Source organism: Panthera pardus, unplaced genomic scaffold, assembly GCF_024362965.1.
Source record: "Panthera pardus isolate Hobbes unplaced genomic scaffold, ASM2436296v1 HiC_scaffold_2, whole genome shotgun sequence".
In the NCBI taxonomy this organism is placed as follows: Eukaryota; Metazoa; Chordata; class Mammalia; order Carnivora; family Felidae; genus Panthera; species Panthera pardus.
The window spans coordinates 99,882,789-99,954,877 of record NW_026526765.1 but is presented as its reverse complement, the minus strand read 5'-3'; the positions used below and the strand labels follow the sequence as shown (position 1 = coordinate 99,954,877).

Sequence of the window (72,089 nt, the reverse complement as noted above, 5' to 3'; positions counted from 1 at the left end):
GCACACTCCTGAGATTTTGAGGAGTATGCTCTGTCCTGCCTAAAGAAAACCTGAGATCTACAGATTCTACCAGGTAGCTCCAATTCTAAGTACACAGGGATAACATTTTTGAAACATTTCTGAAGGGGGTTTGTACTCAGTAAGTTGTTCCAATCAATAGTCCTTTCACTTTCCTGCTCTTACAAACGTCCCTACCTACTCCTTAGTTTTTCTCCATTAAAACTGAATTTGAGGGGTGCTTGGCTGGCTCAGTCAGAAGAGCATGCAACTCTTGATCTCTGGGCTGTGAGTTCAAGCCACACCCTGGGTGCAGAGATTACTAAAATAATAATAATAATAATAATAATAATAATAATAATAATAAAATAAGCTTTAAGAAAGAAAACTGAATTTAAGGCTGAGGTTTACAGCCTCATGAGAGGTCAAAACACAGTGCGAATAGAGCAATCACATTTCTGAACACCAGTTTTTAAAATTATAATCATGACAATAGTCTTGAAAACCAAGAGCCTTCTGACATAAAAAAACAAGGCTTTTGAACAGATAAAAGTTGTTCGGAGGTTCAAAAGCTTGGTTTTAAATACCAGGTGCTACAGCCCTATATATATAAAGCTTATCCATAAAAAATAGTTGGGGGGGGGGGAGCAGGGAACTTTCTCCCACCGGAAAGAGAGGAGATTAAAAATCTTTATGGCTGGGAATGGAGTGTGGAGAAATGAGAGAACCCTAGTGTTCACTGCTGGTCTGTAACTTTCAATTTGTTCTCCATGTTTATGAGTCTCTTCTGTTTTGTCCCCCTCCCTGTTTTTATATTATTTTTGTTTCCCTTCCCTTATGTTCATCTGTTTTGTCTCTTAAAGTCCTCATATGAGTGAAGTCATAGGATGTTTGTCTTTCTCTGGCTGACTAATTTCACGTTAAGCATAAACCCTCCAGTTCCATCCACGTAGTTGCAAATGGCAAGATTTCATTCTTGTTGATTGCCGGTTGATACTCCATTGTATATATACACCACATCTTTTTTATCCATTCATCCATCGATGGACACTTGGGCTCTTTCTATACTTTGGCTATTGTTGCTAGTGCTGCTATAAACATGGGGGTGCATGTGTCCCTTTGAAACAGCACACCTGTAGCCCTTGGATAAATGCCTAGTAGTGCAATTGCTGGGTCGTAGGGTAGTTCTATTTTTAGTTTTTTGAGGAACCTCCATACTGTTTTCCAGAGTGGCTGCACCAGCTTGCATTGCCAGGGATTTAAGACTCTTAATTCTGCACAAAATATGAGCAAAAGTACTGCGAATTCTTGTTCCCACAAAATCTCTCACATAGGAAGTAATAAAGTCTTGATCAGTGTCATCACGTTCTCCATGACAATCTGGTCTCCCTAAAAATAGATGTTCGGGGGGGAAATTCCTCTCAGTGATAGGCAAACAGCAATTATTATTCCCTGTTATTAAAATGCTCTCAGTTAATTGCACAGATATCAGCAGAGAGATTACCTTAAAAGGCCGGATACCTAAAGAAGGCAGTTAGTCAGAGTGTTGAGCCCTCTGGTCTAATTCAGAGGACGGTTTACAGAGAGATTTAGTAAATATTTGTGAAGAACCATTAACATTAAGTAAACAATTCAATGCAGGCGAAGAAAAAATGTATTTAAATAATCGTAAAGGAACCTCCCCTGATAAATACTGAAAATGAATTATTTCTAAGTGAAAACAGCCCAAACACATCCACAGAAGAATACTACCAGAGATATCTTCTAAGCATTCTTTGTTGTGTATATACACAGTTTATCATCCAGCACTGTATTTATACGAAGCACATGTTGAAATTAAAAAAAAAAAAAAAAAAATCACACACACACACACACACACACATAAAAACCCTGATGTTTTCACCCAGGATTCTTTTACAGAGTTCAGTAAGCTCAGTTCTTTCTTAGCATTTTTCCTCTTTTAGTCCCAACAGACATCAGATTTCACTGTTTGCCTCACATGCTGATAACACACAAACTCGCCAAGGTTTGGTACCATACTTTGATTGACAGGGTAGAAGAGGAAAGAGCAAGTTAAACGAGGAAATTCTGAGATTTCACCTCCAAATGACAGATAAAGCTAGCCAATGAACGTGAAAAGGAAATCTCTTGGAAGGCTTCCTGACTCCATTAAAATCCAACTTTGATGAAAATACTCTGTTAAGGAGAAAAATAGTGTCTCTCTAGTGAAAACCGTGTAGGACAGCTGCTACGGGGGAAGCAGGTGGTTGAGTCTACCCTGAGGGCTTCAGAAATATTAATATTTAAACCTCTCGCATTTCACTCAAGTTCAGGGCAGCTTCCTAATGCCTGGAGGAAGACAGAGCAGGAAACTCGCAAACCACAAAGCGGGGAATACCTTCTAATTTGGCCACAGTGGGGTCTGCTGTCTGAATCCCTCTCAGCCTCTCTGTTTGCTGTTAGCTCACAAAGGCCCTGCGTTAGTTTCAAAGCTGGCTGCTTCCTCTCTGCATTGCAGAGACATAACATGTCATCAGAACACAGGGTTTGCCAGGGCCATGATTTGTTTGTCTAGACTGGTCATTGAACTCTGTTTATTACTAAACATCGTGTGGAACGGGCAGCGAATCAAAGGGGTTTCTGGGAACCTGCGAGGCCCGTCTCCCTGACTGAGCACAACCAGGGCAGCGCATGGACGTTCTTCCTTCTCAGTTTCCACAGCTTGCAGAGGCCTACCTTTCCCAGGACCTGGGGGCTGTGACCACCAGACTAACCTTTCATCTTTTTTTGACCCAGGACATGACCCCGGGTCACTTGAAACCCTCAGAGCCTCCTCCAGCATTGTTCAAGTAGGCAGCCCTTAAAAGCCCTATATTCTGGGTTGCTGCATGGAGAGGTCATGAGGAATGACTAATGATTAACATTTGAAAATGGAACACGAGAGGAAAATGCCACCAATCACAGCAAAATAGTCTGTCAAAGACCAGAGGGCCAAGAAAAAAAAAAAAAAAGCAAATAAATAATATCCTCTTTTCAAGATGCAAATGTGACATTTAAAAGAACTCTTCAGGTCTGGTTTTAGAAATACACATAATTATCAGATACAGTTTCATTTTTATGGATACTTGTTAGCCTAATTTTCAATGAGTAAGTTCTCTAGAAGATTTCATCTAGAAGATAAAATGCAGACTCATGGCTTTCGTTTGAAAATAATCCACACCTCGATTTTTTTTTTCAAAGAAAAAGTACTACCGTTGCCTATAAAAATAAAACTGCTTCGGACAAAAGTCAATTCTCCCCTGCAGCATTTCTGAATTGATGATGTTACAGATGCCCTAGGAGCTGAGAGACCTACCCAAGCTCCAGGGCCTGAGGCTGAAGGTCTCTGACTTTCCACATTGTCTAAATGGGGGCAAGTTATCTAATTTGTGTTTCATTTCTGCCTAGAATTAATAGCTCCCTCACAAAGGGATATTAGGCAACACAAACTAGCACTTCCAAGGAGGTCTAGCTTCTATACTATAACAATTCTGTGGTCAACCTCAGACTGGGAAACCAAAAGGACCAAAAAACACCAAAAACATAGAACTGTAGCCAGGGCCATCTGGCCCTGGCTTTGCGGAGGTCTCAAGGTGGCCAGCAGGAGACCTAGCCCCAGCCAGTCCACTGTGCTCTCTCCGCCTACACAGACACAGACCCGTATAATCCCAGCAACCACGGGCCTCCACATCCTCTGACAATGTTAGGGAAATTCCAGGGGAAGTAAGGGAGAGAGGACACCAACCTAGATGTTCCTGAGGCCCATCCTGATCAAGGCCCTTGCGATGACTTCCAAAAACCCCACATAACAAAGAAAACCAAAGGGTGCTGCCCCAATGAGCCTGAGGGGGCTGCTGAGAGACACGATACACGGAGCCGATTAACGGGCCTCCGTCTCAGCTTCGGCCCTTGCAGAAAACTGCTAGTGAAGTCAGATGCTTAAAATTATCATCCCTGTCATGAAACCGTAAAACAGTTTTGTGATTAGAGTAAAATCAATGTATCATTTACGACTAGGAGTAAGATTCCATTTGCCCAGCCAGCTAGCTAGGGTTATACTCCGGGGGGGGGATAGGCGAGGGGGGCACACTTTTGTTTTCACTCTTCCTCTCCTTGCCTCAGCCCCCAAAAGGTAGGTAGGTGCCTACAATGTGGAAATGCTGGTTGAATCGAACTGGATAAATTCAGTGAAACCTGTAAAACTCCAAAATAAAACAAGGGGCACCTGGGTGGCTCAGTCAGTTGAGCATCCAACTCTAGATTTCGGCTCAGGTCATGAACTAATGGTTCGTGAGTTGGAGCCCTGCATTGGGCTCCAGGCTGGCAGTGTGGAGCCTGCTTGGGATTCTCTCTCTCTCTCTCTCTCTCTCTCTCTCTCTCTCTCTCTCTCTCTCCCCCCCCCTCCTCTCTCTCTCTCTGCCCCTCCCCAGCTTGCGCTCACTCTCTCTCTCGCTCTCTCAATTTGGGCATTGATTTCTTCCTTTTTCTTTTCTTAAACTGAGTATTTACACAGAAGGTACTAAGTTATAATTTAACTCTCAAGTTAACCGTGGGCCTCTTAGTCTTCCAAGTTACACAAACACAAAGGGCTTCAATGATTTTTTTTTTTTTTTAACTAAAGAGAGAAAAAACATGCCATAGGATGAAAATCACTTCTCCCAGTAACACCAGTACTCTGGCCACTCAAAGATAGGCCTGTGAGTTCTTTTTCCACAGGACCCTTGCCTAAGAGTAGCACGGGAAACTCTCAACAATCCATAAAAACTTAAGTTCAATAAACACAGGTAGGTTCATGGCATAAGAGGTTCTGCTCGTGCAGTTAAATCATTAGAACACTTAAATAATAGAAGTCCACTCCTAAAAAGTGGATTTTTAGACAAGTCAGTTCTCACTTTCAATCAGCCCAAACGTAATGCATAAACATCTTCCTCTACCACGATGAAGAGAAGGAAAAGAAATTCCATAAAGAACCCTAACAATCTAGTTGGAAGAGACACAAAATAGTTTTTGCCAGGAGCCCTTCAGAAAGCCATTCATCCTTTAACGACTGTTCACATGTTCAGGAGACTAATGAGCACAGGAGATCTGTATATAGTCATTTTTTAAATACAGCAGGAGACTTAGCTCCTTTACAAAGAAACAATCTTTTGGGGTGCCTGGGTGACTCAATCGGTTGGGCGTCCAACTTAGCTCAGGTCATAATCTCACAGCTCACGGGTTTGAGCCCCACACTGAGCTCTGTGCAGGCAGCTCAGAGTCTGCGACTCCTTCTCCCTTTGCCCCTCCCTCGCTCACGCTCTGCCTCTCTCTGTCTCTCAAAAAATAAATAAACATCTAAAACATTAAAAAAATAAAAATAAAAACAAATAATATTTAAAAAAAAAGACAGTGATCATCACCAAAATACAGGATTATAAATATTTTTCTTGATTCTTTTCTTTATTTTCCAAGTTTTTACACAATGACCAACTTTAACCTTTAAACAGAGAAAAATATATATACTTGAGTTTCTTTACATTTAAGAAATGCTGTGATAGAATCCAAGGTCTGAAGACTGAGATAGCCCATTCCTTTCCTTTGTGCGAATTACCAAAAGGCCGTGCCCTGGGGCAGACACAGCCCTCGCCAGTTTCCACCCCCGCAGCCCTCTCTGCCTGGCGCCCCGGCCCTGTCTGCTCCACGTTTCTATTACATCAAGTTCTGCTTCTGGTCTCATTTGCACCTGTATGTGAACTGCGAGAGTGACCAAAGTCCTTGATCTTCACACGCTGGCCAGGAATTTGCATCTGGCCCTAGGGAATCTAAACTGGCCTTGATATCTTACTCAAAAATCCTGCCTTAACAAGGCACCCCACACAGTTATATCCTGAGAAACAGCAATCTGTGTTTCAGCGTGAAGGAGTACCAGAAAGGACTTCACTAAATAAAGGATAGGGCGACAGGGACAAATAAGGAGAAAATCACCTGTTTTCATGTCCCCTTTCTGCACATGCAACTTAGTAAGCTGGACCTTTACTCACTGCAGCTTCTGTGCCTTAAAACCTCAACATCCCATCATAGGTCTTTTTGTTTCTAAATAATGCCCCTACCCAGCACACCCCCAGGACAATACTGACCCCTTCTTCAAAGGCTATACAAATCCTCAGGGCTATGAGCAACATTGTTACTTTTAGTCACTCTAAAGGTCACACAGGTCTCCCCTAGATGTTCCCTGTGTTTCTGGAGCCCCAGGATCAGAGCATTATGCTGCCTGGTCATATCTGGATTGTACACTCACGGTCCTCAGCTCTTTCCATGTTGGCCAAATCTCCAAGGTAACCCATAGAGGCTGGGAGAAATGAAACAGCCACGGGGCATCTGGGTGGCTCAGTTGGTTGAGCGTCCAACTTCGGCTCAGGTCATGATCTCACGGTTCGTGGACTCGAGCCCCGCGTCAGGCTCTGTGCTGCTTCGGATTCTGTGTCTCCTTCTCTCTCTGCCCATCCCCCCGTTCATGCTCTTTTTCTTTCTCAGGAAAAAAAAAGAAAGAAAGAAAAGAAATGAAACAGCCATCCACATCATCAGAGGGAGGGGCACCAAGGTGACATATGGAGGAGGAGGGAGGGAAGAAAGAAAAGGCCTATGACCTTAATGAACGGGATTAAGTCTGGCCATCCAGACTGGCTACACAATTCTCAGAGCTCAGCACAAAAAGAAAACGCAGGGCCCCGTCTTTCAAAAAGTATCAAGAATTTCAAGACAGCCACAGCAGAGCATAAACTAAGTGTGGGGCCCCTTACCAAGAGCAGGGCCCTGTGTGACGGCACAGGTCACAGACCCGCGAAGCTTTTCCTGCAGGCTATCGGTGGTAAAGCCCCTAGCTTCTCTATCAAGTAAGTGCCAGATGGACTGCAGAGAACAGAGTAGTGAAATAAATAAATAATCTCACACACAAACCACTGACAGGTAAAAAGTTCTAAGTCCCAGGTCAGCCTCTTATTTGTAGATAGTTCAAGGCGCTGTTAGGAATGTGTTTTTTGTGTTTTGTTTTGTTTTGTTTTGTTTTGTTTTGTTTTGTTTTGGAAAATGGGAAATCAGTAGTGACAAACGTCACAGAAATAGGACTCAAATTTGGCATCTCCTATCCTGTAGGTGGTGAGTATGTTAAATGTATCCTCAACCCGATTAAGGAGAGCAGGGGTTTTCTGTTTTATTTTTTAAAGTTTATTTTTTATATTAAGAGAGAGCGCAAGCAGTGGAGGGGCAGAGAATGAGGGAGAGAGGGAGACAATCCCAAGCAGGCTCTGCGCTGTCAGCACAGAGTCCAATGTGGGGCTCAAACTCATGAACTGTGAGATCATGATCTGAGCTGAAATCAAGAGTTGGACACTCAACTGACTGAGCCACGCAGGTGCCCCAAAATTTACCTTACCGGGGCAGCCAAAGACAGCACTAAGAGCCTTCACTTCCTAGAAACCCTTGAACCAGTGGGTTCCCAAGCCTCGACTCCCCACACCCCCCACCAGCCTTCCTGGTATTCTCTGACTTCCCATATTACCACAGTCCTCCCAGGTCTCAGCAGGGAGCGATAAATCGATTTATATACATATTTTTAAACCAATTCTTTGCTTTCTATGCTCAAAAAGTAGTTGGGGCTGAACCTTTTAACAGAATCCACAGGATTCAGGGTCTCTCCAAGAGGGATCCTACATCCTTAATAAACTGTTAAAGAAAAAAAAAAAAATGTCCGGGCCCCAACTCTGCAGCGTGCCAAGGCCAGAAACTGCTTTGCAATGTAAATCACTTTTTTAGGAGAAAAGAGAAAACATCAAAAATTCTAAAACTGGCATTAAAAAAGTCCTGCCGAAGTAGATGAATGGTTTGTGGAGCTGTAAAAACATACTCAGGCCTTGTATGAACGTATCTTTGGCTTTCAAACATAGAAGCCACATGGTTATTAATGGTCTGGGCTATGCATTGCATGGTCCTACCTGTTCACGCAGCTAACCCACATATACCCACAGTTCCTCCTCGGGGGCACTAAGCAAACATGTGAAATTCCTAGGGCCTACGGCTGAAAGAGGCACTCGTTTATTCTCAGTAGCTATATTTCCTATGGAAAAGGCAGGGAAAGAGAACGCAGTCAACAGCCTACTGCGTGCTAAGTTCTATGTCCAGTGCGTCCTTTCACAAAAGTGGGCTCCTGTTTTTGTCTCAGTTTAAAGATGAGTGCCTTCCAGGGTGCCTGCCTGGGTGGCTTGGTTCATCGGCTAAGCGTCCGACTCTTGATTTCAGCTCGGTCATAATCTCATGGTTCGCGAGTTCGAGCCCCTCGAACTCTGCCCCTCCCCCCTTGCTGTCTCTCAAAATAAATACGCGGTGTTTTTTTTTTCAATAAAAAGTAAAGATGAATGACTTTCTGGATGTCACACAAGTGATCTTCAGCAGGTACCAACACCTCCTCCTTCCCACTCCACCGGGGTGCAGCCGATCGCCCTGTGAGCCAGAGGCAGGTGCGGTAGCTTGGTGGTAAACACACAGCCAGCAGTAGGGAAAATGCTGACGATGGAGTGCAGGAGTTCAGAATGTGTCCTCCCTTCCCACGGGGAGCAGCCTAACCCTGGAAACAGAATACAGGACCAGGGGCTGTAGCAATCAGAACATTCCAATAAAGCAGCTGGACCGAGCAACAGGGTGTCCGCACTGGTCAGCAGAGGCCAGCCTGGAAGAGGCCAGGAGCAGGCACTGTGCAGAAATCCATATCCGGTCAGCCCAGCTGCAAATGGGAAATCTCTACCAAGAAGAAGAGGGTCCCTGTCATCAGCCTAGTGACTGAGTGCACACCATGAGTGCACATCCCACAGGTGAAGAGCCTGCTGTGTGCTTCAAAGGCTAGTTCTACTCTTAACGAGCTAAGTGACCTTGAGCAAGTAGCTTAAACCCTCTGATTCAATCGACCAATATTCAATACCAAACTGAGAGGTTTTGAAGACTTAAATGATTTGAGTGGGGTCGCTCAGTCGGTTAGGCATCAGACCTCGGCTCAGGTCATAATCTCACAGTTTGTGAGTTCGAGCCCCGCGTCGGGCTCTGTGCTGACAGCTCAGAGCCTGCAGCCTGCTTCGGATTCTGTGTCTCCCTCTCTCTCTGCCCCTCCCCCACTTGTATTCTGTCTCTCTCTATCAAAATAAATAAATGTATTAAAAAAATTTTTTTAATAAAAAAACTGATTTAATATGTACAAGGCACTTGGAACAGTACCTAGGATATAGAGTGGGCGATAATTGTCAGACATTATTATGTGCCAAGTACATTCTGAAGCAGACTTGAGACCCCGGAAAGTTCTTGCAACTCCAGAGAGGCAGAGCCATCCGTGGGATGCCTTGAAGCCCCCAACAACAACCCCCTTTCCAGCAGCCCCTCACACAGAGTGCCCGGTGGCCTCAGCTCTGACAGGGCTCGATAACCTAGGCACACCACGATCCAGGAGCAGCAGCCGGAAGCAGACCGTGTGACAGCTCACATTTTCTGTGACCAGACTCCCAACCCATTCTCCCGGCAGAAGCAGGCCCCTTCTCGTCTGGTGCTTGTGAGAAAAACCATCCAATCGCTGATGCTGAAACTGTCTGCAAATTCCAGGGAAGTGTTGTGAAGAAGGCACGATTCCCTCTCCTTTATGATTATCATGAAATGCTTGGGTGCTGCCAGGGGATTACCATCCCCAAACCGATCCCCAGAGCTCCCCCAAGAGAGGGCCCCACTTCTAACCAGAACTTTCCTAATGTGAAGCCCGTCAGCTGGAGGACTGGTTTTCCTCTACGGCTATCACAAAGATTAATGGTTCCATTTGCAGCTGTTTAATAGTGTTCTAGGGAGCCCCTCTCCCTCCTGTCGCTTACCCCTGGGATGGCCCAAGGACTTGCGGTTAATGGGGCAGGTAGAGAATCCATTTGTTTCCCCTTGACTGGGTGTGTTAACGCTGATCTGCTACTCTACCAGGTCTCTACGTCTTAATCTCAGTCGTACCTTGATGGAGTGTTTCTCTCCCTCATGCTTCTAACAAGGCCAGGTATTTGAACATCTAGAAACCGATAGCTTCAGTGAATGCCCGGCTTGGGTCTTCCAAGGACCCCGTCCTTAAAGAAGTAAATATCTAAAGTAAGCTTTAAAAAATGAGAATATCTGGGGCACCTGGGTGGCTCAGTCCATGAGGTGTCAGGCTTCAGCTCTCGTCATGATAGCGTGGTTCATAGGTTCCAGCCCTGCATCGGGCTCTGTGCTGACAGCTTGGAGCCTGGAGCCTGCTTTGGATTCTGTGTCTCCCTCTCTCTGCCCCTCCCCTGCTTGCCCTCTGTCTCTCTCTCTCTCTCTCTCAAATAAATAAACATTAAAAAAATGGTTTAATGAGAATACACAACAGCACTCCTGCTTCCCGAAATGATTGCTGTCTTTTACAGTACTGATAACTCAAAATGCACCTTTGCTTAGGACATGAGAAGTCATCAGACTGGACAAGAAAGGAATTTTGTTTTGCTCGTTAGTTTCTCTGCAACCTCCTTTTCCCATCTACCCCACCCAGCTCTTTATACATCTGTTCATTCTGTGTATAGTTACTAAGACCCCTGTCATACTTTTTATCCCCTTCAGTAAAACCTTTTTTTCTTTTTGGTGGTTTTTTTTTTTTTTTTTTTTTTTGAGAGAAAGTGAGGAGGGGCAGAGAGAGAGACTCCCTATCAAGCTCTGCGCTGTCAGCACAGAGCCCAAGGCAAGCTCACAAGACCATCACCTGAGCCGAAATCAGACTCTTAACCGACCGAGCCTCCCAGGTGCCCCTCAGTAAATCTTTTTTTAGTGCCAGTGACCTAATCGTCTGGTTTTATCTGAGTTTACCAAACAGAACCCAGAAAATTCGGTACACACAGAATGGAAGTCTAATCCCTAGTGACTGGCCTTCTTAGCCACTGATAGATCCCGTGGAACATAGGCAGCCTTGGCCTAGCCTTGGCCCTGCAGCTTTCTTCAGAGAAGGAAAGCTAACTGACTGTGAACCTCATAACCATATCTGCTGCATTGGAAGGGGATTTGTCCAAGTGGTCAGGGGAACAAAGCCAAACAGAAAGTTCCCAGTCAGGCATTCCCACCACTTGAAATGGAAGACGTCAGCTGGCTTGGCACGGGGACCACCAAGGGTCTGGGACCATTTGGCTGTTCAGTTTTCATGGTCTCTCTGTTGGTTGTTGGTTGTGTCCAATAATCTGAGCAGGTGAAGACACTAGGACTCCTCCTTCACACCTTATTCCTGGGGGTTTATGTGTTGGGAAGCAATTCTCCATGGTTCTCTTGCATTTTGCACGTCTTATTAGTAAGCCCTGGACTGTCTTTTGTCCTGGGCTACCTTTTCAAGCGTGTTTGCACAATAGCCTTAGGAAATTGTGAATAGTACGGGGAAAAAAGAGATAGTCTCTCCATCCAGAGCTTAGTCCCCGTGATAAAATGTTTCGTTTCCCTAAACTCGTTTGTCTTCTCCTGTAACATAAGCACTCCCTGTGTAGCTATCAGCTGGCCCTCTTCTCACCGTGTAAGGACTGAGGCTCAAGGAACCAGTTCAAAACTGCTAACACTCTGGCTGCTGCTTATGCTGTGACTGATACACTGTTCATCTCTGAAGTAAGACTCTCATGTGTCCTACCAGCATCAGGTGCCCTACCAGCGGCAGGTGAGCTTGGTAGCTTATAAGTAGGGTAAAATCCTAGGCCCTTTGCAGCTCTGGACCATATGTTATAATGACAGCAAGCTTCAGGCCACATTTTAGCACCCCTGCAAACACTGATGAGTCAGCAGGCCCAAAGAGTCCCATAATCTGTTCTTTAAATGACCTGTGGCCCCGCTTCTCTGTCCCTTAGGCACACCAACTACCTGGTTTACCTGAGACGGATGTGGCAAAATACTCTCATACTCAGATTAAGTGACAGAATCCCTATCAAGTGACAGCACATAGGACTAGATTGGAGCTCTAGGCCAAGAATGCCACTCCAAAAGGTATTAGGTTTCTGGTTCTACCACAGTCTTAGACTCTATTCATGCAAGTGTATATTTCTACCCGATGCACACAAATCAAATGGCCTTCATCGCTCCAATAAATTATTTCTAACATTCCTTTATAACCATTGATGAATCATCTTTGGCAGATCTAGTGGGGCCTAGTCAAAATGGGCTTATAGTAACCGCCTCAGGGTATGCATTTCCAATTAGGACCTTCAAATGCTAATTTACTAATCCCTGGAGTACGAATCCCTCATTGGGAGATACTTCAGATGTTTAATCTACCCCACCAGGATCTGATTTAAACCAGCAAAGCACACACAGTTCACACTATCTGTTCTGAAGTATGTGAAAGTAAATTCCAACACTTCAATGGAGTCATTTTGGCTTTTGAAAATACAGCTTCTGGAACCCACATCTCTTCCCACTTTGCCTTCTCTCTACCAGAAGAATATTTGCTTGGCTCTTTGGCTCATAGAGCCAGGGATCTTTGGCACAAATGGCCTACAAATAAGTATCAAGTACAGTCCCATGTAACTCAATTAACCTACACCCCTTAAACACAGCTTACACCCCACATTACTCACCTTCTTTCTCTTGCCTTCGGGTTTCCTAGCTCCTTTGCTAGCCCCAACTCTTCGCACACATTCATTCATTCATTCAACAGGTATTTATTTATTTGAATACCTATTCCTACCATGCTGGCTCAAGACCCTTATTGCTACACAATCAACTTTTCTTCTAGTCCCCTGATTCTTCCATCATTTGCTGGAGAGAAATGGAGTCATAATCTTTTCCCTTTGGAGATTAAATACTTTTGAAATCTCAGTGATTGTCATATATGGAAGACCCACGTCCACCACCAAGCAAGCTCTCCCAGGGTCACGGAAAAGAAAGACTCACAAACCAAATCAACACGCTCAGCACCCACCCCCCACCCTCGCCCCAGTATGTTAAAGTCACTTAAACACATGGCAAGACACAAATGTGACTACATGAGCTAAGTTAACATACTCAGGATAAGATATAAGCAGGGTGGGAAGACCGTACTACCTGAATCCTAGTTACACAATGATTTTATGTCCTCTCTTTCGCTCTGTCTCCCTCTCTCTCCTCTCCATGAGACTTCTCTGCCACTCGTGGGGTTCTAAGGACCACACTGAGATGGGCCAAAGTGCAGTCTTGCTCTATCAGAGATGCAGGGGCAAGTACATCTGGCCAATAACTATAACTTGCCAAATAGCCTGCTGAACAGCTACGGATTTGATTTGCCTTTCTCAGGCTGAGCACAGGAGGAGCCGTAGTGGGACTATAAAGATATCACTAGGGATGCCTGGGTGGCTCAGTCGGTTAAGCGGCCGACTTCGGCTCAGGTCATGATCTCGCGGTCCGTGAGTTCTAGCCCCGCGTCGGGCTCTGTGCTGACAGCTCAGAGCCTGGAGCCTGCTTCAGATTTTGACCCTCCCCTCTTCATGCTGTGTCTCTCCCTGTCTCAAAAATGAATAAACGTTAAAAAAAAAAAAAAAAAAGATATCACTAATGGGTGCCAATTTAGGGCTGACATAGCTGTCAATGCAGAAGTGATCAAACATTAGGACATAATCTTTCTATTCTTCCTTTATCTAAAAGTAACTCTCTTGTTTGTTCCATTATATATTCCATTCTGTTTTTAACACGTCTTATGGTTTACTAATTTACGTACTAAGTGTATTTAGCATATCTTATGAATCCTACCTTCAGAACTGCTTGCTTCCTCATTCTCTGCATGCCTAACACATCAGGGGCCTTTTGCCTATATCTCATAAGCTACTACTTAAATGGGAATGAATGCTTAACACATCATAGGAGTCTCAAACATCCTGTTTGTTTTTCTTGTATTATTTGAATATTCTCAAATAATAGAGATAACTCCCATTATCCATTACAGGCATCCTAAATTAAATGTAGATTATAAGACAATACACAAAATGATTATAAGTACCTAAGGATATGTCTGTATGCAGATAACAATTGGAAGATACTCTATAAAAATTGAAACACTATGCTAGGATAGTGATAATCATGAGCAGCTTTTCCTTCAAAACTTTCTCTAATATTATTGGTACAATATCTCCAGGAACATCCATTATTTTTAAGTAGGTTGACAATCCATATATGCCGTGGGTTGTTCCTTTTTGACCAAGAGTTTAGGTGGGAAATAGTTAGCTACAAAGCCTATCTAAAGTTGAAGGGGTTGATGAAGCAACCTGAACTCTTGGAGAAACACATGAACCCTAAACTACTTATTATCCTAAGAAAATGCTTTAACCATACACGTTCTTTACATATTTTATACCACAATTTTTAGGCAACACATGTAGCTATATTTTTTGCTTTCATCTAAAAGTAGCTACTGAATATCACCTGCCTAGTAATGCTTTCCCCCCTGTTTATAAAATTTCACTTCAAATGTCAAGATAACAAAGAAAATTAAAATGACTCATGAATTTTTGAGTAGAATTTTCGGGGCGCCTGGGTGGCTCGGTCGGTTAAGCATCCAACTTCAATTCAGGTCATGATCTCACAGTTTGTGGGTTCAAGCCCCGCATCGGGTTCTGTGCTGACAGCTCAGAGCCTGGAGCCTGTTTCAGATTCTGTGTCTCCCTCTCTCTCTGCTCCTCCCTGGCTCGTGCTCTGTCTCTCTCTGTCTCAAAAACAAACATTAAAAAAAAAAAAAAAAAATTAAGAATTTTCACCTTTACTTGAATGGCTAAAGCAAAAACTATTACTTTGACTTTCTCTGTGTCTCTCTCTCTGTTTATTTATTACCTGAGGAACAATTTTCTAGATTTTTCTAATTCACCAGTAGCCCTCAGTTATTATGATCCAGGTTAATTTCTTATATTTATACCATGAATCAGTTTCTCAAAAGACACAGATGTAAAAAGGGACTTGGTACCTTGAAACTCTTAGAATTTTTTAAAAACATATCTGCATTGTAAATTGAAGAAACGCTTAATCAGTTTTCGAGATGTAGTGTATGAAAGGAGTGAGCCTCAGAGATTTCCAACTAAAAATCTGCCAAGCCCACTTGCAATCTGGGAGGAACCGAGCTGCCCTTTCATCATCGCCCAGCAATTTAGCTTCTCTGTGTGATGACACGAACAGATAGTCCTGCTCCAAATCTTGTCTTTGGGATTTTGCTGAATGGCCCAAGTTGAAGAGTGTATGACATGAGCAAGGACAGACATGCTTACTTAGCTTGAAATTTTCAAATGCCAAGGAAAAAATTTAGAATGTTCTTGATAGGAATAAGGGTTATCTCTTTTTTTTAATATGAAATTTATTGTCAAATTGGTTTCCACATAACACCCAGTGCTCATCCCAACAGGTGCCCTCCTCAATGCCCTCATCACCGCCCCGCCCTCCCTCCCACCTCCCATCAACCCTCAGTTTATTCTCAGTTTTTAAGAGTCTCTTAGGGTTTGCCTCCTTCCCTCTCTGTAACTTTTTTTCTCCTTCCCCTCCCCCATGGTCTTCTGTTAAGTTTCTCAGGATCCACAAGGGGTTATCTTTTTGAAGCATTCAAATGCTTGGGCAACTAGAGGTTCCATCAAACACAGAAATAATCTTTCAAAGTTAAGTTTAGGGTGGTTCTAATGGAATCTCTCTCCTAGTATCTGTCACTAGTAAAGTTAGTGTCTCAGCTCTGACAGAGACTATGTTTGCTTTTCCAACCTTCTCACTGGATCGGAGCTGTTAGGCCATCAGACTTGTACTGACAAAACATTAAATCGGGTAAAATCATGCAGTTTTGTTTCCTCAAAGCCAATCTTTTCAATCATGTTCTATGTGCGTGTGAAGAACATTTTAAAGAGGAAAAGAGGTTTGTTTTAGAGAAACAGCAATTCTCACTGGAAGCTCTAAATTTAGTATTGGTTGATGAATGATAGTAGGCATATGAATTTCACATGGGAGAGAAAAAGTGATGATACTTATCTATGTTTTTAAAACAGTGGCTCACCAGGGTGCCTGGGTGGCTCAGTTGGTTAAGCATCTGACTTCAGCTCAAGTAATGATCTCGTGGTTTGTGAGTTTGAGCCCCATGTTGGGCTCCGTGCCCATAGCTCAGAGCCTGGAGCCTGCTTCAGATCCTGTGTCTCCTTCTCTCTCTTCCCCTCCCCTGTTCGTGCTCTCTCTCTCTCTCTCTCTCTCTCAAAAATAAATAAACATTAAAAAAAATTAAAAACAAAAAACACAATGGCTCACCATGGAGGATATTCCAACTGGGCTGCCATTGCTTAGTATAATATTGAAATTCCTGTTATAATTGCTTTTAGGGCCATTTTCCATGAAGAAAAGAGTATCAGGATATTATAATTGAGCTTGTTTGATCTCCTACTTCATTCATTGACTCTGACTCCTCAGGATTTGGGTAATTTGCAACAATCCATTTCAGGTAGAGAGAATTTACCATCACTGAGTATTCAGAGAAAATGCCAAAGGAGCAAGAGGACTTTTAGTTTGCTTTGAAGCTACTTCGAAAAAGCTAACACTCACTCACTTGGGTGACTATGTCCCGGTGTGTTGTGCTCGCCGAAAATACACAAGGTCCCTCATCCCCATGCTGAATAGAATCTGTCCCATAGGACTGCGCTGTCGGAGGACTGCTGAACTTAGGTGTTGCAGGCACCATAGGGCTTCCTGCAGGAGATCTTGCCACTGTGGAGCTGAGCTACAGCTTTCTGGGGTCCCAGGCCTGCTTCCAAACAACCTCTGGGGTGTTCCCTACAAAGGGGCTCTTCTAGTCCTTCTCTACGTACTTGCTCACCATTGAAAGTTGAGCCCCCAGCCTGATGGAGCCCAGCATCCCCTCGCCACATGCTAGGGGCCCAAAAGAAAGCCAAGACCAATGACAGTGTAAGTTTACCCAGTGCCCCGGAGGCAGGTGGATCAAGGGCTGTCGTGCAGCTAAAGGTCTTGCTTCCCAATCTTCAACTAGTTTCTATAACAGCAAAAAAAGAAGCCTGGAGGAGCGACTGAACAAGAACAGCTTGGTTCACCTTGAGCCGGAGTGTCCCATCAGGGGTCAAGAAAGTGACAACATTGGTTTCTTTTGTTTTCAAGCTAAGGTAGCACTTCATTTACAACTGTTCCAAGGACTGGGTGAGCTAGGTCAGTTCACAGGATAAACAATGCTTCCACACAAAACTGCTTTTCGTCTCAGGATAGAAGAATCCCAAAGACAAAATCCCAGAGGCAGGTCTTGAACCAAAGTCTTCCCCTACCAGCCTCTTGTGGATTCCTCAGCCCGTTACTACCTAGAGGATTATAAAAGGATTTGTTCAAAGACTTCCACCCGCTCTACCATTCCTCCATCTAGGACTCCGCTTCTCCTCAACCCGTTATGAGATATGTAAATACCACCCACTTTTTGGTGCAGTGGGAGAGCATCTCAAGGTCAAGGTCAAGAGCTAAGCTAAAAGACAAGGCCCTGTAATTCAGATAGCTGGACTTGGGCTTCCAGCGTTAACTGTTTCTCCTCCACATAGTCCCTATTCTGCCCCCACCCAGAGCATCACACTCTTCCGGCAACTTCTCCTTCTTCTTCTCCAGGCCTACACTTAGCTCTCTCTGCTTTTGTGGTCGGAAGGAAGGAAGGCCCTTTCCGCCCAACCATAGTCCACTTCTAGACTTTACACTCCTGCATCTCCTGCTCAGCCTCTTGAGTGCAGGCTGGACAATGTGTCTGAGCTCTGCCGCAGAAATTCCTCCAGGGAAACTGCCAAGGAAAAGAACAACTTCTGAGCTTCCCTGAACTGCCTCCTCCTCCCAACACATGCACACATCGCTCTTTCTACCCCCGTCCCTCTAAAGATTCTCCTTTCCAAAGTTCAGACTTTCTCAGTTTATTCCCCCAGGTATAAACCTTCACCATCCCAACCAGAAGCACCCCAAACCAACCAGGAGTCTCTGTCTATAGTACCCAATAGATATATCTAATCTCTCCAACTCATCCACACAAAGACAGACATGTATAAATGAAACCTATATCCCGGTATGTTTTCATTCCCCAAATATCCATTGATAACTATTTGTGGACAAGCAAGTTGCAGGATTTCCCTCTGAACTGATGGCATACTAAAAAGCATTAGGCCTAAGGCCTGATGATGGGCACATCAGTCACTCAATTGGGCTTTCCATGAACATTGGGATTCTATTCATTTATTCCTCTGGTTGCTATAGAAGTGAAGCCACTTCTTACTTCCCAAGGCCAATTCCTCTACTTTTCTTTTTTTAAAAAAATGTTTTCTTAATGTTTATTTATTTTCGAGAGAGAGACAGAGTGAGCAGGGGAGGAGCAGAGAAAGAGGGAGACATAGAACCGGAAGCAGGCTCCAGGCTCTGAGCTGTCAGCGCGGAGCCTGACGTGGGGCTTGAACGCACGAACTGTGAGATCATGACCTGAGCCGAAGTCGGACGCTTAACCGACTGAGCCACCCAGGTGCCCCAGAATTCCTCTACTTTTCAAACACACCTAACATGTCTTTCTCATCTTGGGGTCTATGAGCTGCACACTTCTTTCAATATCTTTCAACATTCCCCTATAAGATATGGCTGCACTAATTGTATAGACACAGAAAATGAAGGCTTTATACCCCAGGCTCGGAGCCTACATTTACTCCAGACCAAAGCCACTCAAACCCCAGTGTTAATCCTCACCCCCATAATTCTGATAAAGTGCAGATTTACGGGTTGCTGGGGATCTTCTCGTGTAACAGACCTGAGTTTTATTAAGATTTTATTTTTTCAAGTAATCTCCACACCCAACATGGGGCTCAAACTTTCAACCCCATGATCAAGAGTCGCATACTCCACCAACTGAGCCAGCCACACGACGCAACCCGTGATTTTGAAAAGGGCTCTTTGAGAAACAGTGCTATATGTGTCTTAGGTATTTTAATATGCTGTAAATCCCTTGAGGCTAGGGGTCACTCTTTGCTTTGGATCTACCATAGGCTTTACTACACTTTCCCTCCTACAACAGGCCCATGATAGATTGAGGGACACTGGAAAATGTCATTACATTGACATTTACTACTTAATATCACAAGGAGCATGTTGCACGGACCCTCCAACATTGTTGTGCCCGTTCCAAGAATGAAACACGGGGCTGTCTTAAGAAACAACAAGACTGGCGTGTCTGGAGGGGCTGTGTGTGCAGCAATGATAAATTCATCCCCCCCCCCCCCCCCCCCCCCCCCCCCCCCCCGCCATTGTGTCTTCTTCTAAGTAAAACTGTGTGAGTAGCTTGCTCATTAGCTTCCCTGCAGGAGGGTAGTGAAATGTTAACTTTTAGCGAGCCATTAGCTCAGAGATAGCCGATGACTTATCCACTTTCCCATTCTTTAACCTCTGTTCACAAAGATGCACCCCTCACATTCCTTTAGAATGACCTGGCTCTTTAAAGGCCAACTACCCAGCCCTAAATCCAGCCATCCAGCTGAGGGTGTTACAAATGTAAGTACAACCTCAACACCCTACAACAGTAAAAGAGCCCTTGTGAATTCTCTCTCTCCCGGTTTTTCTGGCTACCCTCGGCCATGGCATGTGAGGTGCCTGCAGACCCTTTACCCAGGAAAACCACTGTCCATCCTGGGGTCCAGATGACAAGAAGAGAGCAGACAACCCAGCCCCAGAGACATCACTGAGGCCTGGAGAAACGTGAATGTTAATGTGTCTGTTTTTGATTTGATTTGGTTCTAACTCTTCAACTTCTAGAATTCTTATTCTCCAGCAGCAGGTACATATTTTCAGGGTATCAAAATGTTTCATTTTTACTTTAAATTTCGGAAAGCACTAGGATATTTCAACTTTTTAGTACCTATAGTTGAACATTTTGCAAAAGAACTCTAATGTTTCCGTTCAACGCTTTACACCAAATTCAGGATTAAAGTTATTGTTTCGCTTGAATTAATTGTGCCAGACACTATTGTAAGCATTCTGTGTATACTGACTTATTAAAATAAAACAGCAATAAGAAAGGTGCTGTAATTATTCCCATTTTACCCATAAGGAAAAGGAAGCTTAGAGAAAGTGGTAACGGGATATGTTTCTGCAGGGCCAGATTGCTACGTGGATTATGAAGTCATCTCCCACTATGTTCTAATGAAGGAAGGCTCACCAGACTTCAAGTCTTTCTCTTGAGAGCTCACTTCCATTCAAAATTTCTAGCCTGAAAATCACAACAAGCCTTTGGGAAGGCATGTGTGTTTTAAATGAGTGCAGCTTTTTCAAGAGGTACACAGAGGTATGCTGTGTAGAACATTTCTTCATTGTTCAGGAGTATCGGAATATTCGAAGATGTTCAGAATCCTTAGTCCCAACAAGAGCAAAAGAATGCAGCCTCAATGAGCAACCTTTTGAACCCAGAGAAGCCAGAGAAAGGCAATACAAGTTTGATCCACCTTTTGCACGAGTCAGGGTAATGCCTGGCGTCCGTATGGCAGGGTATTGAGGAAACAGGAGTGGGAAACTCCAAAGGACTTGGCTTGGAACCTGTCTGATAAAGGTCTGCAATTTATCAGCACAAATGAATTAACCTCTCCAAAGTCTCAACTCCTTCCTCTGTAAAGTGAGTGGCAAAACCTCTGTGATAGAGTAAAATTAAATGAAAGAGCTAAGCTAACTACAACACAGTGCTGAGCCCAGAGAAGCTCTGAATAAATCGGAATTCCCTTGCCCTCTCTCTCCCTTTGACACAGAACTAGAGGTCAAAGATGTGGCTTCCAGTCTTTGCCCTGCCATGTAGCCTTGGGCATCTCTTTTCATATCTCCAGACCTTGGGTTCCTTACCAGTAAGAAGAAATGAAATCAAACTATCTCTAAGGGAACCTACAATCTAACAGTATGGTCTGAAGGTTGAAGGGCAAGTGGAGAGACCCATGAGCCAGGACAGGAAGGCAGAGATGAGGAAGGGCTGGAGAAGCCACATGAGTAGACCCACTCTAGGGCACCTGATCTCCAAAGATAAGACAGGCCCCAGGCTCCCCGAAAATTGGCCTAACCATGGACATGTATCACTGTAACATGAGAACAGACACATTCATAGAAAGTCCACTTCCCTGCCCCTGGATCTACTCCCGGTGCACAATCTTCTAACCCTTCCCTCCCCGCTCCCCCAGGCCTCCGTTGCCCCATGGTTTTTCCACCATCAATGCCCTTCCAGTTCAGTGAACCACTTCAAGATGGGAATAAGTGATAACACCACCAGGTGTGACCCGCTCTTTCAGCAGCTACCCCTGAACCCCAGTGGCCTGTCACAGACTCTTTCTGTTTGCAGCTCTTGGGACCAGTCAGAAGAGTTTCAGTCCATGGGGACTCCAGGGGCAAAAAGCGAGCTAATGAATCCCCTCCCTCAGAAACACCCTCCACAGTCATCCCTGCTCCACCAAGCAGAAGGGGGTGCCAAACTATCACTCTGGGCTCAGTGGCTCTGCTCACTCTGAAACAGCTCCTTTATCCAGATCATTTTTTGCTTTGTTCATGCAGGGCAAGTCTCAAGCACTTGGGTGGAGACGGGTGACAGTGGGGTAGCCCACGGTCACTTCAGATCCCCAGTGGTGAATGAGGGCACGGCCCTGGAACCAACGAAGCTCCCATCCTAAATACAGGTCTTAATGCTGCTGAAACAGGCTGACGGCCTGCAAGTCTGACACTGAGAAGGTGGTCCTTGTCCTCCACACCCTCACCCCACAGGAAGTTCTCAAATCAGGAGTTATTTAATTATACAAGCATGTCCCAGGTTCCCAGGGTTTGAATCCCCCGGCTCCCCTGCTGAAAGGATGCCTAAGTTTCAGTATGCGCACACCTCACATTTGCAGGAGAAGGAACAAGTCCCAGGGAGGTAGGATGACTTGCCTAGCACTCCAGAATTCCAGCAGAGTGAAGACTGGAATCAGGCCAGGGTGCCAGCCCAGTGCTCCTACCTTCATTCCCTGCCTCAGTGGGCCAGGCTAACCTCATTGGCAGAACCATAGGCAACTAGCCGGCCCTTTGGCTCCTGAGATTGCACGGAAGACCCTGAAGAAAAGCAGGCTGTGAGCCTATAGAGAAATGTTGCACATTATACATTATTTCTCTGTCTTCTTTTGGTTATCTGGTTTTCAAGGGATTTCGCCCCCCCCCCCCCCCCACCGCCTTGGAAAATTATGAGCACACCTAAGGTTTGTGTTAAGAACATTTGCATTCTCAATGGTCTGTTGACAAGGGACAGACCTTGTCAAGATAAGGGGGCAGATAAATGAGGGGAGAGGAGGAGGAGGAGAAAGGCTAACGCAGTGTTTCCTATGTACTTTCTATGCACCACACACTTTCCAGCCACTGACTCCTGTAATGCTCACAGCTCCATGAAGTAGACACTACCAGGATCCCCATTTTACAGAAAAGGACCAGAGAAGTCCAGGGAGCTGGGCCAAGTCCCAGAGCTGGGTAGGTTTGATGACAAATGTGAAGGGCTGCTCAGCACATCAAAGGGCACTTATAATTACTTACTGAAATCCATTTCAGAGAGTTTCAATGTTCCTATGCCTTCAACAAAAGGAAACTTCTAGAATTAGTTTTAATCCAGAAGAGGAAAACATCCATGTCAATTTTGCAACTTGTTGGAGAGACTCAATTATAGAATCCCTAAAGCTAGCTACCAGATCAGACAGTATTTCTCACTTGCAGCTCTCATAAGGATAAACACATGACCTGCTCCCCACCAGGGAAAAACCTCACTCCTCAGCCATTATTTTAGCTGAGACAAGGTCTCTGCTTTGAGCCCCTGAATTCCTTCTTGGTGTTCTTCTGACTTGTTTCTTGAATGTTTATGGAGGATGCTAAATTTCAAGAAAGAGAGGGTAATACAGAAAGTGCCTGGAAAGAAATGTGTTTTGTTTGCGATTTCTAAAAAGTCTACCGTTTACAAAAGTGAGTGATGGGTGTTTAGTCTCTTTTAAGAGGTTGGCAGGTTTACACCTTAAAAAAGACGGCAGAGAGGAATCCACACCTTAACACATACACTAGACCTCAAATTGCACTATGAAGCGAAACAGTGTGTTAATAATAATGCCAATAAATATGCTAGTGTTTTTAAATGGTGTTTAGGGTGAAGCGCCCCGCCCCCCCAGCCTCGGGCTCCCTCTCCCTCACTGTCCCCATCAGTGCCGGTGCACAGCGACCCCTTTGTTCTCCCATCAGAGGGAAACTAGCACAATAAAATCCTTGTTTCTGATAAGAGTATCTGTCACTGACATAGAAGAAGCAATGTGTTTTTTATTGAGTCGACCCCCTTAATGAGCAATACACAAAAGATCATTAATTATAAGCCATCCTCTGTCCCAAGCCCATATGTACATTTGCATTTCCAAAAGCCCCACTCGGCCCTTTTGAAAAGGTTTGCCTTGGTTTTTGCCAGGCTGGTTAGGAAATGGCTGCACCGGAAGATGCTGCCAACATCAACACCAAGTGCACAAGACGTACATGCAAATGGCAGATGCAAATGGTTCAGTCTCCTAGGCAGGCACCTGCTGTGCAGGGAAGGATGTTCAGAGGTAACATCGGTGCCATCCTGGGCTCTCACCCCTGGAAAAACCAATGTCAACTGGGCAAAGAAGTGAATTTCCTCCTTTCTCTGCGTTTGCGTCACAGCACGCACACCAGCAAACAGAATTTAACTGAGTTCTGGGACCATGGACAAATGAAAAGGAAAAGGAATTGGCAGGCTTGGCAGAGCTCTGTTCTCCCTGGGAAATATGGGTTAACTTGCCGAACTAAACAACTTATTGAAGCTGCTTCTTCGGAAGTGCTTTTTGGGCTCAACACACTGGGTCAAGCCTTATGTTTATACTTTACATGACCCAAGGTCTTAGAAGACCATTTGTGTTAGAGGAACAATGTGGGCAGGCCTGTTAACCAGCATGCAGGGGGTGTCAGAATATTCTAAAAGGCTAGAGAACACACTGAACAGGAATCCTAACCACACTAATGATTTGGGAAAGGGTGGGGATTGAAGCAGGTGGAAAGGGATCCCACTTGGTGAGCATCTTACTAGCCTAAAAAAGTGAATGGGTGAATCGTATGTCATCAGGGAAATACGAAGGAAAAATAACACTGAGCCACCACTGCACATCTATCAGGGTGGTCAGAATCCAGAACGCTGACACCACCAAATGTTGGCAAGGATGTAGAGCAACAAGAATTCTCATTCGTTGTTCATGGAAATGGGAAATGGTTCTGCCACTTTGGAAGACAGTTTGGCAGCTTCCCGCAAAATTAAACGTACTCTTACCACACGATCCAGCAATTGTGTTCCTTGGTATTTACCCAAAGGAGGTGAAAACTTGTGTCCACATAAAAACCTGCACGTGGATGTTTCTAACAGCTTTATTCGTAATTGCCACAACTTGGAAGCAACCAAGATGCCCTTCGGTAGGTGGATGGATCAACAGTGGGGCATCTAGACATGGGATACTATACAACCCTACAAAGAAATGAGCTATCGATCCATAAAAATGCATGGAGTAACCTTAAATGCAAATTACTGCGTGAAAGAAGTCAACCTGAAAAGGCCCCATACCATATGATTCCAACTAAATGGCATTGTGGAAAAGGCAATGGAGTCGGTGAAAACATGAGTGGCAATCGGAGGCTTGGGCGGGAGCAGGGGGAGGGATGAATCATTGTAGTGCAGAGGATTTTTAGGGCAGTGAAAATGCTCCATGTGATACCATAATGATGGATACATGTCATTGCACATTTGTCCAAACCCACAGAACGCACAACACCAATGTAAACAATGGACTTTGGGTGATTATGATGTGTTGATGTAGGTTCATCAGTTGTAGCAAATGTATCATTCTGGTGGGGCTCTGCATGTGTGGGGCCAGGGTGGGGTACATGGGAAATCTCGGTACCTTCCTCTCAATTTGCTGTGAACCGGGGCGCCTGGCTGGCTCAGTCGGTGAAGCGTCTGACTTCGGCTCAGGTCACGATCTCGCGGTCCGCGGGTTCGAGCCCCGCGTCGGGCTCTGGGCTGATGGCTCAGAGCCTGGAGCCTGCTTCCGATTCTGTGTTTCCCTCTCTCTCTGCCCCTCCCCCGTTCATGCTGTGTCTCTCTCTGTCTGAAAAATAAATAAACGTTAAAAAAAAAAAAAATTTGCTGTGAACCTGAAAGTGCTTTAAAAAATTAAGACTTTTTTTTTCAAAGCTTATTTATTTTGAGAGAGAAAAGGAGAGAGATTGGGGGAGGGGCAGAGAGAGGGAGAGGGAGAATCCCAAACAGGCTATGCACTGTCAGAGCAGAGCTCGACGATAGGGCTCGATCTCACGAACTGTGAGATCATCACCTGAGCCGAAATCAAGAGTCAGATGCTTAACCGACTGAGACACCCAGGTGCCCCCCAAAATTAAGTCTTAATGAAAGTTTTTTTTAAAACTTCAGGAGCTGTGTCAGGAAAACATCTTCCCTAGGTTTAGCAGGACCATGCCCAATAGACTAAGCAGAATGAGCACTCGAATAGAATCTATATGAACCATATACACATAGCGAGAATGGGGGCACTAGGAGGCAAAAAATTATTTAAATGAGCAATATTTCAGGTCTTATAATACGGAAACAGGTTTTCATTTCAAACAGCTTCATGCAAACCATTGTTTATAATTATGATCCCAAGATGTTGCACGTACCTCAAATTTGGCTACATTAAATTTTTCCTCCAATGATTTACAATCTCTTTCAGCTCTGAAGTTAACGATTCAGGTATGTGCTTTCTAAGGTGCTTGATGTTTATTGTACATCCTTTTTAAGTCTAATTTCCCTCAACATTCTGTCTTTCCCTTTAATTCTTCTGCCAAATATTTAGTCAGTAAGTATTACGGGTCAGGCACAGTTCTTAGCATTGACTTCATGTTTATTTGCCATTCTGTCCTTTTATTTACAGTCAGTGAAGATTTAGGATGACCCTGTAATAGCACACACAAAAGACAGTAAAAGCCACAGTGCTGACTGTTGAAATGGACAGGATACAAAGAGATGGAGCACTTGATAAGATGGCAGGATAATGGGACAGATGGAGAAACTGATGATCCTTCTCAGTGAGGACAGGTGTATCTGGGAATACTAACCCAGTTCATCCTTGTGTTTTCCTGCCCTCTTTTTTTCTCCCACTTGTACCCCAGGGATTTTTCTGTCCTCTAGCCTATACCACAGGAGGAAAAAACTAATTCTTCAAAGAAGCAATTTCCTTTCCAAAATGTCTAATGCATCATTCAATTACATCTGAGGTTCTCAGCTAATGAGCCAAAACATTTGCAGTTTTTCTACACAAGCAAGAAAACACAGTCAAAAAGAAGTGAAATTGATTTAGAAGACTAGCCCTTTCACCTAAAGGAAAAGTAATGCTTCCCAGAGCGATACGTAATTGAACCGACTGCAATAGCATGGGTTAAGCCATCTTCTTAAAATGACTACAAACTCATAAAGCAAATAGTGATGCTTTGTTTTTGTTTTTTTTTTTTAAGTTTTTTTTAATGTTTATTTTCTTTGAGAGAGGGAGAGAGACAGAATGTGAGCAGGGGAGGAGCAAAGAGAGAGGGAGACACAGAATACAAAGCAGGCTCCAGGCCCTGAGCTGTCAGCACAGAGCCTGATGTGGGGCTCGAACCCACAAACTGTGAGATCATGACCTGAGCTGAAGTCAGGTGCTTAACCGACTAAGCCGCCCAAGCGCCCCTAAATGGTGATGCTTTGTAGGAAATGAAAGTGATGAAGTCTTCTGTGTAACAGCTCCTTTTTTAAAAAAAAAGTTTATTTATGTATTTAAATCATCTCTACACCCACCGTGGGTTCGAACTCAGGACCCCGAGAAGAAAGAGTCGCATCCTGTTCTGACTGAGCCAGCCAAGTGCCCCTAACAACTCACTCTTAATGTCATCCTTTTGTCCCTTAACTTTTAAAAACTCTATAGTATGCACTGCAATTATCAATAAATATGACTCCCATTTATGAATGGCCCTCAGCATAAAGTGGATGTGCACCGACCTGTCCTGCACAGCCCATTATAACTGCTGATGGTGTCCCCAGCCAGAATGGTGAGTTAATGTCAGGGCTATGACTACGAGTCCAAGTGCAAATCCCTCTCCGATTCACTTTTCTCTGTCCCTTAATGAGAATAACACCCCAATACAGACATAAACCTCCCCCAAGTTCTGATCACTCGACTTGTATTATTTAGGAGGTAAACTCCAAGTCTCCTAAAACTTCAAAACTCCGGCACTTTTGACCAACACCTGCTTGAGAAGAGCACTTGTTTCCCCACTAAGATGCGAGCAAAGAGCAGACAGTTCTGCTGTGGCCCCAGCAAGGTGCATGGCATGCTGTAAGTGCTCAATTAACGACGGTTGACACGAAGGAGGAGATTGGCTGTCCTCCAAAGAAAACAATATTATGTTCTTTGCATCTGATGAGATCACTTAACTCTTGGCATTTCACCTCAGGAAAATATTCCCTGTATTCCCTACAGGTCTGCCAAGAATGTAGGAGGAAAATGACAGCTGGAAATTCAGAAAATAACCTGCCCCAAAAGAAGATGAGGCTCACAAAAACGCATGCACCTCTACGTGGTCTTAAGGACCCCTGGTAAACCAGGAGGCACCGTAGCATTCTGGATAACTGAGATGTGTCAAGAAATCTCAGATTCGAATATAACAGAACACACAAAAAAAGTGAACGTAATTTGGATTATTTGCTTTGAGCAAATCGCTGAGGGCGAGTACCTAAACCTCACTAAATCTCAGGTTCCTTACCTATAAAATGAAAATAACACAGCTGCCTCCTGAGGTTGTTGGCACAATTATGTGAGATCCTGTGCTAACATATATTCAATAAATGTAAGCTATTAACCATAATGACTTGGTGAAGTGAGATAATCCAAGAAACAAGTGAGCTCACAAAGGAATTGATTCAGATTGGACGTGATGAAGGCACCAAACATCAGAGGCTTTCTTCCTCAGCTTGCCACCGCGCCTTCCCCGCCCCACCGCCAAGGCAGAGATTTTTAACCTCGGATCTAAAGACCCTTCAAACTCTCTGAAATTGAATGCGGGATGTTGTGCGTATGTGCATTCTTCTACAACGAGTCCAAAGTATTCACAAAGATTCTCAAAGCCGTCTGGCACCTCCCCCAAATTCAGAGTCACTGCCATAGAATATAGCAAACTCTTACTTCGAGTCTTGTTTTCCAGTCTAAATGGACACAAAACTCTTCTTCCTTTTTTGGTTCAGCCAATACATGGTATACTTTTCAAAAGAATTTTACGACGAATCTAAGGAGAAATTAGAAACGGAAATAAAACCCATACAAAAAAACCAAAAATGTTTGGAAAGATGAGCATCAAAGCACATAGCGCAGGTCCCAATTCTGAGACCCCAGGACAGCCACACATGGGCTGAGCCTGCACGCAGGTGGGTGGACCCACATGCCTTCCTTCGTGGCTCCTCTCTTTTGTCCCTTAGATTAACTGCTTTCTTTCATTTAAAAGTGGAATTCTTTTAGACAATTTGCCGTCTGCTTGGATTTCTTCGTATGGATACAGACCATCGCTTCTCTCCTAAAATAACATAAAGGAGAATTTACTGGGGCTCCTGGATGGCTCAGTCGATTAAACGTCCAACTCTTGATATCAGCTCAGGTCATGATATCACAGTTTTCTGAGTTCAAGCCCCTCATCGGGCTCAGGGCACGGGCTGCTTGGGATTCTCTCTCTCCTCTGTCTCTGCCCCTCCCCAACTTGCTCACGCGCTTTCTCTCTCAAAATAATAAATATTAAAAAAAAAAAAAAAAAAAGGAGGGGCCCCTGGGTGGCATCTGACTTCAGCTCAGGTCATAGTCTCGCAGTTCTTAGGTTTGAGCCCTGCGTCGAGCTCTCTGCTGTCAGCACAGAGACTCCTTAGGATCCTCTGTCTCCCTCTGTCTCTGCCCCTCCTATGCACGTGCTCTTTCTCTCTCTTTCAAAAATAAACATTAAAATATTTTTTAAAAAAAGGAGAGTTTACTAATAACCAAAATGGCTGAAAATTATTCAATCTCTTGATGCCTGGGTGACTAGGGAGAGAGGCAGAGGAGATTAGAGAGAAAGAGAATATGGGGTGAACCAGAAAAGAAAAAAAAATTGTTAGAGCCCTATACTATCAACAAAAGGATTTGCTTATTAGCATGTACCCACTATCAGTTATTAGGTCGTTAATGTCAGTGAGTTTCAGAGGCTTTCCTGAATAATAGATTCCTTTTCAGAACGAGGGATCAGAGGTAGGTAAGGAATACAATGATGTTAGATCTATTAGAATCCTCGAATATGCTCTCCTTCTCTCCCTCTATTATTAAGTCTGAATGGGTGAGGGCCTTCCAGAAAGGAAAGGGCAGGAAAGAAATCATGAAGAATAGAGGAGTTTCTGGAAATTATTCATATCTAATTCACAAACACTGGTTGAGTTTTTATTGAATGCCACTCTCTGGACGAGACTCTAAAGAGGAGGAAAATGAATAAAACTGAGTTCATGTTTTTAAGAAGCTCTTAATCTAAGGAAAGGTATAAATGATAAATATGATTTAAAATGATAAGCATGTTAATTCTGTGACAGGGAGCCGGAAGAGAAATGTTTCTTTAAAAAAAATTTTTTTTTTAACATTTATTCACTTTTGAGAGACAGAGACACAGCACAAGCAGGGGAGGGGCAGAGAGAGGGGGAGACGCAGGATGAGAAGCAGGCTCCAGGCTCTGAGCTGTCAGCACAGAGCCCGATACGAGGCTTGAACTCACGAGCTGTGAGATCATGACCTGAGCTGAAGTCGGACACCTAACTGACTGAGCCACCCAGGCGCCCCAGAAGAGAAATAAGTTTCAAGAAAACACATCCCACTCTGAAGATCAGATGGTCCTACTTTAAAATTATCTCTGGGATCTGCCCTTTCCTGTCTACAACCACCTCCTGTTCTTCCTAGACTCAAAAGTCAAAGTTGACATGAAAATTTTCCTGGGATCACAGCATTTCATGGTAAAGTCCAGGGATAGGACCTCCTGAGCATTTTGGCTGTAGAGACAGTAATATCTTTCCACTTCCAAGGCAATGAAAAAGAAAAGTAGAGTTGTTCTTTTTTTTTTTCCACAGACAGTCCTTGGAATTGTAATCTTTCCCCCTTGCTTCCAGAATGCCTTTTTCTGTAAAAGTCACCAATTTGCAACACAGAAACTATTTTGCCAGAGTGTAAAGAAATTTCAGGGTGTGAGCTCCATTGAAGTAGACAAAATATGGGCATGCAGTCTGGTTCCTTAGACCAACTTGACACCAACTGATCCATTAGTAACTGGATGACTCCTAAGTTCTACTTCCTAGCCCTACATTTGTTCCCCAGGAGGCCAAACCCTTTTTGTGTAGACCCATCCAGTCTTAAACCAAAACCATTCTCTTCCCCATCACAGGAAACTCTCACAGCAAGTCATTGGGAGATAGAAACCTTGAGTGCCAACAGGTGTGGGCAAGGGAAAGAGAATAAGATAGACCAACCCTGGGGGGCGCCTGGGTGGCTCAGTCGGTTGAGCTTCCGGTGTCGGCTCAGGTCATGATCTCACAGTTCGTGAGTTTGAGCCCCGCATCGGGCTCTGTGCTGACATCTCAGAGCCTGGAGCCTGCTTCCAATTCTGTGTCCCCCTCTCTCTCTGCCCCACCCCTGCTTGTGCTCTGTCTCTCTCTGTCTTTCAAAAATGAATAAACATAAAAAAATTTTTTTTTAAAAAAAGGTAGTTCAACCCTGGGATCCACCAGCGGGGTAAAGAAGAGGAATCCTAGAAAAGTGTATTACATTGGCAGGAGGTCCAGCTTCTTCCACCTGAACTTCCAGGGACTCTTACCAACCCACACTCCACTACACCCACCTCTGTCTCCAATGGGCCCCATGCCCCGCTTTTAGACCTCCATCAGACCTGCCCAGCTGGAATTTCAAACGTGGACCAAGTTAGTCAACACCATGGTTAGCAAATGGATGTTTGCTCCCTGCTGCTGCAGCAGGAGAGAATTTTCTCGTCCAAAGTGAGCACTTAAAACCGTAACTGAGCTCTCTAACTACCACACATATACCCCTCCTACTTCCTCCTATATTCTTATCTCTGGGATAGCTCCATTATAATGGTTAATTTTTATGTGTCAGCTTAAATAATTACAGGATGCCCACCCAGGTTAAATGTTATTTCTGGGAGTGTCTGTGAGGATATTTCCAGATAAGATTAGTATTTGAATGTACGGACTCAAGAAAGTCAACTCCCCTCCCAGTGTGAGTGGGTATTATGGTCTGAATGTTTGTGTCCCCCCACCAAAATTCCTATGTTGAGATCCTAATCCTCAAGCTGATGGTATTAGAAGGTGGACTCTTGGGAGGTGATTAGTACCCTTATAGAAGAGGACCCACAAAACTCCCTTGCCCCTTTGCTCCATATGAAGACAAAGCAAGAAGTCAATAGTATGAAACCAAGAAGAGAGAGCACTCACTGGAAGTAGACCATTGCTGGCACCCTGATTTCAGACTTCTGGCCTCCAGAACTGTGAGAGATAAATGTCCTCTGTTATAGGCCACCAGATCTGTGGTGCATCATTACAGTCCAAACAGACCAAACAATGGGCACCATCCAATCTCTTGAGGGCCTAAATAGAACAAAAGGCAGAAGAAGGAAGAATTTGTGCCCTTTCCCTCCTGCCTTGATGATTGAGATGGGACATCTCATTTCATTTTCTCCAGCCCTAGAGCTTGGATTTATACTACTGGCTCCCCTGGTTCTCAGGGCTTCAGACTCAAACTAAATTACACCACCAGCTTTCTTGGATCTCCAGCTTGCAGATGGAGATCATGGGGCCTCTCAGCCTCTAAAATCTATGGTCAATTCCTCATAATAAATCTTCCATCGATTCTGTTTCCCTGGAAAACTCTGACTTGTACTCTCCTCAAGTCCCCACGTCGGACAGTAAGACACGCACCTCTCCCTCACCTCCCACATCTGAATCAGCCAAGTCCTTAGAGATGCAAACCATCATCACATCACTTCTTACCTCAATTACTGAAATCTTCTGTAACTACCCTCTCCCTGCTTCCAGTCTGTTCCTTCACCCATCCTTTTCCCAATAGCGTACCACGGAGCTGCCACAAAAATGATATAAAGCTGCTCATGCTTACAATCAAGCCTTCCTGATGCCTCAGGCATAAAGATGAAATGCCTCTGTGTGTCATATAAGACACTTTCTGATCTACTTCTCTCTCTCTCTCTTCCCCCAAAATGGAATAGTTTAACCAGTTAAAACAAAAGGAGATTTACTGAAAGGATATGGGGGCTGAGGCTTGGGAAGAGGCAGGAACCATGGATACTAAGGAGGAAATAGAAAGGACAGCAAGAGTGTTGCAATGGGAACAATCCACTAGGCATGCCAGTATTGCAGTGAATTGCCTCCAAGTCTTCATTCCAGTCTTGGGTCAAAAGTGAAGTTCAAGGAGAGAGAATCTGAATGGCATAGCTCAGCTTGCTGTCATTGTACTATTGAGATCACGTAAGGAAGGGTGTTTAATTCAAGTCTCTAGGAGAAAGGGACCTGTGTATTCCCTCCTGTCAATAGTACAACAGTGGGCAATGGGTAAGGAGAGAGATTAAGTCCCCAGAATAAATCAGTGTGGGGTGCAGCTGCTGGTCATCCGAAAAGTAACAATTGTGTATATCACGACGCTGTTTTTCTTGAAACATTTCATCCCACCCTACCCACCCACCACTACCACCCCCATCCTGCCTGATGCATTCTTGTTTCTTTTGGGAAGCTTAGCTCTGCATTACCTCATCTAGGATGTCTTCCTTGAACCCCACAGTCTATGTGAGGGGCCTCTCTTCTGCATATCTTGATTATAGCTCTCATCATACCAAACTGAAATTGTTTCTTTGTCCTCTTCCACGATTATGAGTTAAATGGCCCCTTGTGAACTGCCAAGGAATCCTTAACCACCAAGTGTAACACTGAAAAAAATGCAGATGCGTTTCAAACAACTGATTTAAATATAGTGACCTGCCAAAAATGATTTTTTGGACTGCCTTACGAAACCATTTTTAATGAAAGAAATGGAGGTTTCTCTGGGAAGCCCTAAGAAATCCCTGAATAATTCATGCATCTCTACACTGCTGCAGTGATTTGCATACAGCACACCTAAGGGGATTCTAGAACCAAATCCAGTCTCACCTTTGGTTCCTCACTGATGTAATTCAGCAGCATATCATGACTTTTCTCTCCAGGCTAAAGCAAATAAGCTCATTGAACGCTTGGTTGGGATGCCTAATCTGTGGGAATTTTCTGTTTGTTTTAATATCTGCAAAGAATCTTAGTTTAATGTGTGGAAAGAGGGAAACATATTAATATATTTCTATAACCATCTTGTGTGCTTTTGAGAATGATTCATTCATTTTTAAACCATGTTCCCTACGAAATGAAGTCTGGCTGTCCTCCAGATCCATTTCGTTAGAGGATGTTACAAATTTATTACAAAAGGGCTTGCTAAGTGAATCACTGATGGGATTAATAAAGTCATTTAAAGGAAAACTCAACTGTATCAACTGGGCTTTGTCAGGCACTGAGCCATATTCGGAGAGGAATGCATGTTATATGGGAAACAAAGGACATCAATCTAGCAGTAGCAATAATGGTGGATGTCTCAAAAATGGTATCATGAGAACAGTTGCTCTTCTCATTCCCAGAACCGGAGTCTGGGGATCAAGATGGCTTTGTAAGTCTGGGGATCAAGATGCTTTGAAGGCGCTCTAAGCTCATGCTTTGAAGGCACTCTATCCACTCTAAACACTTAGCAATTACAGATAACCTATTTTAAAACAGTAAATTTAGGGGCACCCGCGTGACTCAGTCAGTTAAGCATCCAACTTGGGTTCAGGTCATGATCTCACGGTTTGTGGGTTCGAGCCCTGCATCGGCGCCGTGCTGACCGCTCAGAACCTGGAGGCTGCTTCAGAATCTGGGTCTCCCTCTCTCTCTCTGCCTCTGCCCCACTCATCCGCGCGCTCTCTCTCTCTCTCTCTCTCTCTCAAAAATAAACATTTAAAAAAATTTTTTTAAGTAAATTTAAAAGATAGTTGGGGGGGTGCACCGAGGTGGCTCAATCATTTAAGCATCCAACTCTTGATTTCGACTCAAGTCATGATCTCCGTTTGTGAGATCGAGCCCCACATCGGGCTCTGTGCTGACAGCATGGAGCCTGCTTGGGATTCTCTCTGTCTTCCTGTCTCTCTCTGCCCCTTCCCTGTTCTCTCTCTCTCTCTTTCAAAATAAATAAATAAAAATTTAAAAAAAAAAAGATAGTTGTGGGGGGAGTAAAGCATGCGCACACACGTACATAAAGAAGAAATAAGTATTTGTGCACTAGTAATTGAACAGAAATCTAACAAACAAGTTCCTAAAGCTGTGAGCTTGGTAGACTCTCAAGGTAAGCCAAGATATGCTAGATCTCCTCCACAATATTACGGATAAAGTGGGCACCTGGGTGGCTCAGTCCTTTAGCATGTGACTTCCGCTCAGGTCATGATTTCACAGTTTGTGAGTTCAAGTCCCACATCCGGTGAGCCCTACTTTTGGTAAAACACAAACCGTGCATTGGGTGAGCGCTGCTTCTCTCTCTCTCTCTCTCTCTCTCTCTGCCCCTCACTCGCACCCTCTCTTCCTCTCTCTCAAGCAAACAAACAAAAAAAAAATACTGGGGATAAAGTATTGTCTTGCATGGATGAAGCCTGATTCCAAGTTTATTGCTTGAATTTGAATGGGGTGGGAGTGCCTGCCAGAAAAAAATATGCAGTTGAGGTGAGGGCTTAGATGAATGTGAACCTAGAAAAGCAGGAATAAACAAGCAAGACCTTGTGGCCAGGACATGGGTCAAACTGCCAGTGACTGAATCTGAAATGTCCCAGTGTCCTCATAAGAAAGGAGTCCATAGCCACCAACACAAAACCAGGTTGTGGACAGGGACCCTGAGTCCTACCTGGAAGCAACTGCAAAATTGTGAGACAGGAAAGAGTAAACAGGCAGAAGAGAAAGGGATAGAAAAAGAAAATAAGAGAAAGTCTGTGTGATACCCCTCCAGATGTATGTCACGGACATTCAAATGCTAACACACTTTAAAAAAAACTAGCACTAAGAAAGGCAGCCAACAAAATCAATATTGGGAGACTTTCATGCCACATTATGTGAGAATAATAGTAGAATCTGAAAGTTCATTTACTTTTTATTTACTTAGAGTATGTGCAAGTGAATGGGGGATGGGCAGAGAGAGAGAGAGAGAGAAAGAATCCCAAGGAGACTCCCACACTGTCAGGACAGAGCCTGATGCGGGGCTTGAACTCACAAGCTGTGAGATCATGACCTAAGCTGAAATCCAGAGCCAGATGCTTAACTGACTGAGCCACCCAGGTACCCCTGAAAGTTCATTTGAAATAAGGGTTTTTAGAGTCTTCAAAGTGAAAAAGAAAGAATATCCATTGAAATGGTCAGTAAACTGTGGAACAAAACAGGTGTGTATGAAAAAGATCAGATTGGAAATCCTGGTAATGAAAAGCATAGTACTTTAATTAAAAGTGCCATAGACAGGATTAATTCCATCTTGGAAATAGTAATAGAGACAACTGGTGAACTGGAAAATGATATCGAGGAATTTGTCCAGAATGCAACATAAAGAATTAAACAGGGGGCTGAATTGCAGCTAAGAGACAGAGAACACATACTGAGAGGTTCTAATATATGTCTAATGGGGGATTTCAAGAATAGAATAGAGGAAAATATCTGTGAATCAGTAGCCCAAGAGACACCGGCTGAGAACTTTTCATAACAAAGGAAATGACATGTGTTCTCAGAAGAAAATAATATATGAAACCTTTTACGTCTGTAAAAGGGAGCACCAGATGTCAAACAGAATACATAATAGGGAATTTAACCAAGAAACATTTGATAGTGACGTTGGTAAACATTGAAGATAAGAGAAAATCTTAAAAGCTACTGGAGAGGGAACACCTGGCTGGCTCAGTCGGAGAAACGTGCAGCTCTTGGTCTCGGGGTTGTGAGTTTGAGCCCCAAGTTAGGTGTTGAAGTTCCTCAAAAAAAAATCTTAAAAAAAAAAAATTCCTACCGGCAAGAAAAGACAGATGAGCTGCAAAGAAATGACAGGTAAACTAATTCTCATGCACAACGGATGCCAGAAGACAGCAATCTTTTCACAGCCTTGACAAAAAACAACTATTAACCAAGAATTCTATATCTATATTATTTGCAACAGAGTCAAGTAAATCTTTTTCCGACAAAAAGATTAAGTGGGTTACCACTCACATGTTAAGCCCCCAAAAATGGATAAAATATTTGGACAAATATAATTAGCCACTGACTTTAAATAACTAATTTGTGTTCTAAAAAATAAATAAATAAATCTAGGGGTGCCTGGGTGACTCAGCAGGTTAAGTGTCCAGCTCTAGATTTTGGCTCAGGTCATGATCCCAGGGTCATGGGATCAAAACACCAAATCAGGCTCCTCTTAAGATTCTCTCTCTCTCTCTCTCTCTCTCTCTCTCTCTGTCTTCCCACCCCTGTGCCCCTCCTCCACTTGCACTTGGGCTCTCTCTCACTCACTTCACAAAGTAAAATAAATAAAAGACTAAAAATCTAGGCAGAGATACTTTGCAAGATGGGGGTGATATTCGGTGGGTAGGAAATGCTAAATTCCTTGAATCTTTCAGGAAGAAGGTACAGATATTGGGTAACTCAAGATTTTGTTAGAAATTTTGCAGTAAACACATAAAATACATATAACAAATATAAATTATAGATCATAAATATAAGTCATAGATTTGAATATAATCACAGAAAGTAAAATCTAAAATATAGGAGTCAAAGTCTTCTATTTTTTTTTTTTAACGTTTATTTATTTTTGAGACAGAGAGAGACAGAGCATGAATGGGGGAGGGGCAGAGAGAGAGGGAGACACAGAATCGGAAGCAGGCTCCAGGCTCTGAGCCATCAGCCCAGAGCCCGAGGCAGGGTTCGAACTCACGGACCGCGAGATCGTGACCTGAGCTGAAGTCGGACGCTTAACCGACTGAGCCACCCAGGTGCCCCCAAAGTCTTCTATTGAATGGACTCGAACACTCTGCGGGGCAGAACTTAAGGTGTGGAGAAGCGGTTCACCAACGACTGCCCGGGGCCTGAGGAAACAAATTTTTGCCACATTTCTTGTTTGCTACTGAAAAGGAATTTAAGCAGTGAAAGAATCACATGCTGTGCAATTGAAGTCAGATAAAAACTAAAATTTTTGCTTCTTCAGTAACTAAAGGATTTAAGAGAAAAACTTGGTCCTCAGTTCGAAGTTGCTATTAATTATGACTCCATTCACTTAAACACTTTTTTGTCTACATTAATCATTGATTGTAAGGTGCCACCTAATTTCAGAAACATGACGCATTTTATTTTTTTTTCAGCTGAGTTATATTTGACATACAACATGGTGTAAGCTCAAAGCGTACGACACATTGATTTGATACATTCACAGTGAAGTAGGATCACCATCGTAGCATGAGCTAAAACCTCTGTTGTGTCACACAAGTATCTTCTAGTGGTGGGAACAATGGAGACGTAGTGTCTTAGTAAGTTTGATGTTTAAACTACAGGATTATGGCCTAAAATCACTGTACTGTGAATTTTTTTTTAGATTCCCCGTATTACAAGAGATATCATACAGTATTTGGCTTTCTCTGACTTACCTCACTTGGCATAATGTTCTGAAACAGAATTTCCTTTTTCTCATTCATCTTTATCCATCCATTTCCTTTATCTATTCGTCCATTGACACTTAGCTTGTTTCCTTATCTTGGCTATTGTGAATACTCCTGCAATAAACACAGGAGTGTATATATCTATCCCTTCAATAAACCATTTTCATTTCCTTTGGATACCCAAAAGTGAGACTGCCAGATTCTATGGAAGTTTCATTTTTGATTTTTTGAAGAATCTTCATATCGTTCTCCACAACAGCTGAACAAGTTCACACTCCCATCAACATGCACAAGGGTTCCCTTTCCTCCACATCCCTGCCAACACTTATGTCTCGTCTTCGTGATGGGGAGCATTCTTACAGATGTGATGTGATTTCTCATCATGGTTTTGATTTCACTTCCCTGATGATTAATGATGTGGAGCACCTTTGCATGGACCTGTTGGCCATTTGAAGGTCTTCTTTGGAAAAAAATGTCGATTTAGTTCCTCAACCCATTTTTTAATCAGCTTCTTTGAGCTCTTTTGTCATTGTTTTTGAGTTATGTGAATTGTTTGTGATTGTTGGATATTAACCCCCTATCCAATACATAGTTTGCAAAAACGTTCTCCCATCCTGTCGGTTCCCTTTTCATTTTGTTTCTTTTACTGTGCAGAAGCTGTTAAGTTTGATAGAGTCCCACTTGTTGACTTTTTATTTTAAATTAGCATTTTAAATCAATAAAGTTTATTAACTTGATTTGGAGCCAGGTAAAATGGTTCTCAAATGCATAAGAGTCTTCATAGGGAAGCTCATTAAGATCCAGATTGCAGATACAGTTCTCAGATTCTGATTCTGAAAGTTGGGAAAGTCTAGGGCTCTGCATTTTTAACAGGTAATTCTTACATGGGTGGTAGAAAGACTATAATTTCTGAAATGTTGGCTCAAAGTTTAAACTAGTCAGGCAGCCCTGAGGGAATCAACACCAAACATGAAAATGTGTCATGCATTCTGGGAGAAATCTAGGTTGGAACTCTGACAATTCTAACTAATGAGCTAAATCCTACTCTAGAAGTCAAAAGACCTGGTCCTATCCCAGTTCTGCTAGTAACTAGCTTTAAGACTTTGAGCAAGGGGTGGGAAAGGATTATTTTTCCCTCTCTGGGACTCAGTTTCCTCATCTATAAAATAAGATTGTATTAATCCCCGCCAGCTCTAATGATCTTTGGCACTGAGTTTCAAAAAAAAAAAAATTTTTAGAATAAAATGTTTTATTAAAATAAAAAACTTTGTGTAAAAGCATTATAGATCAAAACCTCTATTTATGTTTATTGATTTAATGTCCATTTAGGCACCAAACTGGGCACAGCAACAAGATGCCCATACAAAGAAAACGGGCACACACTGAGATTCCTCCTGTGCGAAAGGGGGGCTCTATGAGTTTTATGTACCTGGAGTGTGGAGCTGTAATTAATTTCATCATTATGCATTCTTTGAAAGAAGAGTTAGCCCATTTCCCTGGGAGATAGCGGTGGGAATGTGTCATGTCAGTTAATGCCCAGGACGGCTTCTGTTTGGGGACAGTTTCACTAGCATTAGGACTGCAAAGAAGCAGGCTCCGGATGTCACCAAACTGCCCCTCAGACTCCTATCTCCATCCTCCCAGTCCCAGTTACCCCCGGTTAGCAGTTTACCAAACTAATACAGCAAACAGTGAGTGAAGAAAATGCGGGCAAGTTCCTCTAATTGGAAAGTACCTTGGCAATTGTGCAGAGCAGTTTAAAATAAAAATGGTGGCCGCTGAGAACAACAAGGACTCGATTCCCAAGCTAGAATCTCATAGATTCAGCCCAAAGCCAATTGGCACACACAAGCTCCAAGTCCCGGGAGGTGCAGGCCCCTGGAGGAACTGCATGTTCGGGGGCCCTAACCAAACAGCCTTTGGAGAACAAATAGACTGTTAACCAGTTCTAAGCAAAAGAGTTTTTTCCTTGAAAAGCTGTCTTTTGTGAGGCTCAGATTCCTCCAGCAATGAATGTAGTGCCAAGCTGTTAACCCAAAGACTGAAGCCCTCCTCACCTCCGCCAGAGTTTCCCGTAGGGTTCCTTATTTGTTCTGGAAGCTCTTTCATCAGCACTTGAGTCACTCCTACAGTGTGGACTCTAAACACGGCTGTTTAAGAAACTATCTGCAAATACTGCAGGGGGTAATCCCCAAAAACAAGGTGTTAATTGGTCTCTGGGTGATTCCAGCCCCCCACACAATAACCGGTAGGGGTTTCTTTTCAACTGAAGAGGTTCTGCCCTCAGTGTTAGTCCAGGGTGCTGAGCCTTCTTACCTGGGCTTGTTTTTTCTTTTTCTTCTTTTCAGCTTATGTTTCAGGGAAGGGTAAAGGCAAAAGAAAGTAGTACGAAATACAACAAACGGACCTTTCTCTCCTCATCTAATGCTAATTGTAGTCCATTAAAACCAAAGTCAATCAGAAGACCGTACAGTATCTTCGAGAAGAACCAAAAGAGGAGGGAAGTTTGTCATTCCTGAAGTCTTCATTCACCAAGAGCACAGGAATCCTCTAAGTGATAAACACCTCTTCGTGCCTCTGGCACAGATGTCCAGTTAACTGTGGCCCAGTTTCCCTGCTGTTGGCTGAGTGGTTTCCAGAGGCAGGGTGCCAATCTGCACATTGCTGACATTAATCCTTTTTACCATCTTTCATCTCATCTCCCACCTCTGACCTCCGACAACTCCACATTGTCAGCTCAGAACGGGCCCCTTCCCTTGCCAGTAAAAATGAATCTTTCTCATAGGACCGAAGTGAAGCACCCTTACTGGAGTGGTGATACAGCAGGAGGGACCTACCCCGGCACCCACCAAGCAGGGACAGACTGCCTGCCTCTGGGCCCCACCCCCAAACTCCTTTATCTTTGGAAACACCACCCACCACTGTTATTTCAGAGCGAGTTCTTGGCTTTGGCGCGAACGGGAAACTGACCTGGGATCTTTAGTGGTTTTCTCAGTGGATAGCCCTAGAACAACAGAGTTTCAAATTTCCGGCTGCAATACTCTTCCTTTGCTTGGGAGTGGGGCCTGAGCAGTGTCAGGGGAAAGGACTGCCCGGAGGGTGGTGATCCTTCCCCCAAAGTTTCCGTGGCAGACACAGCGTTGACCTGTGCTTATGAGGGCCTCGTGGGGCTGCATGCACTTCCTCATGGGCCTTGCTGCCCAGTTGCCTCTGGTAGGACTGGCCTGGAGCCGGCAGAGCCCGGGTCAGGAGACAGGATGCAGGGTCTAGCCACTGTCTGAAGTGGGAGCGGGGACCGAGGCGGCCCAGCGCTGGGAACCGAGCGCTCAGACATTACTTCACATCTCAGCGGAATGATGCAACAACGTCCCCGCTGAGGGTTCTGTTAAACAGCTCAACGTTTGCTTCTCTGTCCTCAGTGATATTCTTGTCACCAGGCCAATGGCTTCATCACAGGAATGAAGCCAGGATCCTGTGATAGCCATTTTTTGTTGTCGGTAATGAGAGTAATCATACTGGGCTCCCACTTCCGGTCACGGTGCAAAAGCCAGAAAGAAGAAAAGTGGTACTGCCTTTCTAACTCCTCTTCCTGAAGACTAAATCTTTCTATATGATCCGTTCAACAAATATTCACTGAGTGGTTTTTGTGCCCATGGCAATATGCTGGGTGCTGGCTTTGCTAGAGGCTGCTGAGTCCAATAGCATCCTACCCTCAAGGAACTTGTGAGACGTGACAGAGGTTGGAAGTGCCCATAAAAACTAGGTGATCCAAAGTAGCATTCCAGAGACCTGGAGCTAGACGGAAAGAAAGGCTATTTCTACCTGAGGAAGAACAATCAGGGACTGGGCTGTGTCGAGTTGTCCTCGTATGTATGTTAGACTCGAGGGTGAGTGATTTGCCTCTACCGTTGTAACTCAGCGAGCGTGTGGGCATGGGTGAGCTTTTCCTCTCTCCATCCCAGGATGTGGTAGAATCTGTATTTTACATCAAATCTCTCCTGGTCTAATCTTTATACCACTTCTACAATAGATGAAAAAAGAGAGGGTGGGGGACCTCTCAGTAACTTAGAATGACACCTGATAATAAACCCCACTGCCCATTCAAGATCCACCAGCCCCACACTGATAGTCCCCCGGGACCCACCGGAAAATTGACAAGGATTCCTTTTGGAGAATTGAGAATGGCCCGTGGATGTCTTCGCTTCTTCACCATAGCTCCCATTCTTCCTTCTATCAGCAATGCACTCACAACACACCCCTTCCTCTCCCAGTGCCTAAAACATCACTTTCCAGGGACCTACCTGAAGACTCTACCCAAGAGAGGTTCTCCCTTCCACCCCCCCACCCCACCTGCCTGTTCAATTCATGAAATACATTAACATGTGTAACGTTTATTTTCTTAGCATCTACCTCTCTGACCGGACTGCAAACTCCTTAAGGGATCCTTTCTGTCTTGCTCATGGTGGTATACCCAGTGCTTAACACAGGGCCTGACACATAGTAGATGTGTAAAACTTAGATGCATGAAGAAATTACTAAACGAATAAATGCGGTAGCCAAGACCGTGGTTGCCACACCAATAAGATGAAAGAATTCGAGCCAAGGATCCAGGTTGAATAATCTATGATTATTGGAAAACTTGGCAAACTCAAAGCTAGCTGCTCACCGGAAAGGATTGAGTATGCCTGATTTACACAGAGTTTTCCAAGGGCCACCTGGGTGGCTCAGTCTGGTAAGCGTCCGACTCTTGATTTCAGCTCAGGTCACGATCTCACTGTTCTTGAGAATGACCCCTGCCATCTGCTCTGTCAGCACAGAACCTACTTGGGATTCTCTCTCTCCTGCTCACTCTCTCAAAATAAATAAATAAACTTTAAAAAACAAGTAGAGTTTTCCTACTAGAGAGATAAAATAGGCAATCAATGGGAGAATGTTGGGCATTCTGATGTCATTTTTTTTAAGTTTATTTATTTTGAGAGCGAGAGAGAGCAAGTGGGAGAGGGCAGAGAGAGAGAGGGAGAGAGAGAATCCCAAGCAGGGTCCACAATGTCAGGGTGGCACCCGGGGCGGGGCTCCATCTCAGGAACCATGCGTTTATGACCTGAGCCAAAATCAAGAGCCAGATGCTTAACTCACTGAGCCACCCAGGTCCCCTGATTTCATTTTTTTTTTTTTTTAATGAAAATGCCTAAATAATGTTTGCATTTGCTGACAAGTCAGGAAACTGAAATTGTACTTCATATGCTGGTAGACTGATTCACACAGCATGGGTAGGCAGGAGGCCCGGGCTTGGCCCCATCCACTGGGGACATTAATATGAAAATGGCTTCAAAATACTTTCTGACCATTAAAATTGCCTCTGCTCAAACCCATGAACTTGCATGAAGTACCTCAGTTTCAACTTAGTTCTAGCACTGCCTTAGCGATCCTAAAAGTGGGTGGTCTGAACCTCTGCTTCTAAGCCTACTTCAGACTCAAAGAAACCACACATTAGTTCAAAACACAGAGGCCAGAGGGATTGACTGGATCAGCAATGTTGGTAAACACAGTGGCTTTTTTTTCTGTAATCAGCAGGAAACACAAGCTCCTGTTCAGGACAAGAAGGGAAAAAAGCGCCGAAAGTAATTTCTATCTGAAGCTGTTTAGCAGCCCCTGTGAAATGCATCATGGGTGTCATTCTAATTCCCACCAGACCCAGCTCCAAAACAATTTCTAATCAGTCTTTTCTGTTTCCTGTTAGCAAAGACTTAGAGTTATGAAAAAAAAAAAAAAATCCACTGGGTATTCCCAAGTGTTGCAAGGCTTGGAATCCTGCACATCTTACAAACAGAAGTCAAAATTAAAAGTCTTAATGAAAAGTTCTGTTCTCATAATCAAATCTTGAACATGTGCCCTGTGGCTGCCAGTTCTGACACGGTAACTCATTTCAATCTTCCTCCAAAAGATAAGTCAACGGTATACGGGATGAACCATTAACAGAAGATTATTACTTATTATTATTTCTGGTTTTGAAGGGAATAGTTTTGAAGGCTCCCAAATCTGGAGCCTATGGTTAGGGCCCGAGGCCTGTAGTCAAACTGAAGTTTTCTTTGCTACACTTGAGCCCTTTCTTCACTTCTCCCATGCACACACGTATGCATGCCATCACAAAATTTCATATTAGTGGGAAGGACAAACACATTTTAGAGACCTTAAGTATTGAAAAAATCAACTGTAAAAATGGTGGATTCATCCAAGAAAACTCCTTTTATTTGAAAATAAGAGTCTTGGGGCACCTGGATGGATCAGTCAGTTAGGCGGCCGACTTCGGCTCAGGTCATGATCTCACAGTTCCTGGGTTGGAGCCCCATGTTGGGCTCTGTGCTGACAGCTTAGAACCTGGAGCCTGCTTCCGGTTCTGTCTCCCTCTCTCTCTGCCCCTTCACCGCTCACACTCTGTCTCTGTCTCTCAAAACCAAATAAATGTTAAAAAATAATAATTAAAAAAAAGAAAAGAATCATTTCTGAGAGCGTTGGAGACCTCTTAGAAATGTCTGGAAGGGAAATGATGTGAACATCCTTTCTGCTACCAAGACTGTCAGTAGTTAAAGCCTACTATATTATGAAAAGCTCAGTTTTACTTATTAATTTTTTTAACGTTTATTTATTTTTGACAGACAGAGACAGAGCATGAGTGAGGGGAGGGCAGAGAGAGAGGGAGACAGAATCCGAAGCAGGCTCCAGGCTCCAAGCTGTCAGCACAGAGCCCGACAGGGGGCTCGAACCCACAGACCACGAGATCATGACCTGAGCTGAAGTCGGACGCTCAACCGACTGAGCCACCCAGGCGCCTCTCAGTTTTACTTATTAAACTGTTCATCCATGTTTGGAAAGCTTTGGGTGGAGCTGGAAGTAGGTGGGAAGCCAACCGCTGTGCCCATGTGACAGCAGCCGTTGAGGGCCTAGGAGGAATCTGAACTGAAAGTCCCAACCACTGTCCCTGGCCTCCAGAAGACCTCTTCTTCTTGTGACCACCTTGTTAACCAAGATAAGACCTTGCCTATGGCTTATTATATCTTGATTATTCAACTGGTGGGTTCCACATGTGCCTGATGTCTCCCCCAGTGTTGGCATACTTTTTGACTATTTCTGGCTGGGGGACATCCAGGAGGTGCAATTCTAATAATTCAATTGTTCCACTCTTTACAACTACAAGATTTTTTGAAGAAGAAACCTTAAAGCTGTGGCATAATCAAGCTTCTTTGGACAATCTATCCATGTAAATCATGCCTGATGGATCTATCCCCTTTGTCCCTGCATGACCGAAATGGAACCAAATTAATCAAATCTTGTTATTCCATTTTGCCGTTTTGTATTTCTTAAAAATATAAATGTGGGGGTTTTTAAGATTTTAATTTTAAGTTATCTCTGCACCCAATGTGGGACTCTAACTCACCACCCCAAGGTCGAGTCGCACGCTACACCAAATGAGCCAGGCAGGCACCCCAGAAGTCCCCATATTTTGAGTGCCTGTAGGAGCCCTTTTTACCAAAGAGCAGCACCCTCTTGTAGATATTCTCCCAATGATCCAATGGCGATCCAAGTCATATCCCCTAAGTTTTCTGTAAAGGACTCTCGGGTTCTATGAAAGCCTCGGTAGCTCTCCAGCCTACCATGTAACGGAAAGACCATCTCACTCCAAGAAAAGGCAGCAACATGCGGGGAGTGAATAAGGAATTTCACCTGGTGACAAGAAACACCACCAGGCTCCAGCACTGCAGCTACCACTTTCTCCTCCCCCTCCTCCTCCTCCTCCTCCTCCTCCTCCACCTTCCCACTCCCCCTCCTCTTCTCTCCCTCCACCTCTTCCCCATCTGTGTGAAGACAGAGGAGCCAGCTGATCAGACCCCTTCCAGCACAGAGTTGGAGTAAGCTTTCTCCCCTCAGTGCCTCTGAATTTTGCACCTCTTTTCCTCCTCAAATTCATCTCTGAGGCTCTGTGGGGCCTGCAGGCAGGCGCATTCCAATCTTGAATATTTCCTTGTCAGGGAATCCTCATTAGCTGGCTTCTGGAGTCACTCTTTTCTCCAGCTCTCTCTGGAAAGCAGGAGTCGTGTCTTTGTCCCACGCTAATTTGCCCTCTCCACCCCTCGCACCGCAAGCCCACTGTTTCTGAAACAATAGATGGAGGAGAAAATAGTTCCGGGATTCGTCTCATAAATCTTTCACTGACTTTCCTGGAAATTCTCTACCCTTGAGCGAGTTTGGTGTGGAAGAGCCTTAGAAGATCCTTCCTGACTCATTAGCCCGTTTCTCGAATGTGCCAGCTGGATCATCTGAAAATTATTCAGCTACCCAGGAGGGAAGGCTTTTTGCCAAACTATAGGCTACCTCGAAGAAGTTAGCACAATCCTGTCCGAGGCAAAGCCAAGAGAAGGCCCTTCAGAGAACCATTTCCTGGCCCTCAGAGCATCAGTGCCCCCCTGGAGTGGATTTTTTCAGAGATTCAATCCCTGCCTGCAAGGCTTCCTAAAGAAGGCTTCGGGAAGTTATCCACTGTGCTGCTGCCTTTCTGTGTATCTGGGAAGAAAGAAGTCCCATAGCTTACTATTCCTGATGGGGTGGGTCCTGGGAAATATTATTACCCTGCCCTTTCAGACCCCCATGAACTCAATCAGGCTGACAACACAAGCCTTTAAATTTCCATGTATGCACTCACCATTTATTTTCTGAATAACTTTTATCTCTACTACTTTGGCCTCTTCCACATCTAAGATTCTATCATCACTTTCTCATCGTATTTGTGTCTGTTTTTCTATTCCTTGTTAATGCTCTACTGGGCATGCCATTTTATCAATAATGACAGATTGATAAATCAATAAGAAATTCCATCATTTATTGAACCCTTACCTGTGTCGGGCACTGTGCTGGGGATTTACATACATTAGCTCACGTAGGTCTCCACAGCACTGCTAGGTATGTGTGTAATAGCCTACTTACAATGGAGGAAACCGAGGTTTAGGAAAATGAGGACTGTCAGTCACATCACACAGTTAGAAAGTGGCCATCAGCATTCGAACCTTGCTCTATCTGGCTCATGAGCACTCTGGCCATAGCCGTTGCCCTAAAACACAGAGAGCCCAGGAAACGTAGAGTTTCTCTAATTACCAGCCACATCCGAGCACCTGCCATAGAGCTGGAACAAGGTCCACCGTCACCAACTCTCTGAAGTCTGGTGGTGTAGACCCGGGCGGCCACAACAATTTCTGCAAAAAGGCACAATATAAGAGGAATTTAAGAATTGTCAGAAACCTGGAGGCCAGAAACATGTCTAGCTCCTAACACAGAGCAGGGTGCTAAATAGGTGCCTGATGAAATGCTTTTGATGATGAAAGAGAATTCCTCAGGCAAGGGAGACAGGAGATCAGTGAAGAGTATTAAATGAAGGCCCCCAGGGAACAAAAACAGGGGTGCCATCAAAGACAAAGAGACAAGTCAGACAAACATAAAACCAGCACAAGTATGAATAGAAAAGGTGAGGCTTTAGAAGTCAGAGCCATGGGAGAAGGTCAGAGAATGTACCTGAAGTCCCTCAGCTGTCGAATCCCATTCTTCAAATCTCTACATTTCCCTCCACCTCACTGCTAACGCTTCAGCAACATGGGCCAGTAAAGTGCCGAAACCTAATGAGGTTTGAGTTTAGAAAAATCATTGGTGTGAATTAGAACAGACTTGGTTTTAACATATGTAGTCTCTCTGTCCTTAGCTTTCTCATCACATATATCCATTCACCCTAACATATCGAAAGCCCAGGGCAGCACTTGCGCAGGGGACTCGAAGCTGAGGTGGCCGAGCTGTCAGGAGGGGCCTGAGTGGGCACTTCGAGGACCCAAGATTGTCTAAAGCCACAGGGGAAATGGTGGAACATTCACCATCACCATTGCCAGAAAGAGCGATGTATGGCTTTGCTCTTTTCTTAAGCTCCCAAAGTGGCTTCATACTATATCTTGTATGAGCTTTTATTTCTGAATCTTGGCTAAACTCCTTAGGCTTAACCTAACTGGCCTCAAAAGTATTGGGCATTTGCATTGTCCGTCTACCTCCTCATTACTATAGTAATCGGTTACGTACTCTTGTTGTGAATAAACATGATGAGTACCTCTCAGCTCAACTCCACTCGTGCCATCACAGATAACTAGGCTAAAAATCAACAGCAGAAGAAATACGAAGAAGAGGCCATCCCAACATTAAGAAGTAGTCCTATTAGTGAAGTAAGCCAAAAATTCTTTCTTGCAGTCAAAGAACTTTGCACCAAAAACGAAATTGTATGTAGACTAACAACAAGCGTTTATTATAAAAGTTTTTGATGTAATGATTTCGACCATAATGATTTTGAATATCTCTTATTAAAACCCGGTATCGAAATGTAAAAAAATAAGTTGAACCTCTCTTAGATTAAGTTCCATGATGATCGTTCAAGGCTCAGCTTGTCCCCTTCCGAGGAGCCAACTTGCCCTCTCGCCCATAGGGACTTCTCTCTCCTCTAAAACACTTACCTTCTGCCCACCTCACAGAGGGGAGCCCTGTCATCCTCACCTTAGTAAAAAGCAACTCTTACCGCGAACTGCTCAAGCTGAGACCCCAACATCCTTGGTTTGTCATTTCCCATCCACGGTTACATCAATCTGTCAGCAAGCCGTGCCAACCACACCTTCAAAACATATCCCAGTGTGCACCCTTCCCCCATCCCATGCCTTTCCCACCACCAACACTCTCTGGGACTCCTGCAGTGGCCTCGCAGCCAGCCTCCCTGCCTCCACTTGGATGTTCCTCTGCTGTTTCTCCACACAGCAGCCAGAGTGAGATTTTCAAAATAAATCGGGCCGTATCATTCTTCTGCTTCACCACATCTAAACTTAAATCTAAAACTTCCTACCTGAGGCTACAAGGCTGTATCTGATCTGGGGCTCCCATACGCCCATGGCAACCTCTCTGACTTATCTGCCTCCTCCTATATATACCCTGCAGGTAAATGGACCTTCTTTGTGTTTCTCCAGTCACTAGGCTTGTTCCATTCTTGGGGCACTGAACTTGCTAGTCTCTTCACCTAGACACTTCTGGTCCCAGATCGTCTCAGGGTTAACTCTTCTGTGATTCAGATCTCAGTTTCAGTGCTCCCTCCTCAGAAAATCAACACATCCTCCTTGTCTATACCACCAACCCAAAATAGCTGATGAAACACTTTCAGATCCATCGCCATTAAATTTTTGTCATAGTACTTATTACTAGGTTGTTCTTGATTGCCGACTTGTTTACATAATTGCCAACCACATCTTCCATACCTGCATAATTAGAATGTAGGCTTCATTATATACCCTATGCCACACTATTTCCCCAGTGCCTAGGAAAGCGCTCTGTAAATATTTACTGGATACATTCATGTAGTACGGTGTAAGTTTTCCTAACTAGGAAATGGTGCTACTGATACATAAAGGCTAGTGTGTTTCAGAGGAGAAAGAAAGCAGTGTGCAATGGCTGTGTCACGGGGGCCACATGGAGGTGAGACAAGCTGAGCCATGCAGCGGGAGTAGAAGCTGAGCAGTGAGAGGGAACAGGTCATGCATATCTGGCCAGGGATATGGCACAAGGACAATGTCCTCAATACACAGTAAGAAGGAGTAAGGTCTGGACACAAACCTAGGCAGCCCAACTCCAAATACTCCAAGCTCCAACTCCTGGTAAGCTGAGGAATTCTGTATTCATTCAGACCTGAGATGATGACCTACACAAAAGTGAGGCTGGAATGGAAATTGAGTGGAAATGGAAAGGAGGGAAAATGAGAGGGATGTTACAGAGAAGAGAGGAAGAGGCAGCAAGTTATTTTACTATAATTAAACAGAGCAGAAATAAGTTAGAAGTAGCAGAAAGAATCAGAGATGAATTTGAAAATGAAAAATAAACTTTAAAAATTGGAGAAAATGGTAGTGCTATTGATTGTAAAGAGGGAGATCCAGATTATGTGGGAAGGTGGGTCAGATTTTAATAGAGTTGAGGCTGAGAAGGTGGCAGGGGCTTCTAATAGAAGTATCTAGGAAGCCATGGGAAATGTGGACTGATGTCTGGTGACATGACAGCCAGAGAAATGTGTCCCTGAGTCATCTAAACAGGAATCACAGACGATGTTGTGTTATATTCCAAGAGAGGGGAAGACTGAAGAGACTGTCCCTATGTCCCTCTGTTCAGCTGCTGTCTTCCAGTTTCAGGAAGGGGAGACCTGCCCCAAGGTAGAGGTGGAGGTGGATCCCAAGCATCCTCCCAGAAGCACAGAGCAGCATGTTGGAGCACTAGGGAATTGGAGAGTCTATGACATGGGAAAATAGGATCCAGGTGCTGGTGCCCAAAGCAGGCAGGGCACATGTATCAGGAAGTTGAAAAGGTAGAAACCATTGGAGACTCATTGAGGAGGGAATGAGAATTTGGTCCAGAAATGGGGACAGATAGAAGAAGGGAGGGAAGCCAAGGGGGATATACATTATTTATGGTAAAAGACCCCGGGGGGTAGAGTCCAGTGGCCAAAGGATAAAGTGGCCAAATGTGACCAGAGTGTCCTGTGTTTCAAGGAGGTCAAGAAGAATAAAGTCTAAGAAAAGGTAATCAGGCTTTCCAATCGGTGAATTTACATTGACTATTTGGGAACAATTTCAGTCGAGTGTCGGGACAGAAACCAGATCACTTGGGTTTATGGGTAGGAAATAGAAATCCCAGATGCACAGAATTGGCTCAAGAGGAAGAATTGCAATAACTTTTTTTTTTACTCTTCTTTAGTGGATGAAGTCATGAGCTCAAAGAGAAGAAATGGAGGTGGGGGGTCAGAGGAACAGAGAAACGTTGGCATAGGTGCTATGAAGACAGTGTAGACGATAAACTTTCAGGTGTGGTGGTTATTCAAAAAGTGAAAAATGCTGAATGCAGTCATTTGTTCACTCAGTAAATACTTTCTGGGCATTGTCTTAGGCAAAGAGATAAGGCCAAGAATAAGACAGTAGCCCATGCCCTTAAGTAGCTTGCGGTGGTGGGTGGTCAGGGCAGCCATGATCATGCTCACAATCGCTCTTGTGTAAGACTTCATATTTGGAAAAGTACTTTCACATTCCCTTATTTCATTCAAACCAGACATGGTTCCTTTGAGGTCAATGTAGGGAAATTCACTTTGCAAAAATAGTCAAGCTAAGGCTGAGACATTAGAAGGCATGTTAAAGGCTCCAGAGCTAGTTACTAGGAATGTAAAAATGACAGCTCTTATTTCTGGACTTAGAAACAACAAACAGAGGACTGGATGGACAGAAATACCTATTTTGGGCATTTCTTTTCTGCACTCTCTCCTCCCTCCCCTCTTTAAGTCAGATGAAGTCTTCTTATATCTAATTTCTCCATCTGGGCTTAGCTCCAGCCTTGAAATGCAATTCAAGTCTAATACTCAACATTGGATTTGCATGTGGCCAAAGATAGCAGCCATCGTTTTTATTTTTTTATTAAAGTTTACTTATTTCTTTTGAGAGAGAGAGAGAAAGAAATTGGAGGAGGGGCAGAAAAAGAGGGAGAGAGAGAATCTCGAACAGGATCCACACTGTCAGTGCAGAGCCTGAGGCAGGACTTGAACTCACAGACTGGGAGAACATGACCTGAGTCAAAATCAAGAGTCAGATGCTCAATGGACAGAGCCACTCAGGCACTCCAGTAGCCATCAGTTTTTAGATGAACAATGCATAGTAGACAATTTTAGGTACATTAACTCAAATCCTCAAGAATCCAGCCATCCCCTAGGATTTCCTTGTTCCTTGACCTCTAGTGAACTTGGCTTGAACCTCAATTCTAAAAACCATGGAAGTTCCAAGCCCTTCCCTCAATTTCCATGAATTCCTAGATCATTAGTCTAATCTTTTACCTGGCTTACATCCACATGTGCTATCTCCTCTTTGATCCCAAACTGAAATCCAGCCCCATTCACGTGTTTCTAGAACCAATCTGGTGAGTTTAATCAAATTTATAGATTTGCTAGGGTGGCAAGAAAAGGGCTTGAGGAAATGTCTAACTGAACAATATAGAGCCCTCCACCATCACCCTATCTCTGCTCTCTCCTCCTTTCCCTTTCCCTTTTTCCTTATAAGCTAAGTCAAATCCTCCTCGTATTGCCTGCAATTGAGTGTATTCATGGCAACGGGTGTCTTGAGCTTGCCCTTAGGGGTCTTACCCTCGCCCCGGTATTTCTTCCAGACAAATATAGTGTTCTCTACAAGAGAAGTTAAGGCAAATAAAATGTCCACATCTGGTGACATCTGTAATAACCCTCTGAAACACACGTTATTATTATTTTCATTTTGTAGAAGAAGAACCTGATGTACAATAAATCCAAAGCCTCTGCCCACATTTTCGTAGTTGGTAAGTAGTAAGTCCAGATTGCAACTGAGATCTGTCTGACTTTGAAGTCCATGTGTTTTGCAAGACACCGTGATCTGGAGGTTATCTCAGGAGGGTCTAGATGAAGGACCAAATCTTGAAGAAAGGGAAATGGGGAAAGGCCATTTTCTTCCATATTCAGGAAGAAAGTGTCAAGCAGAAAATCATGCCTGCAGAAGAATTTCCCTGCGCATACTCCAGTGAGAATAATGCCTAGAACACCCAAATTATTATTTGAGTCTGCTACAGATCCGTCTGTAACTTTAAAATCTGACAGAGGAGTTTATCTTGATGTGATGGTTATCCCAAGCACCCGAAGTACTTAGACCTTAGCATTATCCACTTTAGAAAATTGCAGTGTGACAACATGGATGGACCTTGAGGACATTACGCTAAGCGAGATGTCAGATGGAGAATGACAAATATCGCATATCACTTATATGTGGAATCTTAAAAAAAAAAAACCAACTTGTAATAACAGAGTAAAATTATGGTTACCAGGGGATGGAGGGTGGCGGGACGGGACAGATGCCGATCAAGGGTACAAATTTGCAATGCGCTAGAGATCTAATGTACAATATAGTGAATGCAGACAACAACAGTGTATTGCAATCATCAAACTTGCTTAAGAAGCTGTCTTAATTATTCGAACCGCTAACAAGAGATGATAATTATGTGACCAGAGAGTCGCATATAATTGCTACAGTGGCAACCATGCTGTAATATACAAAGGTATCCGATCAGCATGTTGTGCGCTTTGAGTTTACACGATGTGCTACGTCAAATACATTTCAATTATAGAAAAAAGGAAAGACGATTACCGCGGAGACTAACCCCAAGAAAAATGAAGTCATGACTGAGAAAGCATCATTTAAAAGATCCGGAGGCTGACCACAAGGATGGTATGGATGACTGGATTTAACATGGGGAATGAATCGCCTAGCCTCGGGACTCTCTTCCTACTGATGCCGTGAACCTAATTGTTTTTTTGTTTGTTTGTTTGTTTGTTTTAATTTTTTTTTTTAACATTTATTTATTTTTGAGACCGAGAGAGACAGAGCATGAACAGGGGAGGGGCAGAGAGAGAGGGAGACACAGAATCTGAAACAGGCTCCAGGCTCTGAGCTGTCAGCCCAGAGCCTGACGCGGGGCTCGAACTCACAGACCGCGAGATCGTGACCTGAGCCGAAGTCGGACACTCAACCGACCAAGCCACCCAGGCGCCCCGAACCTAATTGTTTATGAGCATCGGCCTCACCTAACTGATGTGTTTGCAATACGTTGCTGGCAGAATAGAGCCCAGAAATTAGGTCTATACAAATAGGGTGAGCTATTGCATCTGACTTCTTGGTTTAACAAAAATTGTAGAAACACATCCTAAGGAGATTCCCCCTTCTCATCACCCCCGTACGCTTTACAAAAGATCTATCATCATCACCACTGTTTAACAGAGTCCATGCGTGGGCTGGGCACTATCCATCCACCTAAGGACGAGGAAAAGCAGGGCTGTTACCTTCACAGAACTTCTAATGTAGTGGGAAAGATCTTATTTTTAAAAATCACAGAAATGAATGTGTAATTGCACTAACAAATTCTAAATACTTGCATTGATTTATTTGCTTCTCATAACCCTAAAAAGTAGGAAGTATTACCTTCATTTTATGGAAGAGTAAATTGGGGTTCAGAGAGATTAAGTGATCAGTGTAAGGTTACATGGAATTGCTATTTGATCTACATCAGTCCAAGTTCAAAGCTATCCCTCTGCATTCTTGAAACACTAAAAAAAGAAGGACCTAACTTGAGCGTTTTGACATTGAATCATGACACATTAGGTCATGTTACTCTGGGGTTTTTTTAAGTTTTTATTTTAATTTCAGTTAGCTAACATACAGTGTTATATTAGTTTCATGTGTACAATATAGTGATTCAGCACCTCCATACATCACCCAGTGATCATCACAAGTGCCCTCCTTAGTCCCCATTGCCTGTTTAACCCAACCCCCCTCCCCGCTGGTAGCGATCAGTTCTGTATAATTAAGAGTCTATTTCTTGATTCCTCTCTCTCTCTCTCTCTCTCTCTCTCTCCCCCTCCCTCTCTCCCTCTCCCCCTCTCCCCCTCTCCCCCTCTCCCCCTCTCCCCCTCTCCCCCTCTCTCCCTCTCCCCCTCTCTCCCTCTCTTTCTCTCTCTGTTAAGTAATTTCTACACCCAACATGGGTCTTGAACTCATAACCCCAAGATCAAGAGTTGCATGTTCCAATGACTGATCCAGATAGCCACCCCTGTTTTGTTTCTTAAATTCCACATGTGAGCAGTATACTCTCTAGCTCCATAAAGAAAATGTGGTACAGGGACGCCTGGGTGGCTCAGTCGGTTAAGCATCTGACTTCGGCTCAGGTCATGATCTCATGGTCTGTGAGTTCGAGCCCAGCGTTAGGCTCTGTGCTGACAGCTCAGAACCTGAACCTGCTTCGAATTCTGTGTCTCCCTCTCTCTCTGCTCCTCCCCTGCTCATGCTTGTGTGCTCTCTCTCTCTCTCCTTCAAAAATAAGTAAGAACATTAAAAAAAATTTTTTTTTAAAAGAAAATGTGGTACATATATACAGTAAAATATTACTCAGCCATGAAAAAGAATGAAATCTTGCCATTTGCAGGCCATGTTACTCTGTTAAAGTGATAATATGAGGCAGGGGGGATGATTACCTCTTGAGCTTTGTGGAACCTTCCTGGGGACGTCCTTACAGTTTCGGCTGTCACATTCCACGAGATTATGGATATGAACAAGTCCTTGGATTTTTCTTATCCTAAGCTCTCAGAGATGATTTTAGCACCTGACTGGCTCAGTCAGCAGAGCATGCAACTCTTGATCTTGGGGTTATGGGTTTGAGCCCCACATTGAGTGTAGAGATTACTTAAAAATAAAATCTTTTCTTAAAAAGGGGAGTGGGATGCTTTTAGAACCTACTTTTGATTATTCCTTTGTTTGTTCATCATGTGATTGTTATCCTAGTTTATTTGATTATTTAGTAATTGTCCTTGATTATTCTCAACCAGAAAATGACCAAAATTCTTAGCATGATAGGTCCCTATGACCTCACCCCTTTCATTCCCTCTCTAGCTCCCAAGCTGGAGCATTCCACTCTTTTTAAGATCCTATCTTCTCATTTAATTGCTTTAGAAACTTTTTTTTGTCCTGCATAATACCTGCATAAACATATTGCAGGTATTTCCTCCTTTGCAATCTCACCTTTGTTAAAGCTCTTAAGGTGTTTGTGCCTCAGCAGGTGAACCTTGAGTTTCTCTAGGTAAGAACCATGTCATATCCATCAAGACAATTCTAGCGGTTAAGAACAGGCATACAGTATGACCTTGATAAATGCTCGGTGGATGAAAGTATGGATGAGTAAATGTGTGACTGAACATCCCGTAACTTAGGGCTCTAACAGTCCAGGAGAGACATAATTTCAAATTCCTCACAAGCCGTTTCATTTAAGTAGCTCAATAATTAGCATCACAGACTATCAGCTCTGGAAGGTTCCTGAAGTAACCTCTTCCAACACTTGTATTTTATAGATGAGGAGCTGGGTTTTGCAGAGAAGGCTTGCCCAAGGTCGTGTCTTCATTACTCTCCACCTGCCCCACAATCACTCTTGGTTGCAGGGGCTTCATTCTTCTTGTGAGCTCAAACGCAATCCCAAGACTTTTTTTTTTTTTAAATTAAAATTAATGGCTGATCTACAAAGGAGGCTGTTAGTGTCACAATCACCCAGGGACCTTGAGAGACACTCTGGCGGGTGGAAGGGGGCAGAGGCAATGAGGTCATCCGGTGTCTGTATTTATCAATAGGGATCTTAGTTCCTTCCTTCCATGAGGACTCTCTGCATTTAATGGGGAATTTTAAAAGCTTGTGGTTTGCAATAAGATCCATCACTGTGGCTTCACTCAGGTCTATTGTTCCTTGCTGCTCACTACACGTACAAAGTGGGACTCAAACAAATGTGGGTTGATATTGAATAAATATACATACGGCATCGGTAACATACAATTAGCTCAATCATAGATAGTGCAACTAATACTCAACCATGAGTTGTAGCCAAGAACCTGGCAGTCTCACCCCTAAAATTATGATCGCGTTGAATTCTTTACCAAGAGGTTTTACCTTTAAAGAAACATGCAAAAAATGTAATTCTCCTGCTTATCGCTCAAGAAGCACCCAGACCTCCCTGGCCTGCCCGTGGTTCTTTGTCTGTTGGTTCTTCCCTTTAGAAAGCAACACCACATTTTGTTCATCCATGCATGTCAGTAGACATTTGGGTTGTTTCCCCTTTTTGGCTGCGGTGAATAGCACTCCTTAGGAGCTCAGGTATGAAGTCCCAACCAACTCCCACTTATTTTTACTGGCCACCCTTAACTGCAAGGGAGATTGGTGAGCACATTTTGTCTGAAATTTCCTCCAAGATAGTTTATCTGGAGGCTAAAGGACTGTATCCCCAGAAAGCCCATTCTTCTACAGGAATGGGCTTCCTTCTTCCTGTAGAAGATGGACGTGTTCGGGCCTGAACTTACATTTTTCTGAGCATTTTCACATATCTACCCTCTCATCTCCAGAGCTACATTTGCAATGACCTGTTTAACATCCCCACTCGGAAAGTCGCTGGCATTTTCACTCAACAGATCAGAAAAGGTAATTACCCTCTAACTCCTCCCCACCCACCAAAGAGCTCTTCCTTGTTTCAAGTCAAATAGGCTTTCTTTAAGTAACCTTAAAGTATCAGGTACAAATATGATCATTCGTATTGTGAAGCTCCAAAAACGAGATATGGATGAGAATACTTTTCAAAAGTATTTGTCCGTGGACCCCTTTTTTTCTTTTAGGGGACGCTTCTTGGGATAAGTGTGCTGAGCAATGTATTTCCCAGAATACATTTCTGGGAAATAGCCATCAAGTGTGGGAATTCATAAACGTCAAGGCTCTCTTACCTTTGGTGCTTTTCGAGTCACCTCGACTCTGTCTCCCAAAGTCTCTCATCTCTGCTTTCCTTCCCTTCTCTCCTGCTAAATTAGTTAATCAAGGTGGTCATTAGACTGAAGTGGTCCTAATAGCTTAGCAACCACCAACATCAACAAACCAAAACTGAAGCCTGTAAAGCCTCAAGGTTACTCAGTGGGAACCTAAGGACAACCAATCACAAATGGCTACCTAGGCTTTTCCAAGTAAGGCAATAAGTAAGCTAATCAATAACTTCGTTGCTTTGCATTCGCCTTTGGTCTATGAGAGTCTCTTTGTGCTCTGGTCAGAAGAGCGCCCTTAACCTCTTCTGTTTCCTGCTGCCCTCTTCAAATCAATCTTAAAAAATTTTTTTTTAATGTTTATTTCTTTTTGGCAGAGAGAGAGAGAGAGAGAGACCAAGCATGAGTGGGGGAGGGGCAGAGAGTGAGGGAGACACAGAATCTGAAGCAGGCTCCAGGCTCCGAGCCGTCAGCACAGAGCCCAATGCAGGGCTCAAACTCACGGACCGCGAGATCATGACCTGAACCGAAGTCGGACACTGAACCGCCTGAGCCGCCAAGGCACCCCCAGATCAATTTCTGTTCAAACAAGCTCTTAAAAGTTTTAATGTACCTCAGTTTATCTTTTAGCACTGCCTTTCATTTCTAAGGCTACCAGACCACCTTTCCCAATGTGACTTGTCTCCCTGACCTAGGGCATTTGCCTTGTTCGTTCGTTCCACACCAGTGGTTGTGCTGGGCACTAGCAATGCAACAGTGAATAAAGGAGCCGTGGTCCCTGTCTTCTTCACGGATCATGTTGCTTATGGTCCAAAAGGCATGGAGAGACAGACCTACATCAAGTAATCACACAGCAAGAGGAAGATGATAACTGTGAGGGGCACTGCAGAGAAGAACATGATGCTATGTGGCTCTCTGGGAAAGTCCCTAAGGAGAGATGTTTGAGCCTAGAGCTCCTGGCTGCTTGGGAACTCATTAGGCAAATGGAAGGAAGAGTTTATCAAGGAGAGCTGGGGCAGGAGGAAGTCTCATGAGGACAGGACCTGCAGGTCACGGCAGTGAGGGAGATGAGCCAAAGGGGGCAAAGGAGATGGTTGGGGGGGGCAGGGGGGCCTTGAAGGCCTTGTTAAGAATTTGTACCTTTAGCCTTCAAGCCGAGGGGTGATTTATCGTTGTGTCTGTTTTGAAAAGTTGGTTTCATGTGCTGTGTGGATTGACATGGGACTGTAGAGAGGCAAAGGTGGATGCACAAAGACCAGATAGAAGTCCCTGCAAGCAGCCACGCAGATGATGGTGGTGGTGGTGGCGGTGGCTTGGGCCAGATGGCCATGGAGAAATGTTGACAGATTCGATGGTATTTCAGAGGGTGGGTCAACAGGACATTGGTTTGTATTGGATGAGGCTACCTGGGGGTAGATCTTTCTTCCCTGAGGACAAAAATCTGTATCTCCAGTATTTCTTGCTTCCCTGAGCCTAACTCCAGACCCTGCATTTAGTAGGAGAGGGCCAGTAGGTTTGCTGAACTGATTGGCTTTGGATATTTGCATAAAAGAGCAAAGGTTTGAGGAAAGCCAGTCTAACAGGTGCAGTTGTGATGCAAAAAGGAAGGGACAAATCCCACCCTCCTTTACCTTCCCAGAGTGAGTTAATAGGATTGCAGGGAGGAACACGCGGCGTGGGAACTCAAAAGGCAACTGTAACTCTCCCCTGTCTCTACCTGAGGGCACAGGCACAGAACCTTTCCGTGGCCGAAATGGAACTGTATAATCAACACTGTCCTCATGCACTGGAGAGCTGGACGGGCCTCTGTCGAGCCATGTGGCTCTACCAGGAAGAGAAAGGTTTGAAGGCCTATTCCAAATGAACATTTTGCAACGAAAAGCCCTTGCTGGGCCACTTCAATTAACTCGATGAATTGGTGCTCTTAGATGTGAGTGGCTGTGCCTGCAAATTGGAAAAAATTACCAAACCCAAAACACAGTGATCCAAAGAGCTTTTAGATTCATTGTAGTTCAAAACGCTCAACGTGAGACCGCCAGACAATATTCGTCGTGATCCACAACTCTTGAGAAGACTGGGAGTAAAGATCATCTCACCACAGTCATAAACAGAGTGACATTCTGTCAGAGATGCTGAAGAAAGTTCCAGACTCAGAGGTCAAGGATTGCCATTTTTGTCAATGCTAAAGCAATTATATGCCAGAAACAGAGGGTGCCTTGTCCTCAGTGGTCCCCTTCTTCGCTCTAAGGAGCCCTGGTGTTTTCCCCAAATCTTTGTCCCTGACCCCACACCATAATTACAGCTAACCTGACAGTTTTCCAAAGTTCAATGGCTCTCGCCTCAGTGACAGACTTAGAAATAGAAAAGTATTTTCTCGGAAACACAACAATGTTACCAACATCTATGATGCTCTGTAAGTGATTAGATAATACAAGAATGGGGGTGGTTTGGGGAAATTACAAAATGGTAACTGGTTGTGGGATAACAACCAGGAGGAAAAGAGAGCGCCTGAGGGGAATTGCTAAATCAGAGATTTTTTTTTTTTTTTTTTTTTTTTTTTTTCCTTTAGCTGTTGCCCTGCATTTTCGTTAGTGGCTGCCTGGGGCTGAGAAGGCCACAGGCCTAATTATACCTGTGGACATCACACCACATAATAGAAGCATTAACATGGTGCCCAGTGACCTGCCTGAGAGCCCCTTCCCACCAGCCGGAAGGTTCTCAAACCAATCAAACGCAAAAGGTCATGAAATTTGGATGACATTAAAGAATTATTGTTAGGATTTTTTAGGTGTGATAATGATATTGCGGTTACGTTTAAGAAAGAGAGGAAGAGTCCATAGCTCTCAGAGATAAGGTTCGAAGTAGTTACCAGTGAAAAAATATGACGCCTGGGATCTTGGTCAAGAAAGTCCTGTTGGGGGCAGGGGAAAGGGTGGAGAATTAAGGAAGCACACTCAGGCTTGAATTGATAATTGCTGATGCCTCGTGATGGGAGGATGGGGCCAGTAGACAATGCTCTCTTTATGTGTGTATGTTTTTGGAACTTTCCATGATAAAAGTTTCAAAACACCACAAGCATTTTCTCTTTGTTGGTTTTTTTTTTTTTTCAGAGACCCCTAAGAAAGCCAAGCTCTTGATAGCAAGAAACCCTTTTCTCGAAGCCAAGAAATCAATATAAACATGCGAGTGTTATCACATGTTCTTTGTGCTTCTAAAACATGAAACATTGAACTCTTTGCCTACAGAGGAAGGGAAAGCTAGGAATGAGGTTGAGACCCTCTCTTCACTCCACAAAACCATGAGTCACATCAACACATTTTCCTCACTTCTAGTCACATGTGCCCATGACCTGCCAGATGTTAGCCAACTGATTCGTTTCAGAAGAATTTTTAAAATTCTATTGTCATCATCAGACACAAGGCCCTGTGGGTAATATACTCCAAACAGGAACAAAACTGAGATCTGGTTATAAATTCTGTGTTCAGGGGTGCCTGGATGGCTCAGTCGGTTAAGCGGCCAACTTTGGCTCAGGTCATGATCTCATGGTTGAATAGGCTGCTATTCTGTCAGCACAGAGCCTGCTTTGGACTCTATGTCTCCCTCTCTCTCTGTCCCTCCCCTGCTCATGCTCTGCCTTTCTCTCAAAAATAAGCAAACAAGGGGCGCCTGGGTGGCGCAGTCGGTTAAGCGTCCGACTTCAGCCAGGTCACGATCTCGCGGTCCGTGAGTTCGAGCCCCACGTCAGGCTCTGGGCTGATGGCTCGGAGCCTGGAGCCTGTTTCCGATTCTGTGTCTCCCTCTCTCTCTGCCCCTCCCCCCCTTCATGCTCTGTCTCTCTCTGTCCCAAAAATAAATAAAAAACGTTGAAAAAAAAAATTTTTTTTTTAAAATTAAAAAAAAAAAAATAAGCAAACAATAAGAAATTTTTTTAATAAATTCTGTGTTCAAAAATAGCTTCTCCTCATAGGCCATGTCCATAATTTCCCTTCAAAACTTCCCATTTGGGGCGTAAGGACTTCTCTGCCCAGGAATCTGGCTTTTGAGGTTCCCCTTTGATAGCTCATTTCTCAGCGGGTTTTGTCTCCCTCCACTCATGGCAAGAAGCTAAGATTGTTCTTTGGGAATTTTCCTCCCACCCTCTGGTTTCTTCTTCTTGTGCAGAGAACACAGGGTAACATCCTTTAGAGCCTCCTGCTATAGCTACTATTCAAGTAGGGCACTCGTCCCCTGTTGACTCTGGTGTTCTCAACCATCGAACCAAGCAAGATCACAAAGTATCCATGTCATAACTTCTGTGAGCCCAGAACTATCTTAAGTCCTGAAATAGAAGAATGAGAGAGACAGAGACAAAGGGGGGAGGGAGAGAGGAAGGAAGGAAGGAGGGAGGGAGAAAGGAAGGAAGGAGAGAAGGGAGGGTAGAAGGGAAGGAGGGAGGAAGGAAGGAAGGAGAGAAGGGAGGGGAGGAGGGGAGGGAGGGAGAAGAAAGGGAGGGAAGGAAGGAGGGAGGGAAAGGGGAAAAGAGAGAACAAAGGGAAGGGGAGGAGGGAGAAAAGGAAAGAAAGAGTGAAAGAAAGAAAAGCAATGACTTCCTGATTAACTATCTTCCATGACTTTCAGACATGAGAATATGTTTCTCCAGAACATACTCTCCTTGGATTGACTAATGGAGAACTTCAAGAGAGAAAGAACTGAGGCTGAGTTTCAAAGTTTGTCTTTTCTTTTTCTCTTTTCATCTTCAATCGCCTTGGGTTCAGAAGGCTATTTCTATAAGCTGCATCATCTGGACCTGGACCATCTGGTGGAGGCAGCATCCATGCTTGATGATTCAATTTGCTCAGTGGGTGACTAGATAGTCTTAAAAGCCCTCTGTGTCAGCACAGGTCGTTTGTCTATATCAGATGCAGAAGGAAGCCCTGCAGCCTCCCCGAATCACCCTAGAATGCTCTCCCAGATGGACTGGATGCTGTGATTTGTCATGAGAAATTGAACATTACCTGGTAAAGTTCTTCCTGAACAATGGGTCCAGATGTCAGCTTGAAAAATGTCCCTTGTGCTTGTTTCATTTTAAAGCATGTGGTTAAAAGAACTTGGCGTGATTTATTTGTTGGTTGGGGGCACAGCAGAGTAGAGAGAAGGGGCAAAAATTATAGGACAATTTAAAACATAACCGATTTTGTTTGGCACTCCTTGGTGGGAACTTGAAATCAAACACAGTAGCAGAGTCATCTGTCAAGGGCAACTTGCTCTGATGTCCAAGAGAACCTCCTTAAAAACCCATAAGTCATCAATGTAAGAAATACATGACATTTTTGTTCTTTCCGTTCTTCACGTCTTGGGGATAGAAGAGGCAAGGAATGGTACCTTGGATTGTAAATCGTGGCAAATGGCTGTTAAATCTGAGACAAGGGGCATAGGTCCCTCACGTGTTCAGCATTGTTCATTTCCAGCTCTCTCTCCTCCCAGCCCTCACCTCCCAGACTACTCACCCCATAGGCTTGTTTTCACCTTCATTTATCTTGGTAAAGATGAGTTAATGGAAAATTGTTACGGCTTAAAAGAATTGCAAAGAAATGGTCAACTGAAAGATCAAATGCGGCCCTGCCCCCCCCCCCCCCACCTTTTTGGTTTCGTGATAAAACTAAGTCATAAATGAGAGAGAAGGAAAGGAATTAAATCAGACCAGCACATTTTTGGTCTCATACGGAAAAAAAAAAATACATAATTTCTGTGAACGTGACTTGACATAGGCATCTGTTAGGGAGATCTTTAATAACTCAATAGCTCAGCTAAGAAGATGAACTCCAGCCTATGTCTATTCCCTGAACCTAGAAGGAGTCAGGATTATAAAAGCTTAGCTAGGTTATAGAAGGGAAATTGCAAAGTTGCTTTATTTTGTAAGACACCAGCCTAAATGTGGGCTTGAGTCCTATTTAGAGAAGAGTGTGTGTGTGAGTTTGTGTGTGTGTGTGTGTGTGTGTGTGTGTGTGTGTGTGTGTGTTTGCATGTTAGGGGAATGTATGGAGTGTGGTATAAGGAGTTGGATCACCCAGGGCGCCTGGGGTGGCTCAGTGAGTGAAGTGTCCGACTTCAGCTCAAGTCATGATCTCATGGTCTGTGAGTTCAAGCCCTGCATCAGGCTCTGTGCTGACAGCTCAGAGCCTGGAGCCTGCTTTGGATTCTGTGTCTCCCTCTCTCTCTGCACCTCCCCCATTCGCGCGCGCTCTCTCTCTCTCTCAAAAATAAAATAAACATTAAAAAATTTTTGAAAAAGAAGTTGGATCACTCTTGGGGCACCTCGGTGGCTCAGTTAGTTAAGCACCCAACTCTTGGTATCGACTCAGGTTGTGACCTCTCAGGCTCAGGCTCTACACAGAGCATGGAATCTGCTTGGGATTCTCTCTCCCTCTCTCTCTGCCCCTCTCACACTTGTTCTCTATCTCAAAAATAAATGAATAAAATAAAATAAAAAAGGAAGCTGGATCACCCTGGCCAGGCCCTGGCCTTTTCCACTATGTGTAGCTGGAGCCCTTCTACCTGGATGCAAAGTTTCCACGCACTTCTGGAAAGTGTGCTCCCAGAGGCTGTCAGCTCTGGCTACCTGGGTCCCTGCTGCACTCAGTCCTGGACCCGGTGAAGCCTGGAATCCAGGAGGAGCTGTGGCTGGGTGCAGGAGCACACTCTTTCTGCAGTGTCAGAGGGCACAGAGCTATTACACCTCCCCAGGGGCACAGTGAGGGTCAGGCTAACTCTATCTGAAAACCTGTTTTTGCAGAGGGGAAAAAAGTTATTTTAGTCAAGAAACTGACACATTGATTTACATCAGTTCTGGCAGGAAACTGGCAGGAGAGTAAGTTTTTACAAATGAACAGTGGATGCTGTGGCCCTTAAAATGGCCTATAGCCATCCGTCATTCACAGCCTCCGCGTCTAAATGTGGCGTCCCCATGGGCAGGAACCTTGCAGAGATTTTATTTTTACATGTGATTATTCAGGTTCTCTGAGAATGGCAAGAGGTCAAAGGGAGTCAAAATGGTGGGTGGAAAGGAATGGAAATAAATTCAAAAAACAGAAGAAACTAGAGCACGAGCTGGTGGATGAATGCAGGGTCGCCCTCCGAGTCCAGGGCGTAGAATCACAGTGGCCAGCAGCCCTCCCGGGAGCAGAGCAGCCAGCAGCCCCACTGATGGCCTAGTCTTCTCCTCAAGACCAGGAAGACTCCAGTCATGGAGTCTTCTATGCTTGAGGTCAAGGAGAAAAGCACAGTCGTCTAAAACGTATTCTTCCTCCCCTCCTTTGCTCTGGATGCTCTCCATGTCCTATTTAGCAAGATCCCAAGAGATTAGCCAGAAATCCAAAATTCTGGTCTCTTCATTTAGGGATAAATAGAACGGTCAAGATGACCAGACTTCGCATGTCAACCTCTTAGAACCTTTTGTCCTCATCAGGGAAAACAAAATAATAGCAGATGCTTACTTGGTAAGCATAATCATAGCCAAGAGAGTTGGACTGGAGGAATATTTTATCAAGATATTATAGCGCATGAAGCAGGGGGTGGCTCAATTGGTTGAGCATCCGACTCTTAATTTCAGCTCAGGTCATGATCTCACAGTTGGTGAGTTCAAGCCCCATGTCAGGCTCTGTGCTGACCGTGTGGAGTCTGCTTGGGATCCTCTGTTTCTGCCCTTACCCCACTTACGTGCTCTCTCTGTCTCCGTCGTTCTCCCTCTCTCTCAAAATAAATAAACTTAAAAAAAAAAAAAGAGAGAGAGAGATATTATAGCTCAAAAAAATCACCTTTTTTCTCCAAAGGAATTCATCTGCTACTTGGACCAGAATTAGTCTCTCCTTCCCTTGAGTTTATAGCATGGAGACCTTCAGGTTTTCCTAGGGTTAATACACCCCAGATCATCATGCTAAAGAAAGAGTCGGGGATTTGGGGCAGATATTCTATGCGGGCAAAAAAAAATTCTCTCTCAGAAGACCAAGTGAGGCAAGAGTGTACAGGAGTATAATTATGATCAATGTTAAGAGTTCATGAGCGTTAAGGAGGGCACTTGCTGGGATGAGCACTGGCTGTTGCATGTAAGTGATGAATCACTGAATTCCACTCCTGAAACGAATACTACACTGTATGTTAACTAACTTGAATTTAAAACAAACAAACAAACAAAAACCAGTTCACACTCTGAGTGTAAATCCAGATTTCTCTCTGTTATGTAGTGATCCCTCTATTTAAAAAGATGGATGGGGCTGAGCCTGAGCGGCTCAGTCAGTTGAGAACCCAACTCTTGATTTCAGCTCAGGTCATGATCCCAGGGTTGTGGGATGGAGCCCTGCGTCAGGCTCTGTGCTGAGTCTGGAGCCTGTTAAGAATTCTCCCTCTTTCTCTGTCTCTGTCACTGTCTCTCTCTCTCTTCCTGTGCCCCTTTCTGCCACTTACCCACGCTCTCTTTCTCTCTAAAAACAAAAAAACAAAAATGCCCTGACCTACGATATTATCCAAAATGTTCTTATCAGAAGTACAAATAAGTTCAGGAGTCAATTGGAAAGGGGAGGAGGAGGAACATTCCTTAGCATAGGATTCCTTTCTTCCTAGAGAGGATGCCTGTGACCGTGTTGCCCACCACTTGGCTGTTGCTCAGGAGACTTGGGTGTCATTCCCACTGGCACACAGGCCATTGAAAAGGTCCTCTCTCACTTACATGTGGAATCTTAAAAAACGAACAAACAAACAAACCATAAACTGCACTCATGGATGTAGAGAACGGATCGGTAGTCGCCCATCTGGGGATGGGGAGAGGACAAAAGGGGTGAAGAGGGTCAAAAGGTACAAGCTTCCAGTTATTAAAATAAACAAGCCTTAGGGATGTAATCACAGCATGGTGGCCCTAGTTAATAAATCTCTATTGCAATTTTGAAAGTTGCTACGACAGTAGATCTTAAAAGTTCCCGTCGAGAGAATAAAGGAAGTTTGTTAACTATGTGTGGTGTTGGATGTGGACTAAACTACACTTACCGTGATCATTTCACAGTATGTACAAATATCGAATCCTTACGGTGCACACCTGAAACTCATATAATGTTACATGTCGATTATAACTTAATTTAAAAAGAAAAAAACAAAAACAAAACAAAGAACTGTGCTCTGAGTAGAGTCTCCATGCCTCCCAGGAGCCAGGAAGTACAGCCCTGCCTGCCATCACTTAGGCCTCATTGGCTCCTGGGAGGAATAACCCCTGACCTGGTCCCACCCCTGCCTTGGCCCCAGCCACCTCTGCCAACTCAGAACAGAGAGAGCAAAGCACTCTCCAAGCTGTTCCTTTGGTAGCTCTGTTGTTGGGTGTCTTTACTGTTAAGGGTGTCCAAGCTCCTATAACCCATATTCTCCTGGAATTGACTTTGAGTAGTGACCTATCCTTCAGGGGCAGATGAACACAAGTATAGCCCCAAAGGGGCTGCAGAAGGAGAGGATTATGAAAACAGAAACGAAAGCAGAATCTCTGGCATCAGAAACAAAATAAATAGACAGTCACCAGCCCAGCAAACATGTAACTTACTACTACCTTTCCCTTGGTCTCTTTATATCCTTCATATCCTTCTGTCCAAAAATTCCACTTCTAAATTTGGCATGTATTAGAATATTCACTGTAGCATTGTGGGTTTTTTCCCCAAGTTTTTATTTAAATGCGTGTTAGCTAGCGTACGACGTACTCTTAGTTTCAGGCATAGAACTTAGTGATTCAACACTTCCAATACCACACCAGGTCCTTCTCAAAAGTGCCCTCCTTAATCCCCATCGTCTCTGTAACCCATTCCCCTACCCACCTTCCCTCCACTAACCATCAGTTTGTTTTCTGCAGTTAAGAGTCTGTTTCTTGGTTTGCCTCCCTTTTTTTTTATCTTTCCCCTACGTTTATTTGTTTTGTTTCTTAAATTCCACATATGAGTGAAATCGTATGGTGTTTGTCTTCTCTGATTGTTTCGCTTAGCATAATACCTTCCAGCTTCATCCGTGTCGTCGCAAATGGCAAGATGTAGTATTGTTTCTAATGTTTGAAAAATCGCAAGTAGTCTAATTACAATAAACTGTTATACACCCATATTTTAGAATACTATCCAGTAGTTTAAAAGAACAATGTAGATTTTCATGTAGTGACTTGGGACAATGTCTAAAACATATTAAGGGGGTGGGGGGAGCAAGTTACTGAACAAATGTAACCCCATTTGTGTATGTACACACATATACCAAACAAAAACAAAATGATTTTCCTATGGGAACATGTAAATGTAACTGTGTAGAGAAAAAGGGGAAAAGCAGTCTGGCTCATTGGAGAGAGGGCAATGGCACAATTTGGCCGGAGGGTTTGATTTTCCTGTATCATTTGGGGGTTTTGCAACTAGAGTGTATTTACAACTAGAGTGTATTCGTGCATCATGGGTATATTTAAATATGAATTTATTTTAAGGGGTTATTAGGAAATTTAATGAAATATATAACCTCAATTGGAATATATATACATATATATGCATATATATATGTGTATATATATGTATATATATATGCATATATATGTATATATATTCCAATTGAGGTTATATATATATGCATATATATGCATATATATATATACATATACATATATATGCATATGTATATATATATGGCCGCAATGTCATTTACATCATTTACCAGCCCTTTCAACAACAAAGGGACTATTTTGTTTGGCATAGGAGGGAAGTCCGAGGCAAAGAGTTAAGGGAATCCAAGGATCCCGTTCTGTAATGAAATCAGGTTTAACCATCTGATCAAATTAAAGATAACCCATCACCTGTTGAGAGCCACAAATCATTGACTAAATTTGAACCTACCTACCACGCAGGCCAAGATTCATTTGCCAAGCCCAGCAGTGATTCAAGTCAAATCACCGCTCTGCCACTCACACTGTCCTTGCTGAATAATTTTCCAGTGCTGTTATGTTTATAAAATGGAAGCGAGGAGCGTAAGTCACATCCCGCACAGCAGGACAGCCAGGATGCGGTAAGGAAGATGAACAATTCACCTCAGGTTTTCATAAAATCTCAACTGTTCATTCCATATCCTGTCGTGGAATACAATAAAGGGTGATCGAAGCTGTAAACACAGAGCTAACTGCTGTTAGATTATAACGTTTACACTGATGCGCTTATTTTTCGGTCATTCAGCTGCACACTCTCCTACATTTTCAAAGGTAACGGTTCTCGGTAAATAAAAGTTTAAAGAGACGTTCTGTATCGAGTGCATACTTAAGTTTGAAAGACACAAGCTTAAACCCTGCCACGTCTCCTCCAAAAAAAAGCAAGCAGGGGTGAAGAGGCACCCGTTCTATGGTGAGTGGCCTTCCTTTGAGACTCATTTCCCCAGGATGTCGACAAGAAAAATTTGAATAAATTCTAAGGCCATGACAGGCACAATTGCTTTTGTTATTTCCAAGGCATTTCACATCTATTGTTGGTACAACAACCCTATGGAATAGACACGCAGATGCCAGCAGGTGATAGTGTTCCCATTGCACAGGTTCAGAAATTGTGACAGAAATTTCAGAGTGCAAGATCAGACAGCTGATCTGATCTACCAACGGGGCCTGGGCTAGAATTCAGGAATGTTGACTCCCAATCAAGTTCTTGGAAATTGCTAACGTAGAATATCAACTTCTTGATTGCAAAAGGATACGAACTCTCTAGAAATGACATGACCGGTCATTTTAGTCAAGTCTGCTAGAAATGACCTCCCACTTACGATAGGCCTTCAGTGGCCCAGTCCCCCAGCTCTGGGCCATATTGTTGCTTTACAGGCCAGACCTGTGCTGAAGCTTCCAGTTGTTGCAAATATTTCATACAATCTCAACCAACCGTCGTAGCCCCTGAGGTTTCCATCCAAATACTTTCAAGGTCCAAACACATGAGCATCAGAAGCACATGTGAACATGGGTACCGCCTGCTTTATTTCAAGACCCATTTTACCCACAGGTTCTTCAGCAAGCGTCAGAGTAAGCAGCAACGCCCCATATCGATTAGTCTTTCAAACTTCTCCGCCATGAGAACAGTCCACATCCCTGTTCCTAATGCTTATCCGAGTCTCCCTGACCTTAGAAATGACAGCTTCCTGGCTTTGGGGAGGACTACAGCTGTCTAATGACATCATCCTCCCCCTGTCGAGCAGGCGCTGCCCTCCCCTCGAGGAAGGATTGGCACAAATGACTTGAGGCTGTTATTCCAGGATCAATGACCTGAGCAGACGGGGTAAACTCCCCTAGAGAATTGGATTCAAGAGACTTGAAGCTTCCCAGGAACCTGAAAGAAATGGCATTTAGGTTTTCATGGCCCACTAGCGCTGGTTAAAAGGTCAGAAATAAAAGGTTATTGACCTGGGAGATTTTCTTGCGAGAAGGAGGGCAGCGTGACTGCAGCCCCCGGGGTCCCTCCAACTCAGAGATCAGAAAGGCACTTGCCGGTCGCTGACTGTGGAAAAAATTAAAGTAGGGAAATGATGGGAAAATGTACTCTACGTTTTATTTGATTTGTACTGAAGTAAGTTAGGAGGTGATGCTCTGCTTTCAGAAAGGCTATGCTAACTCTGGAATAAGTTGTGTTGGTTTGTCTTGGGTTTTATGTTCAAATTCATATTCCTTTAATAATTTCCACATTGGGACCTCCTGAGGTCCACAGAGTTTGGTTCCTGATCTCCAAGTAAGGAAAGACTTGTATTTCTGGCCACTTCTCTATTATCTCCTAAGAAATTACCCCATTGACTTGCAACCAGGAAACAGCAAACATAAAATTCTCCTTAGCTTTGATCAAGACAAAATGCCAGTCATCTGAAACTGCTTTTGACAGCGTGGATGTACAATAGGAAGTGAACTAGTAAACTGGGTCGTGAAATTGGAGAAAAGGAAACAGAAAAAGTTCACTGATCAAAAAGCCATCACAGCAGCTAAGATTAAACGTCTCCAGACATGACACTGGACACCCTTCTGGAAAGGTTAGCCTTGCGGAAAGTGCAGTTGTATATTTCCTTAGCATGTTTGAAAAGTTCTCCAGCTCAGAATAACCAGGAGCCTATGAAAATGCCACTTTCCCTCAGAATCGACAACAACCTGGCAAGGCCCCAGTCATGGCAATTTATTACACTCAGCCTGAGCCATTAACATGCAGCTTCACACACTTGTTGGAGTTTGACACTGGCTGAGCTTGTTTTTCTGGTCCCCTGGGGCAAAAAACAAGCGATAGCCAACAGTAATTTCACCTTTCGAAATGTCCTTTCCTCTCCCAAACTTCTCCCCCGCCCCGACCCCAACACCCTGTAATACCTGAGCTCATATTCAGAAGAGGAATACAAAAGGAGATCTGACACAGCTCAACAGACAGCACTTCCCGGTCAAACAATGGGGCCGTTGGTCATGGACAGCTGGCCACCAATGACTAGTTGAGACCAACAAACAACCATGCACAGGCCTCTGAGCAATCATTAAGTGGGAATGACTTGAGGATGAGCTAGGCTTGAATCAAATGACTTGTTAAGGCATCTCAGTCTACCATCCGTCTCAAACCTTATACTTCCCCGGGTCTTTTGATGGTTTCTGATCAGTAGTACGAGATACCCAAACTGGAGCTCTCCCCTCGGGTATGAGACAAGTGCCAGGGGGCAGAAGGTAACTATATTGTTTGCATAGCACTATATCAAATATAATAGGCCCTTAGGTGTCATTCTGATAGCAGCACACCTAGGAAGCCTTATGAGACAAAGCCATTTATGTGTATGTTCACAGCATTTCCTCCTTCCCTCTAGGCTTAAGAGGAAGTGGTCTTTGCTCATCCAGCTCTGTGCATTTGTGATACAGAAAGAGGGACATGAATAGAGGACGGGAGAGAAGTCATGGAAAAGCCAGGAAACAAACGGAGAAGAAAAGGGCTGGACCAGCTGGGTGGGCAAGAGTTTTTGCTTCCTGGTGATAAGGGCTTTGTTTTGTTTTGTTTTGTTTTGTTTTGTTTTGTTTTGTTTCTTTTTGGTTAGGAGTAAGAGTGAGGAGAGACAGAGAGAGAGATGAAGGAACCGTCCCTGTCTGCAAAGCACCCAGGTGACGGAAATGAGAGCATTAGACTTTGAAGAGCATTTGGCCTACATACAGCGTGTGTTTTCTTCTGTCCTTTTGTAGTTTCTCCAGGCATCCGTTCAAAAGGAACGCGTTGTTAGGTTTCTCTGTCTGTGAAACAACTATTTCTTTAAACCACCCCAAGACTGGGCCACATGGGGCACCAGTTATAACCAAGTCACCCTTGAAACCACACAGTAGTGGCAAAACAAAATGGAAATAGGATGCTGTGGTCATGGCAGATGAGAGGCCCATTCAGTGCAGAGACTCATTTTTGCCAACAATGCCTAGCCATATCCACCAATGACCATGACACCTGCCTGACTGCTGCCCCCGATAGATTTGAAAGATGAAAGTGTCCCGTGCTGACGGTGACCATGTCATTACACTGATAAAAGTGTTCAATCAACCAGACGCCTGCCTTCAAGGAAACAAAAGATCTGGATGATTAACTGGAATTTTCTTTTCACCTGGACGTTTGCTACAAGGGAGATGCTGTCGTCTGACGTTTCAGGTGTCAAAACCCTGGTGGGTCTGATGCAAGGCGTGCTGGTATCTCAGCAGAGACACAAACTAGGAATAGAAAGACCAAGTAAGATA

At 43.9% G+C, this 72,089-nt stretch overlaps 1 non-coding gene and 1 pseudogene across 1 annotated transcript; both read left to right on the top strand.

Moving 5' to 3' along the window:
- The first annotated feature begins 25,024 nt into the window (after window positions 1-25,024).
- On the top strand, window positions 25,025-25,109 carry TRNAR-UCG (transfer RNA arginine (anticodon UCG)). Its single transcript has one exon. It is a non-coding gene; the product is annotated as a tRNA-Arg (tRNA).
- A 22,602-nt stretch (window positions 25,110-47,711) lies between these two features.
- On the top strand, window positions 47,712-48,263 carry LOC109275090 (phosphatidylinositol N-acetylglucosaminyltransferase subunit P-like; annotated as a pseudogene).
- Window positions 48,264-72,089: the final 23,826 nt, after the last annotated feature.